This window comes from Malus sylvestris, chromosome 15 (genome assembly GCF_916048215.2).
Source record: "Malus sylvestris chromosome 15, drMalSylv7.2, whole genome shotgun sequence".
NCBI classification, from domain to species: Eukaryota; Viridiplantae; Streptophyta; class Magnoliopsida; order Rosales; family Rosaceae; genus Malus; species Malus sylvestris.
Window position 1 is genome coordinate 19843322 of NC_062274.1, and position 72089 is coordinate 19915410.

General features: G+C 38.5%; 4 protein-coding genes across 4 annotated transcripts; all 4 read right to left on the reverse strand.

Moving 5' to 3' along the window:
* Positions 1-38666: 38666 nt before the first annotated feature.
* On the reverse strand, positions 38667-40940 carry LOC126604938 (thaumatin-like protein 1). Its single transcript, XM_050272268.1, has 2 exons — positions 40156-40940; positions 38667-39407 (listed from the first exon to the last, which is right to left on the reverse strand). The coding sequence occupies exons 1-2, from the start codon at positions 40908-40910 to the stop codon at positions 39275-39277; spliced, it is 888 nt and encodes a 295-aa protein (XP_050128225.1). The 5' UTR covers positions 40911-40940; the 3' UTR covers positions 38667-39274.
* Positions 40941-45778: 4838 nt separating this feature from the next.
* On the reverse strand, positions 45779-47048 carry LOC126604940 (cold shock protein 1-like). The gene has a single exon (XM_050272270.1). It carries the CDS (start codon positions 46892-46894, stop codon positions 46109-46111), a length of 786 nt encoding a protein of 261 aa, XP_050128227.1. The 5' UTR covers positions 46895-47048; the 3' UTR covers positions 45779-46108.
* A 4010-nt stretch (positions 47049-51058) lies between these two features.
* Positions 51059-53806, reverse strand: LOC126604941 (ferredoxin--NADP reductase, leaf isozyme, chloroplastic). The gene is made up of 9 exons (XM_050272271.1): positions 53566-53806; positions 53187-53424; positions 52852-52985; positions 52563-52641; positions 52297-52388; positions 52114-52191; positions 51861-51923; positions 51536-51770; positions 51059-51298 (listed from the first exon to the last, which is right to left on the reverse strand). The coding sequence occupies exons 1-9, from the start codon at positions 53668-53670 to the stop codon at positions 51231-51233; spliced, it is 1092 nt and encodes a 363-aa protein (XP_050128228.1). The 5' UTR covers positions 53671-53806; the 3' UTR covers positions 51059-51230.
* An 11184-nt stretch (positions 53807-64990) lies between these two features.
* On the reverse strand, positions 64991-67518 carry LOC126605168 (uncharacterized). Its single transcript, XM_050272528.1, has one exon. The coding sequence runs from the start codon at positions 67136-67138 to the stop codon at positions 65144-65146; it is 1995 nt and encodes a 664-aa protein (XP_050128485.1). The 5' UTR covers positions 67139-67518; the 3' UTR covers positions 64991-65143.
* Positions 67519-72089: the final 4571 nt, after the last annotated feature.

Genomic DNA, 72089 nt, shown 5'->3' on the forward strand with positions numbered 1-72089 from the left:
TATAACATGGCTCACTGACCTTTTCAATAGGATTTTGAAAACGAAGAAGATGCCAAATGAGTGGCGAATGAGCACTTTGGTGCCTATCTACAAGAATAAGGGCGACGTACAAAATTGCATGAACTATAGGGGTATTAAGCTAATGAGTCATACAATGAAGCTCTGGGAGAGAGTCATTGAGCATAGATTGAGGCAAGAGACACGGGTTTCGGACAACCAATTCGGGTTCATGCCAGGGCGCTCAACCATGGAGGCAATCTATCTCTTACGAAGATTGATGGAAAGATATAGAGATGGGAAAAAGGATTTACACATGGTCTTTATAGATTTGGAAAAAGCGTATGATAGGGTCCCAAGAGACATTCTTTGGAGGATTTTAGAGAAGAAAGGAGTACGAGTAGCATATATCCAAGCTATAAAGGATATGTATGAAGGAGCAAAGACTGCCGTAAGAACTCATGAAGGACAAACCGAAAGCTTTCCCATAACTGTAGGATTACATCAAGGCTCATCCTTAAGTCCTTACCTTTTTGCGTTGGTAATGGATGAGTTAACAGGACATATTCAAGATGATATTCCTTGGTGTATGCTTTTCGTAGACGATATAGTGTTGATAGATGAAACTCAGGAAGGGGTAAATGCAAAGCTTAACCTTTGGAGAGAAGTGTTGGAATCTAAAGGTCTTCGCCTAAGCCGATCAAAGACAGAATATATGGAGTGCAAGTTCAGTGCAAATGGAGGCCAAAACGAGTTAGGGGTGAGGATCGGAGATCAAGAAATACCAAAGAGCGACCGTTTTCGTTACCTAGGATCTATCTTGCAAAAGAACGGAGAATTAGATGGAGATCTCAACCATAGAATACAAGCTGGATGGATGAAGTGGAAGAGTGCATCCGGCGTGTTATGTGACCGCCGTATGCCACTGAAGCTCAAGGGAAAATTTTATAGGACGGCAATAAGGCCGGCGATGCTGTATGGCACAGAATGTTGGGCGGTGAAACATCAACACGTACACAAAATGGGTGTAGCGGAGATGAGGATGCTTCGTTGGATGTGTGGGCACACGAGAAAGGATAAGATTAGGAATGAGGATATCCGGGGTAAAGTAGGAGTAGCCGAAATTGAAGGAAAGATGAGAGAAAATCGGTTACGGTGGTTTGGACATGTGCAAAGAAGGCCTACTGACGCTCCGATTAGAAGATGCGACTATGGGACAGAGGTTCAGGGCCGAAGGGGTAGAGGAAGACCTAGGAAAACTTTGGAAGAGACTTTAAGAAAAGACTTAGAGTACTTGGATCTAACGAAGGACATGACACAGGATCGAGCACAATGGCGTTCTAAGATTCATATAGCCGATCCCACTCAGTGACTTGGATTTTCCAAGTCTCCAACCGAGAAGTTTTCCTCACTCGGAAAATTAAGGGAACACTACCCAAACCTACATGCTCCACTCAGAAAGCTTCAACATACAAGCTTCAACAAAAGAAAATTCAAAGAACTTAACGAAGAAGGCTTTGGTGTATTTAACACAATACGTTGAAATGAAGGAAAGCTTATTTATTGATATCCCCGATAAGCTACAAATATGTACATATACAGGAGTCAAAATAAACACACAAGAGGGAGCCTTCACAAAGGTTGCTTAGGAGAAGTCTCAGCAGTCGGTAGAGCCCCAGAAAGAGAAGGCACCGGAGGGGGATCATTTGGAGCCTCAGTACTGGACAGAACCCTAGAAGGAGGAGGCATCAGAGGTTGATCATTTGGAGCTTCATTACGCGATACAGCCCCAGAAGACGAAGGCAATAAATGCCTTTGGAACAAACCCACAAATCTCTGATGATCAAGTAAAACCTGACCATCAATTTCCTTCATCTGATCAAGCTTCATCTTCATGTTTGTAGCATAGTCATGTGCGAGCCGGTGCAACTGTTTATTCTCATGCTTGAGCCCTCTAATCTCCTGTTTGAGACTCATCACTTCAGCCGCCAATGATTCAACTTGGCGGGTTCGAGCAAATAGGCGTTGGGCTATATTAGACACAGAACCTGCACACTGAACACTGAGAGCCAGCGAATCCTTAACAGCTAACTCATCAGACCGTTTGGAAAGTAGTCTGTTATCTTTGGGAGTGAGAAGGTTCCTGGCCACCACCGCAGCGGTCATATCATTCTTCATCACGGAATCCCCAACGGTAAGATGACCAGTAGGGGAGACGAAGGATGGGCGCCATATGTTGTCTGGAGAAGGCGGGGCTGCCTCTTCAACAAGGTTCAAGTCAAAACGACGGTCGGAGGGGCCAGACATTTTCAAAGGTGTTGAAGAGAGAAGAGGTCGGACAAATCAAGATCTTAGAAGTGCAAGAATGAAGCTTCTACTGGTGGAGATTCAAGTGTGCTTTGGAACTTAATGCCAGCCCTTATAAAAATCTGCACTCGACGGAGCTTCAGAAATCGAAGAGGCGCCTGCTCAGAAACCGAAGAGGCGTTTGCTTTCTCAAAAGCTGGGCTGCTTAGAGATCACGAGGGTTGATCTCAGAAATCGAAGAGGCGTTTGCTTTCTCAAAAGTTGGGCTGCTCAAAGACCACGAAGGCCGATCTCAGAAATCGAAGAGGCGCTCGCTTTCTCAAAAGCTGGGCTCCCCAGAGACCACGAGGGCCGATCTCAGAAATCGAAGAGGCACATACTTTTCCAGCCTTGTCAGCACCTGTCACACGCACACTCAGCTTTGCGGAAATTATGGGCATTATGTCGAAGACTTCTGGGGAAGTAGAAAACACATGAATCTTACTGTTCAATCACCCACTTCCCACACGCAACAATAGCTCATGGGTACCACATATAACTTTGCCAAAGTTCTCTGCCAAAGGGTAAAGGAACAATACCACTGCTGGATAATTGGAAAGTCCCTGTGTGTCAACCTCTGTGCTTCGTGGCAAGGTAGACTAGCAAACATGCCCAACCTTTACTCACATTCGAGAAAACACTCCCAACAAGATTGCTTGCTCCAAAATCGAAGAGGCACCGCCCTCCGAATCTCGAGAGCCAGACTCCCAACATGATTACTTTCTCAAAAATCGAAGAGACACTACTCCCCGAATCTTCGAGAGCCAGACCCCCAGCATGATTGCTTTCTCAAAAATCGATGAGGCATCGTTCTCCGAATCAATCGAAGAGGCGCTCGCTTTCTCAAAAGCTGGGCTGCTCAGAGACCACGAGGGCCGATCTCAGAAATCGAAGAGGCACCTACTTTTCTAGCCTTGTCAGCACCTGTCACACGCACACTCAGCTTTGCAGAAATTATGGGCATTCTGTCGAAGACTTCTGGTGAAGTAGAAAGCACATGAATCTTACTGTTCAATCACCCACTTCCCACACGCAACAATAGCTCATGGGTACCACAGATAACTTTGCCAAAGTTCTCTGCCAAAGTTGAGCACGTGAAGCTTGCAGCTCCCACTACATCGCTCTGACCAAGAAAGGTAAAAGAATAGCAAAGAAACAACACTAACAAAGTTTAGACACATAAATTTTGAAGGTCTAGCTACCATATTATTACCCACAAGGGTAAAGGAACAGTACCACTGCTGGATAATTGAAAAGTCCCTGTGTGTCAACCTCTGTGCTTCGTGGCAAGGTAGACTAGCAAACATGCCCAACCTTTACTCACATTCGAGAAAACACTCCCAACAAGATTGCTTGCTCCAAAATCGAAGAGGCACCGTCCTCCGAATCTCGAGAGCCAGACTCCCAACATGACTACTTTCTCAAAATCGAAGAGAGGGTAAAGGAACAGTACCATTGCTGGATAATTGGAAAGTCCCTATGTGTCAACCTTTGTGCTTCGTGGCAAGGTAGACTAGCAAACATGCCCAACCTTTACTCACATTCGAGACAACACTCCCAACAAGATTGCTTGCTCCAAAATCGAAAAGGCACCGCCCTCCGAATTTCGAGAGCCAGACTCCCAACATGATTACTTCCTCAAAATCGAAGAGACACTGCTCTCCGAATCTCGAGAGCCAGACCCCCAGCATGATTGCTTTCTCAAAAATCGAAGAGGCATCGTTCTCCGAATCTCGAGAGCCAGACCCCCAGCATGATTGCTTTCTCAAAAATCGAAGAGGCATCGTTCTCCGAATCTCGAGAGCCAGATACCACAGACCACTTTTTCAAAAGTGTTCTGACAGAGTTAAAACATGTGAAACTGGCAGCTCCCACTACCGTGCTATGACCAAGCAGGGTAAAGGAATAGCATTACTACTTGTTGTTAGGGAGACTCCTATATATGTCGACCCCCATCCCCAACGGACAGGCAGACCTGCAAAAATGCCCAACCCTTCATCATATCTGAGAGGGCACTCCCAACGAAGCCTTTCGAAATATTCAACTTTCTTTCCCCCCGATAATACCTCTGCAAACAAGCTATACTAGAGCAAGAATATCTCATATCATCAGGGTTAAAAGCAAGAGTATCCCATATCATGCTTTTTCCCTGTCTTTCCCTTTGGCCTTGTTTTTACCTGCAAGACAAGGAGAAAGAGAGTAATCAGTCAGCACTTGGAATCAAGGCTCCAGCCAGGAACTGACTGCCTGGAACCCCTTACCTGATTACTTACCTGGCATTGCTCTCGAGTACTCATCTTCAACATCTTATGTTTCCAGGGAAGATTCCGCACCTGCTTGAGGAACAGATAGGGCAAGTGCGAAGGATACAAGGAAGCATGTGGAGACAAGCGTAACAGCACACGTGCCGATACATCCATTACTCTGTCAAAAGCAAAAGTATCCCATATCAACAGGGTGGAACGTACTCTAGATTTGATGGACTTGTTTTGACCCTCAAATTCTTCAGTCGGCCTTATACTCTGGAGGAAACCAGAAAACCCTCCAGCTCAGTTCAAGAATAAGCCTGTGGAAAGTTACTTCTTCAAAAGCAAAAGTATCTCATATCATCTCTTCTCATTTTTCTTCTCTTTATCCTTCATGCTGCTGCAAGATGGGGAGAAGGTGAACAATCAGTCGGAGCTCTGATTGCTTACCTTGTCTGTCACCTCTTTCAGCAGACCCCCTAGCTCGGCGACTTGGGGGACTCCTACTACATGGTTTGTATCGCGCTTGACCAAGCCTGAAACTACAAGTAAGCTTCAAGTGAAATTGATACATTACCTTGTGCATCTCCACCAGTTAAAGATACCACCCCTGGATGGAGGAAGAGTATTTCCAGAGAAGATGCCACATCTACCTATGAGACAGATAAGGCAAGTCAAGACGACACCACACTCCGATACTTAGAAGTTTCGTGATTACGAGATCATTCTCCCACAATATTTCCTAATGTCATTTGTACTAAATCATTCACTTGTACTCACTAAAGGAGAGCTTGAACCTATGTACTTGTGTAAACCCTTCACAATTAATGAGAACTCTTCTATTCCGTGGACGTAGCCAATCTGGGTGAACCACGTACATCTTGTGTTTGCTTTCCTATCTCTATCCATTTATATACTTATCCACACTAATGACCGGAGCAATCTAGCGAAGATCACAAAAAGCGACCGTTTTCGCTACCTAGGATCTATCTTGCAAGAGAACGGAGAATTAGATCGAGATCTCAACCATAGAATACGAGCTGGATGGATGAAGTGTAAGAGTGCATCCAGCGTGTTGTGTGACCGTCGTAGGCCACTGAAGCTCAAGGGAAAATTCTATAGGACGGCAATAAGGCCAGCGATGTTGTATGGCACAGAATGTTGGGCGGTGAAGCATCAACACGTACACAAAATGGGTGTAGCGGAGATGAGGATGCTTCGTGGGATGTGTGGGCACACGAGAAAGGATAAGACTGGGAATGAGGATATCCGAGGTAAAGTAGGAGTAGCCGAAATTGTAGGAAAGATGAGAGAAAATCGGCTCCGGTGATTTGGACATGTGCAAAGAAGGCCGACTGACGCTCCGGTTCGAAGATGTGACTACGGGACAGAGGTTCAGGGCCGAAGGGGTAGAGGAAGACCTAGGAAAATTTTGGAAGAGACTCTAAGAAAAGACTTAAAGTACTTAGATCTAACGGAGGACATGACACAAAACCGAGCGCAATGGCGTTCTAGGATTCATATAGCCGACCCCACTTAGTGGGAAAAGGCTTTGTTGTTGTTGTTGTTGTTGAAACTCTTAAATGGCAGAGAATGTTGGGTTTTTTCTGACACAGAAACAGAGTCTGCAAATGGCAAATGTTGTGTGTGAAAAAGGAGTGGGAGAGGAAGCGAAGGAGGAGGATGGTGGAGGAGGAAGTGGTGGGAGAGAAGGAGGATGAAGGCGGAGGGAGTGGTGGGAGAATCTGAATGATCAGCTGAGGGTCTATTTATAAGGAATTCATACACAGAAAAGGAAGATGGCGATGTGAGTGTCAACTACCACCGACTCACCATCATGGGAAGAATATATATATATATATATATATATATATATATATATATATTAATTATTGATAAGACGGTGTGCCAATTAGATTTGAGGTTAGTGTTGTGAAAATTAAATGACTAAAAAAATATCATGTGAAATGACAAAAATATCTCACTTGTTGGGTAAAGATGTCTTTTTATCTGGAAATTAACTGGAGCCTTGCTTGCGTGGTAGCTTATAATTGGCTTACCGTTTTCTTTTGGCAATTGTCAAATTAGTTTCCTTTCCTCTCATAATGCGGGGGAAGAACACTACAAAACCAACCTTATGACGGTAACCAAACATCACCCTGTTGAAGGAGAAGTGACTGCAAAGATGGAATACACCTAAACGTTCTCGCACATTTAAGAATTGATCATGTCCCTAATCTCAAATTTTGAATTTGATTGAGGAGGGCCACAAGAATGCTTAATTTTTACTATGGTACTAATCATCGTCTTATTCTTAACAGTTAATAGGTATGTTGATGCAGTCACTAGTGAGGATAAATATGTAAAGAGATAGAGATAGGGAAGCACACACAAGATGTACGTGGTTCACCCTAAGTTTGGCTACGTCCACGGAGTAGAAGAGTTCTCATTAATCGTGAAGGGTTTACACAAATACATTGGTTCAAACATAATCATCATTAGTGAGTTCTAATGACTAGTTTAAGTGCAGTAATGACATTAGGGATTAATTGTAGGAGAATAGTCTCATTTTATAGTCTAGGAGAGTCTTTAGCTTTTGTCCGCGGTCGATGTGGGACTCTATGAGCTTCATTATGATGTTGACATGTGTCGTGTTGTGATTGACCTCCTAGTTGGAGGAAAACTCTTGTGTTTCAGTAGAGATGCCTCAGCATGAACCCCCTCAGTGGGTCCTTGAATGTATGAAGTTGATCAGTGCTTGGTAGTTTCGGGTTTGATCAAGTATGGTATAAACAGTGTTCTCTTAAGTACCCGAGTGAGGAAAGCTTTTCGGTTGGGGACTTGCAAAATTCAAATCGTTGAGTAATCACGAAATTTTTAAGTACTGAAGTGTAGTAGCATATAGTGAGAGTCCCCCAAGTCTTTAAGCGAGAAGAGTTACCAAAAGAGGTGCCTTACTAGTAGTCAAGTTGTCAAAATAAGAAGAGGCCCATGCTTCCTTTCTTTTGGACCCATTTCCCTTTGTCAAATTTGATAGGCCCAGTGCCCTTTAAATTTAAACTTGTCTTTTTTTTTAGCAAGGCCCAAGGAAAGAAAAGAGGCCCACGCCTCATTTTTTTTTTCTTTACTTTTTATAGTAGCCCAGACTTTGAGGCTCGAGGAAAAGAAAATGGCTAGCTTTAGTTGAAACTGGCCCGAGGCCTGCTTGAAACCCTAGCCTTGTACCTATGTGCCATCTCCTTCCTCCTTTAGAGCAACTCCAACGTTGCAAGTCCCCATAGGGCAACTTACTGTTGAATCATCACAATGAACAATAACTACCTTTAATGAATAGTAATTGTCTTTTGCATCTCCACCCCTAAACTAAATAGCCATGACAATAGGTAATAAAATATTAGTATTTTTTATTTCATAAAATAATACAAAATAATTTTATTTGTAATTTTGGATAAGATTTTTAATCGTTCTTGTTACGCCACGTGTCATTATTTGAAAAGACAATTTTTGGTGATAGATTTCGATAAGATTTTTATCCAATGCCGTTGTGCCACATGTCGTTACCTTTTCAGAATCGTTAAGGATAAATTTCCAATAAGATTTTTAACCAATCACGTTGCGTTACGTGTCACAATCTGTTTACAATCTTTAAGGATAGATTTCGATTAGATTTTTAACAAATGATGGCATGCCATGTGGCATTATCTACAACCTAATCCTTTATTTTTCCTCCTTATAACCCACTGTCCATCCTAAGAAATCACACACCAAAATCAAAATCTCTATCATTATTCATAGTTTATGCTTCGTTCTTACAATGTCTTATTCAAGGATGTTGTGGGAAGTCGATGAGCAAGAGAAATAATTGTTTAAGCAAGGGAAAGAAATGTTAAATCTCCAGGTGGGTGAAAATGAGATGGAAAAGGAAGAGGATGATGAGCATAGAAGGAGAGATGACGAAGCAAGAAGCCAAAGAGCCTCACATTCTCGTTGAGTCATCCAAGTTATGGCTTAGATCTCTAGGCCTAGTCGTTCCACAAACATTGATAGAAGCAGGCAACTATGCGGTATGAATCTCTTAGATGATTATTTTGTCCGTAACAGTTCATTCCTTGATACGTACTTTAGACGTAGTTTTAAAATAGAACGACATTTGTTCAACAAATGCATGATTGCTGTTTGCAACTATGATTCTTACTTTGTGCAAAAGAATTATGTTTTTGGTGTTATGGGTCTCCTTCCTGAGCAAAAAATTACTGCTGCCTTGTGGATGCTTGCATATGGAACATCTATAGAATAAGTGGATGAGATAGCGAGGATAGGGAAATCAACCATTCTTAAGTCCTTAATGAGGTTTTGCTCTACACTCGAATCTATCTAGACCACAGAGTACCTCCGAAGACCTATTGAGATGGACTTGCAAAGGCTTTTGAAGAAGGGCAAGATGTGAGGTTTTCCTGGGATGATTAGAAGCATCGACTGTATGCACTAAACCTGGAAAAACTATCCAAGTGCATGGCAATGAGCTTATGGGGACATAAAATGAGCAAAAAGTATCATTTTGGAGGCTGTGGCATCTTTTGATACATGGATTTGGCACACTTTTTTCAGTGTTCCAGGAGCTGAAAATGACCTTAATGTCTTTGCCCAATCCCCAATGTTCATCGATGTCCTGCAAGGAAAACCACCAAGAGTAACGTATTAGGTTAACAGACATAAGTACCACGTGTCATACCACTTAGTAGACGGCATTTACCCAAGGTGGTTATCGTTTGTCAAAACAGTGCCAGGTCCGCGAAGTGCAAAGGAAAAATACTTTGCAAGTTGTCAAAAAGGTGTATGAATGATGTGGAGCATTGTTTTGGTATCCTCCAAGCTCGTTGGGCGATTATCAGAGGTGCTGCCAAAATGTTTGATTTAGAGTCGCTTTGATCCATCATGATGACGTGCATCATTCTTCACAACATGATTATGGAAGATGAGTACGATTATGATGCCGTTGATAAATATGAGCTAGACACAATGAACAATTCCAGAACACAAATGTATTATGCTCATGATGCCATCGAAGAACTCGTACAACATGAGCCATTACAAAGGGATGGACGTTACAATGAAAGGCTCATTCAACAATATACTGCACTTCAGGATCCATATATGCACAATGCCTGGCAAATTAACTTGATAGAGCACCAGTGGGAATTGAAACAAGCTCAAGAAACTTAAATTCATTTAGTGTGTTTGTTTTTATTTGGTGTGTTTATTTAATTTTATTTGGTGTGTGTTTTAAGTTCATTTTGTGAGTTTTTTTTTTTAATTTGGTGTGTTTGTAATTTTATTTGGTATATTTATGTAATTTTATTTGGTGTGTTTATGTCATTTGAATAAAGATTCTCTTAGTTTAAATAAATTACCAAATTAAATAAATATAAATTACTAAATTCAATAAATTGGAAACAACATAAAGTACTCTATTCAATAAATAAGAAATTACAACCCAAAGTGATTGGAAAATTATGGGCTCTGATTAAAAACAAATTCCCTAGTCCCTCGTGAATGGAAAATCATCACCTAACCAATTTGTGGTGCTAGGATCATCTCCTCTTGTGGTGCTAGGACCATCTCCTCTTGCACGCTTCATTCGCACCACGTCTGTTTTCTTCGAATTCCAAAAATATTTAGAATTCGGAGACATCGCCTCTATAGGCTCCTTCATAATGTCACGATCTAGTTGAACCCGTCTTTCTTCTTTAAGCTTTTCCCTTTCTTACCTAAGTAGCTCTTTTCCTCTCTCATTAGCTTGAAATAATCTCTCAACAGTTGTAGCTTTTGCGTTCTCTCTAGCCTTATCAACCTCAAATTTAGCCATTTCCCGTGCCAAAGTCAATTCACCTTGGTGAGTAAGTTCTTCCATATATTTTGCATAATCATTCTTGGAAGCACTCCCTTTTCTCTTTGAAGCCTTCTTACCTTGAGGCCTAATTGGATAACAGGTCGACCCCGACGATTGTTCAGGGGGCGTTTCTGGCACTTCTTCTGTGTCGGTTTCATGAACATGCGAGACATGATCGGGCGTAGAGTGTAGAGGGGTGCTGTTCATGACAACTTTTGGACTGACATGCACAACTCTGAATTTAGGACAAACTTTGACAATATTCCAACATTCCCACCGTGTGAATGATTTGTTTTTGTTTTTAGTTTTGGCATTATACCAAACTTATGCTTGAAGTGTCTACACAATGCGGGAGAAGAAATAATTATAATCAAAGTAGCCAATGTAAATTTGGGTATAGTACAAACAAATAAATAATATATTGTTACTTGATTCGCTAAATTTTCCCCACTTCGAATATTACTACTAGCTTGTGCCAAGGCGTCTCTCCAAAGACTTAACGATTGTCTGAGTATTCTCCAATGATTGGACATCGATTCTTTGGTTCTTTTCCCACCAATTTTCTCAAGAAAATTGGTATGAATAAGACTCCACATTTCTCGCAACTGCATCTCATTACCCGTAATCGAATCATGAGTAACTTCAACCCAGCTGGAACACAACGTAACATCTTTAATAAGCGTCCAATTCGTACCTGCATCATTAGTCATTTTGTTGGAAACCAATTGGATTGAAACTTTGAGAGCAAGATTGAAATGTGGTTGAAAGTATTTGAGAAAATATGAAATTGTGGTGTAAGGTAGAAGATAATGAGAATGTATTTATAGAAAAGTAAAATCAATTTTTTTTTAATTTTTATTAACATAATTAATTTCTGCCGTTGGATTTAAAAAAAAAATTGAAATCCAACCCTCCAAATTGTGCCACATGGCACAATGGTAACATTTCATAATTTTTTAATGTGAATTTTTTTTAAATTTATAAATGTGAATACCGTGGATCGTTGATCTCAAATCCAACAGCTAATATTGTGCCACATCATCTAGTTGTTTGCAGAAGGTTTGAATTTTTTTTATCGTTGGAAATCCAACGGTCCAGATAAGGTATTTGTTGAAATGCAACGGATGATGTCGCGCCACATGCCCCACAATGGTAACATTTAAGAACTCTGCACTGCGGGCCCCACTGACTAAAAAGCTGTCAGTGACGTGCCCTCACGCGCATGTGAATGACACACACCTGACGTAAATTTTTTTAAATTATGGCTAACATCACCCTGACGTCGGCCTGGCATCACCTAGCCCTCAGGCTCTCGGGCCACCGATTCGAGCCGTGCATCTCACTCGGGCCCCCCTCAGCCTACATCCGCATAGGCTGGAGCAAGTAGCTCGGGCTATTGGGTAGGAAAAATCAAAGGTCCATCGAGCTATTGGTCTCGATGGAGTTGTTCTTAGCATTCCCAAAAAACAAGGTCAGGACCCTCACCGTGTTCTTTCCCATTTCCCAATTATTATTATTATTATTTTTAACATTCCAAACCTATCTTCATCCAATTCGTCTCCATTCCTCCTTTAACTTTTCCGGAAGGTGGAAGCCCATACCTTCGCAGCCTTCCTCCCCTAAGCTCGCCGTCATTTACACCCCTCCCAAGGACACCCATCCATCCCCCGATTGCCTTAAATCTTGTCCTCCACTCTATTAACCTCACCAACTACGACTAGGCCATCGCGTTCCATTCAGAGGCCTATGGTGGACCATCAGGTGGCACTTAAGTGAAGATCCCAAGTTTGTAGGGGTTAAAGCTGTGTGGTCGCAGGTGGTGGAGGCCTACAGTAATTGTAGCTGGGTTGCAAAGACGGGTTCGTGCAGGTAGGAACTTTGGTGGTGGAGGGAGCTGAAACTGTTGTCGATCTGCATGCATTTGGGTGTCGGGTAAGGCATTAAAGGAATTTGAAGTTCTGGGGTTTTGCGTCGAAGGAACTTGAAGTTCTGAAGTTCTGGGGTTTTGCGTCGAAGGAACTTGAAGTTCTAGGGTTTTGATGGAGGGGTTGAGAGTTGGATGAATGGCTGCTTTGATTTCCAAGACGCAGCAAGTTCAAAGCTTGCTGTGATTTTGGGTTGAAGGTTGGGGATTGCAGACTTGGTTGCAAGTTGGTGGAGATGGGTGAGCTCCCTGGACTCAGATATATATAGGTTGGGGATTGCAGACTTGGTTGCAAGTTGGTGGAGATGGGTGAGCTCCCTGGACTCAGATATATATATATATATATATATATCTGTATATATGTTTATGATTGGGATCTTGAATGTAAAACCAAAAAATGGCCATATTGATATGTGTGATGTTGCACAGGTTGAAAAGAAATTTTGGTATTGCGAAAGCTGCATTGTTAGCTACAAAGTCTGAATTGTTATTCATGATGCAAATAAATATACTTTCAATATTGAGTAAATATATAAATACGCTTGTGCAACAAATGTATGCTATGTGTTATAGTGCAGAATGTTTGTCACAGATTGAAAAGAAATTTTGGGTTTTGTGAATTTTTATTTATTTTTATGTTTAATATTTGTAGCAAAGGTTTGTGCTTGAAAAATAGTTTAATAGATAAAAGCTTGGGGTTATCGGTTAGTAGGAAGGTCTTTTAGTTGTAGTTCTTTGCTTTTTCTTGTGTATAGCTTGTAGTTTGAGTGATCTAATGTGGGACAAATTATAAATAGGTTTTGCTTCCACACTCTTGAGGAAGAGTGTGGAAGGCTTTGTTGAAATTATTTGTTGAAGCTTTCGGTTAAAGCCCTTTTGAAGCATATAAATAGATTTTGCACACTCTTGAAGAATGGTGTGGAAGACTTTTTGAATTTGTTGTTGAAGCTTTCGGTTGAAGTTTTTTTTTTTTTTTTGAAGCACATAAATAGATTTTACTTCCACACTCTTGAAGAAAATTGTGGAAGGCTTTTTGAATTTTTTTGTGTGGGAAGCTCTCTCCCTTGGGTGTGAGAAGCTCATACCCTTAGGTTTGGGAAGCTATCTTCCTTCAAGGGTGTGGGAAGCTCTCTCCCTTAGATATGGGAAGCTCTCTCCCTTTAAGGGTGTGGGAAGCTCTCTCCCCTAGGTGTGGGAAGCTCTTTATAGGACCTCATAAGTTGATTTTGCTTCCACACTCTTGAAGAAGAGTGTAGAAGGCAATCTACATGCTATAGTTATCTCTTATGTGTTGAAGCTTTGTTGACTTTCTCCACATGTCATAATTAATAATTAATGAATTGCTTAATTAATAATTATCGAAATAATTAATAATTAACAATTAATTTCGGTTTTTTTTTTTGGCATAATTGTTTTTTTGACTTTTTTTTTTGACAATTTTTTTTTGTTTGAACTAGGGACAAGAATATGTGGGAGAGACCACATATATAGATTTTGCTTCCACACTATTGAGCAAGAGTGTGGAAGGCAATCTACATGTTGTAGTAGTTCAAAGTTTGAAAGAAACATAAAATAAATTTTGCTTCCCCACTCTTAATCAAGAGCGTAGAAGACAACATATGTGTTGTAGCTGTTGAAGGTTTGTTGAACCATATAATACGATTTTGCTTCCACACTTTTGAGCAAGAGTGTGGAAGGCTTTGTTGAGTTTGTATATGCCTTTTTTGAGTTATAAGGCTTGAAAATTTTCGATTGCTTTTGAATGCTATGAATCCACAAGTGCAGGATGTACTGTTCTTCTCTAATTGGTGTAAAGAAAGTAAGTGCTTTCATCATTTGTTTGGTGAGAAGAGTGGTGAGTTGCCGAGGCAAAAATGTTTATTAAAGTACTAGTTGTATCTTCCACCACCTGGTTGGTGATACAAATGTGAGTTCCTTCATCACCTAGTTGGTAAGAAGAATGGTGAGTTGCCAAATCTCAACATTGTTTATTAGAGTACTAGTTGTGATCTTCATCACTTGATTGGTGATACGAAGGTGAGTTCCTTCATCACCTGGTTGGTGAGAATAAGGGCAAGTTGTTGAGACACATTGTAGCAAGTGCCAAATGGCAAAATGCATGTTGACACCCATTCGAAGCTCAATTGGCTTATGTATGAATGTGTTGAAATGCATGATGTTTATGTTGATTGACATGCATGATGATTATGAATGTTTTGCTATGCATGAAGAAATTCATTGTTTGGATATGTGAACCATGTTGGTTCTAACACTTAGTCTCACTTACTTTGTGTCAAAGTACGCATGTTGAAACTTTGAGTTAGAGTATAGAGATAGGTCAGCATAGACTGGGTGGTCAGTGCTAGGAATGTAAAAGATTCAGATGAAGTTGTCTGAATTCCCTTTTCATTAGATATTTGCCGAATGACTTATGTTACAAAAGATCTCAAACGGTTGAGGGTCAAAATATTTGTAATGTGTATGCCTTCTTATAATAGCATTTCCTTCAGGACCTAGTCCCCCACTTTGAAAGAGTGAGGCTTGACCCCATGGTAATAATAGTTGAAGTTACGTTCATCCCTGGTTGTCTTAATACGAACCTTTATCCCTGTTGTTGTAATGAGCTTGCTGAGAGTAAAAATCCTTCCTCTTACCAAGAGACGAATACGTTTGGTGACTTAGCGAGTAGCTAAATGAGGCAGGAGAGGATGCAATAGGTGTATGAATGGCCAAAACCTCCTCACTTGGTAGAACTTAACTTCCACTCCCCACTTGTTGATAAAGGTTAACCATAAGAGGGTTCCCTTGGTGTGTCCTTACCTCGGCAAATGCATGATTGTAAGCTTACATCATCACCTCAAAGTATGTCTTCCAAGTGTTAACATTGATCATGTACTTGAAGAAGCATTCACGCATGCCTATCGTGAAGGCCCTTAGTGCTGTTTTATCATCTGCCTTAGAGCAACGAGAGTACTTCTGGCTGAAGCGATTGGCATATTCACACAATGACTTGTCTGATTTCTGACAAATGGTGTATAACTTATCAGCGGAGTGTAAGCGATCAACTTGAAAGATGTGTTGAGCCGCTAAGAGTCTTCTTAGCTCAACGAAGGAATCCACAGTATTAGGTTGAAGACTACAATACCAATTGAGAGCTCCACTAGAGAGGGTTGAGGGGAATACGAGACATTGTTCTTCATCATTGTGTCTTCGGTATGCCCGGCGCCAAATGTTCGTTATCCATCTGAATAGGTACACGTGGCTTTACACAACTCTTATCTTAATAGGTAAATAACGAGTTTAATTGTTCATTATCCATCTGAATTGGTAACCCACATTCTTAAATCCTATCATGAGACTAGCATTATAGTTTATTAAAATGACATTTTCTCAATTGCAATGAAAAGTCTTAAATTCAATTCTTATAAAGAATGAAATCAATATTAAATTACTATTTACCTATTGAGTGACTGAATCTCATCTATAACTTCAACTATCGTTGTACAAAAAAAAAAAACGAATATAACAAGACCAAAGCATTGGGCCATGAGAAGCATATTAGTGAAGTCAAAGGCAATAAGAGACACCACGTGTCCTCTCATATTAGAGAATAGGAATCACATGCAATTATTGGACAATTGAAAGGGACAATGTCCTTTGTCTAAAAAACACTAGAAAGAACACCGTTAGCTAATTGGTTTGTTACATGGAGGGGTTTGGTTTTGAATTAGGAGGCAAGCCACATGGTATAATTGGTATTAATGTGGGAAAGCTATATTATGCTACCCAATTGAGGTTGTTGGTTTCATGTGCTTGGTGTTGTAAAATCAACTTCAATTGAAAAACCTTCCACCATAAGAAAAAAATATTATCTGACTGACATCGTTGTGGACCCGTGGTATCGGCCTATATTATATCGTATTTGAGAATTTCGTATGTATTTTAGAGTTTTGATACTGACTTTGATTATGATTTTAATTTGTGTTTGAGAAATTTTGTTAGAGATAAAAAAAAATGCACGAGAAAAATGAGGCATGAAGAATTATGGAATAAAAGTGACTAGGGATGGGAGGATGTGAAAGAAATATGTATGGAATGAAACTAATCTTTTACTGACGCGATAATCAAATTAGTTAATTTATATAACATGTGTGTTATTACTTTAACTACTGACTTGATCATCGAAGTACTGAGACAGGTACTGAAACAACTGCAGCATCGGAGTCTTCGAGATTTTTGTCACTACTATTAGCTAGTCACATCATCCCACCTGCCATTCGGAAGAGTTTCTTACAGTTAAGATCTTAACTGACTTATCCAGCTGAAAAAATAATTTTCAGGTCTATAATCTTGTCCGCAACATCAGAGACGAGAGAAGTTAATTGGGAATTGGGAAGTGATCAACCAAGTCCAACAAGTCCACATGGCTGATGTACAAATTGCAGAAGAACCTTATGAAAAAGCGAAGATGATTTTCTCCGTATTCATTTTGTAGGAATCTTAAAGATCTACATATTTTAACTGTTTATCGTACATCGTGAGATCAATTTTCGTCAGATACTTTTTATGTTTAATTTTAAATAAAAAAATCAAATAATTTTTTACCACATGATGCATAATAAATTACTAAGATGTAAGGATCCTCGGATGGGATCAAAATCCTTGAAAAAGGGTCACATAACCACTTGTACCCAAGTTCGTTGGTCGTTTCAGTACTCAATCTTTATGCTTATATATATTTTTTTTTAGCTTTTCAGCGGGACAACATTATCTAGTAACCGTTTTTAAGTTATAAGAGATTTTTTCGGTGTACTACGTGATTTTATTGTTATAATATATGTCTTTATTTATCCTACAAGCAAAACGTATTATATTCTATTAAATTAAAATACGTGAAAACTACACAACGCAATAAGTATCTCTGATGATATTCGGTGTACTTGTTTTACCTAATCAATATAAGGACACCCTTATCCATCTCTAGTTTTCTGATTTAGTTGATTTTGGAGCTAGTTTTTCTGGTGACGCGAATGCATGCTTTTTATTCAAACTCAATGAACTAAATAAATGGGACTTTGCATGCGCACGTCGTCGCCTTAAGTTGTTATCTGACTGTGTAGTTACGGTTAGTGTGGGCAAAACGCCAAATGTGACTATTGGTCAATAAAAAAAGTGAAAAATGTGAATGTTACAGGAGTACATAGTGATCATTGTTTATTAGTCATCACTAAACTAAAGATTGATCCTTATATGTACCTCCCATGTCGACATTAGGAGTTATTTATTTAGTACTTTAATTTGGTAATTTCCATTTATGTCGACAGGAAGGATATTACTAACTTATGTATTTTATCTTCTTTCATTCTCAATCGAAATGGTTGTCAAAGTAGCACTAATTAAGATCAATTACCCCTAATACGATCTCGTGTGGCTATATGACTGAGTTGATACGAACAACAAATTAAATCTAACATTTGCATATAGGTCTTGTTGGGTCAAAACACTTCTTTAAGTTTTGAGGGTTTATTATATTTCGTGTTTTGCTTTCATTTGTGTTCCTAAGAGCATCCTCAATGGGGGTTTCATCCTCCATGAGGCTACTACATTTCAAGCCTTAGTGAGAAACTAGCAATGGTGCCCGCGCGATGTTGTGGGTTTAAAACTGTATAAAACATGTAGAAAGTTATAAATACACACGATATGCAATACTATTTACATATATGTTGAAATCTATTTACAACTATGGATTGGCGGTTCTATCACCATTGTTAATATTCATATGTTTTACAAATTGATGTCCTAACTGTCTTTTAACTAAAAGATAAAACTTTCATTCTTACCGAAATCTACCAATTTGAATCAAATCTACCAAAGAAGCATAGATTGTAGCATACCTTGTCATTTCTGCAAACTGAACACCTGTAATAGCAATAGTGATATAATTTCTTTCAAAGCCATCGGAAAAACCAAATTTGAACAGAACTTCCTCCCCCCTCCTCTGACCAAATAAAAAAAGTCATGTTTCTCTTTTAGAACCTCTAATCACACGACACTCCAATCACATGATACAAAACCATATGGAACATAAATTAGAAAAAAATGAAACTGAACACATTAACTGTTGACAAAAACTTATTACCCATTCATAAAATCACTGAAAATACGAATCACCAATGAAGAAATGAGGAAACAAATCAATAACCTAACTTATATAGCATTAGGATGAACAAATTAGTAACCAAACTTATATAGCATTAAGATGAACCATGCTAATTTGTTCATATAACAGACATGTCTCCCTACATTTCCCTTTTTTCTCAGCAAACAAAAAGACCTATCCTCCTTTTTTCAAACTTGCAACCACATAGAATATTATAACAAAATGATCAAACAAAACAAATTAATTACCCAAAAACCTATTGAATTTTTAACACTTATTGAACAAAACAAAATCGATAGATTTGGTTAAAAAAAACTCTCAGATGCAAGATCGAAAAACTCACCGAAAAACTATCCAATCTAAGAGCGAGTGAGACCGAGAGAAAAGATAGCGAGAGCGAGCCACGGATAGCAAAACCACAAAACCGAAAATAATGAAAGAGCAATTCGAGACCAAAGAGTGAAAAACAATAGAAGCATGCAGAGGATGCAGCGATGACTGACATCTGGAGAGCAGACGAAAACAAATAAGAGGCGCGAGGGGCTAAATCCCCAGTAAGTCAAAAAGTGGGGCTAAATCCACCACTGGGACTAGCAACTTTCTTTCTTGGATAGCATAAAATTGGGCTACATCTAGCACCCAACAACAGTGGGTCCCACACAAAAAAGTAGCAATTCATGTGAGTACAATTCTATCACTCTCTCTCCACTTGTGAATACACTTATACTCTCCTTTAATCTTATTTTAATTATTTTTTCTTACATATTTTTTTGCAATTTGGCTAATTAATGATTGTTTTAAATTTCATAAGAATTAAAATTTCAATTGATTTAATTAATGTTCATGGGCATTGGTGGGTGAAATTTTCAAATAATTTTTTTTCAAAATTGTATGATACTAATTTATCAATTGGTGCTAGGTACATTGTTGTGTTGTACGTGAAAATCAAATTATTTCAGAAGGCCTTCGAATGTTTGTATCTTTCAACGGATGAGATTGAGATAAAAGAATCTAATTCAACAAACGGTTCATAAGTGATGAAATCTAATTTTGTCACAATTTAGACTTTTTTAGGTTGAAAGGTTCATAAAAAAAAATAAAAAAAAATTTAAGAAAGCACGACAAAAAATTAACTTAAGAAAAGTTAACACACAAAAAAAAATTATCACCTAATCAAACTACTACATAAATAAATATAGGATAAATTACACAAAACTACCTCAACTATGGATCGAACCACAATCTCACACCTCATGTTTTAAAAATTACAATGTCATACCTCATCTTATGAATTTGTTGCAATGTTAGACCTTCGTTAGTTTTTCTATCAATTTCTCTATTAAATGCTGACGTGGATTAAGACGAGGCCCACTTCCTAGCCCAACTGGATTAAAAATTAGTTAAATATTAAAAAATTAAAACAAAACCATTTAAATATTTTTATAAAAAATGGGACCCACCCTTACACCTATATCCCCTTCTTTCCCAATGCATGGTCTCCCTCAACTTGGCTTCACCACCAAAATTGAAAACCCACTCCCCATCATCGACAATCACCCATGACCTCTTGGGTCACAAGGAAAGCCACTTCTGATTGCATGTGCTTTTTGACAACTCCGACGATCTGATTCAATAGCTCATGGTTGTGCATGAGACCGATTCGATTAAGGACCAGAAGCTATCGGCAATGGAGATCAAGCACTGGCCAAGAACAAGTCTAAAAATTGGCTCAAAAGCGCCTAAAACGGCGCAATTAAGCCATTGATTTTGTTAACCGATGCTAAGATTCAAGAGCACAGAGAGAATCTTGGAGAAGAAAAATGAGAGAGAAACTAACTTTCTTGATATATTTCTTAATGATCAAGTAATACAAGCTTAGGCTATTTATACATGCATGCATGAGTAACTAACTAACTAACTAAACCTCTAATCCACATACACTTGGCACAATCCTATACATCAATTGCTACACTCTATCATCCCCTCGCAAGCTCATGCCATTGTTCGAAGCATGAGATTGTCATAGTGAGTATGGAAGAGAGGTGCATTCAAACCCTTTGTGAGTATATCTGTGAACTGTTCTTTGGAGCTTACAAACTACACATCAGGTTGTCATTTGGCTACTTGTTCCTTACGAAATGCATATCAATCTTAATATGTTTGGTCTTTTGATGTTGCACTGGATTGAACGACAGTGCAATTGCGGACAAATTGTCATAAATCAACATTGGAACACTAGATAAAGGCACCTACATAAACTGTAAAAGTTGCTTGATCCAATCGAGTTCAGCAGAAGTAAAAGAGAGAGCTCAATATTCAGCTTCAGTTGATGATCGAGACACAGTAAACTGCTTCTTCGAAGACCATGAGTTATGATTGGAGCCAAGAAACACAACCATACCAGTAATAGATCGCCTATCATTCAAATCACTTGCCCAATCAGCATCACTAAATGCTTTTAATAATAAATTACCTCGGCGATACGAAATACCATAATCCATAGTGCCTTTGAGATAATGAAGAATTCATTTGACAGCAATGAAATGAGACACCATAGGTTGCTGCATGAAATGACAAACTTGATGAACGGAAAATGCTATATCAGGCCTTGTAAATGTTAGTTATTGTAGGGCACCAACAACACTTCTGTACAAACTAAGATTGCCATAGATCTCACCATCATCATTTAACATGCGATTGTGTGATAGACAAGGAGTATCACAAGGTTTTGACTCAAGCATCTCAGTCTTCTCTAGCAAATCCTTAATATATTTAGTCTAAGACAAAAAACAAACCAGATGTAGTCTTGGGAATTTGAATTTCCAAGAAATAATGCAATGAACCAAGATCTTTAATATCAAACTCAGTTGTAAGGGAGTTGATAACTCGTTGCACAACATCATTGTCACTGCTTGTGATGATTATATCATCAACATATAACAGAAGAACTACAATTGCAGAACCAAGTCTCTTAACAAACAAGGATGAATCCAAGTAAGTATTCTGAAATCCCAATTGAGGCAAGAAATTTGTAAATCTTTCATTCCAAGATCTAGGTGCCTGTTTTAAACCATGTAATGATTTATGAAGTTTGCAAACCAAATTAGAATTTATTGAATCTTCAAAACCTGATGGTTGAGCCATATACACTTCCACCTGCAAAATGCCATGTAAAAATGCATTTTTAACATCAAGTTGTCTGAGATGCCAATCATAATGTGCTGCAAGTGCTAATACTAATTTGAGAGTGGTTGGTTTGACAATTAGACTGAAAGTTTCTCCATAATCGAGTCCTGGTTCTTGACTAAACCCTTTTGATACCAATATGGCTTTGTATCGACCCATCAGAGTTCTTCTTCACCTTGAATACTTCTTTACATCCTACCAATTATTATCAGGTGGCATAGGAACCAATGTTCAAGTGCCTTGTTGATGTAGTGCTGCAATCGTTTCCTTCATCGCTTGTAACCAAACTAGGACTTGGAGTACTTTCTTGTAAGATGTAGGCTCACTCATAGATAAATCAAAATTAAGACATTGTTGCAATGAAGTACTCAGAGCTTTCTTTTTTTATAATGCTACTCTTACTCATTGTCTACATTGGATAAAGATTGAGGGGTGGAATATCCAGCACCACTTGTAATGATTCTGGATTAAACTCAGAAGTGACACTATAATGCTCAGAATCATATACATAAACCACAGGGAGAGGAAGAATGTGATGTGCCAGTAATGGATGGAGATGAAGGAAGGTTATGAAGATTTTGTAATGGGGGTAGTGGGGTAGAGGATAATAAATTTGTGAAGAGTAACACTGAAGAAGTAGTAGGTGATTCAAGACTATGGTTTATATTTGATGGTATAGATGTAGGGGTTGAGAAGAATATGAAATGACTACATTATTTGAAGTAACCACATGTAATGAAATAGATGATTGATGTATCTCTGATGTAACGCAACTGACCCTAAAGTGTATCAGGTCTATATAGGGAAACTCAGTTTCATCAAAGAAAACATGTCTTGAAATATACATCATTTTCTTAGACACTTCATAACAAATGTACCCTTTATACTTGGTTGCATATCCCAGAAAAAAATGCATTTAGTTGTTTTGGGTTATAATTTGGTAGAATTGTATGGTCTGGGAAGAGGAAAACATGTACACTCAAACATCTAAGATGAGATATAACATGTACTTGACCAAACAAGAGTTCAAAAGGTGACTTGTTGGATAGAATTGGAGAGGGCATTCTGTTGATAAGATATGCAGCTGTTTGACAAGCATAAAACCAGAAAGAAGAATGAAGTTTAGTTGTTTGTAATAAGGTAATGGTTGTCTCAACAATGTGCCTATGTTTCCTTTCAGTTAGGCCATTTTGTTCTGGTGTATGTGGACAAGATTTATGATGTTCAATACCCTTATTGAATAAGAAGGATTGAAATGCTTTAATAATGTACTCCCCCTCCCCCCAAAATCATTTTGAAGAACCTTAATTGGTGTAGAAAATTGGCTACAAACATAAGAATGAAATGTTTGGAATGTATCAAATAGATCTGATTTATTAATCAAAGGGAAAATCCAACAGTGTCTTTTACATTCATCTATGAAGGTTAAATAATACCTATAGCCTTCAACAAAAACATAAGGTGCATGACCCCAAAGGTCAATGTGAATATAAGCAAATGGTTGTACATACTTATTGACACTAGATTGAAATGGCAGTTTGCAAAACTTGTCTTCCAAGCAACTGTGACATATTACAGGGATAGAATTCTTAGGAGTTGAAACATTGGATTTATTTAACATCAGAGACACAATGCTATTTGTTGGGTGGCCTAATTTGTTCTGCCAAAGAGTGGAGGTAACAAGCTGACCAAGAAATGCAGTGGCTTTATAAATGATATTTGGAGAAGAAAATAAAGGTATAGGGCAGAGACCATTATTGCACATTCCTTTCTAGAGAATCATCCATGTGGCCTTGTCCTAAATCCAAAAACAAAATGCATCAAAGATAAGCCAACAATTGTTGTCTAACAAATTATATGCATTGACATTAAGTTTTGTGTTAGTTTAGGAACATAAAGCACAAAATTAAGTTAGGAACATAAAGCACAAAATTAAGTTTGATTGGATACATAGATGGTTTAAGTATAGTGCTACCTATATGGGATACTTCCAAACCTTCACCATTGGCAGTTTGAATGACTTCATTTGTTGGATAAGGTAAAGCCAATGACAGATTGCTTAAGTCGGTGGTCATATGGTTGGTAGCTCCTGAATCAGTAGGCTAAACTTGAGAGGTGGATGAAGCTATTAAGGAACTTAGTTGAGTCATCACAATGTGCAGTGCCTGAGAATTGGACTGATGTTGATGAAATGGAGTATAGGAATGTTGAGTTGACATATGTGATGTGGAGAACAAGACTGCATTGATGGACCTGTCATCTAAGATTGATGAACATAAGTGTTGAAACCAACAAAATTGGACCTTTTTCATTTTAAAAATAGTACCAAGTACTGTGATTATGTTTGCCACAGATGTTACAAGCTGATCTCTCAGAGGGTTTGGAGTGACAAAATGCTGCAATATGTCATTCAGAGTTGCACAATTGACATGGAGGTAATGGAGAAGCATTGGGAGTACCATAGTAATGTGTTGGAAAGTGGCCAAGTACACCTGGTGTAGGTGTAGGAAGCACATGAGTTTGAGTGGGAAACATCTGTTTAGGAGCAAATGACCTTGAATTGTTATTGTATCTTCCTTTGCCTCTATTCTTATTCCCATTATATGACCTGAAACCTCCATTGACAAAATTAGACTGGCCATATCCTCAAGGACCATTAGACTGGTTTGTAGCTACCATTGCAGTAAGTAATGGAGCAGTTGTAGAATTTTCAACAATGATCTATTCAGCAAGCAACTGAGATCAAAACTCTTTGAGAGATATACCCTAACAGCAAACAAGTAGTCCCTAGCTTCGTTGATTCTATGCAAATATTGAGAAATAGAATATGTGCCCTTCTTGATGTTTTGAAGATTGGATTTCATTTGGAAAAAACTAGTTTTGGAAACAGTTGAGAATTGTTCTTTCTATCGAATCCACAAATATTTCGAACTAGTACTTCTAATTGCACAAGATAAAGCATCAGGTGAAAGAGTGGCAGTAATTAATTGCATTATGGCCCTATCATGCATTTTCCATACGATAAACTCATCAATTTCAGTAATTGGGATGAATTAGGAGAATTAGTACCCGAGTCACCCGATACGGATGAATGTTGAGGCGGTCGAGGCGTAGAACCATCAACGAATCCAAGAATGCCATTGCTTTCCAGAAGAAGTTGCATCTGGAACTGCCAGTTCAGGTAATTGGAATCATCGAGTTTGGCATTGACTGACGTTGAAATCGTCGAGATCAGAGCTACAATTGAAGATTGAAATAGCTGAAGCTGCGATGCAATCACCATAATTGCCAAGATCAGAACTTGCAAAAATCGAAAAAAAAACCCTAAAAGTCATCGACTTTGAATCTTTTCAAGAAGACAAAGAAGAAATCCTGAAATTTGCAAAGGAAGATGAAGAAATAGAGAGACGAAGATGACAATGATAAAGATCGAGAAAGCTCACTTATGCGATCATGGCAATTGATACCATGTTAACCGGTGATGAAATTCAAGAGCACAGAAAGAATCTTGGAGAAGAAGAAAGAGAGAGAAACTAACTTTCTTGATATATTTCTTAATGATCAAGTAATACAAGCTTAGGATATTTATATATGCATGCATGAGTAACTAACTAATTAACTAAACCTCTAATCCACTTACACTTGGCACAATCCTATACATCAATTGCTACACTCTATTAGATTTCACTTGTATCGTCGTTCGATCGCTAGCTCCAGGAGTACCGCGCCACCACGATTTTCCGTCGGCGGAGGCGTGCGGGGAAAAAGCTGGTTTTCTCAAGAAAGTGTGAGCATTTCCGAGTCCATGGAAGTTTGGAGAAGAAGAGTAGGGAATGTCGATGTGGGTTATTGGAGAAATTAGGGCTGTTGGGAAAATTAGGGTTATTGAATAGGGATTATGGGTGTTGGCCCGCTGTGGAAGAGGGAGAAGGATTGCATAAGAATTTGGGTTTTGTGTTCCAGTTGAGGGAGAAAGAGAGATTGGGATGAAGGCCTCACAAAATTATTTGTTTTTAATTATTTTTAATTGTTAAATAAAGAAAAAATAATTTTTTATTAATTAATTAATTTTTTATTCTAGTTGGCAAATGAGTGTGCTTTGTTCCTGCCACGTCGGCTTTTAACAGAAAAATTGACGGAGATATGACATTACAACAAATTCAAAAGATGAGGTATGACATTGTAATATTTAAAACAAGATGTATAGAATTGTTATGCGACTCATAGTTGAGGTAGTTTTGTAAAATTTATCCATAAATATATATAGCCACATATACATCCCAAAAAAAATAGCCCCTCATTGGGAGAGATTATTTTATAAAGCCCTAAAGATTATTTGGAGCTCTAAAATAAGCTACATCCATTACTTTTTCATCCTCATATAGAACCTCTTACTGGGGATAATCTAAGGACCCTATATATCCAGGAGGATCCTCTCCGGATCCTCTTTATGAAGATCATGAGGATCCTCAAATCGTTTACTTTCATCGTATATCGTGCGGTCAATTTTCGTCAGATACTATTTATATTTTATTTAAAATAAAAGTATTTAATATGATTTCTGACCACACAATGTACGATGAACGGACACGATTTGAGGATCCCCATGATCCTTACAAAGAGGATCCAGAGAAGATCATCATTCCCTATATAGGAAAGGGGTTCTCTCTGGATCCCTTCTACCAAATCCACCAATCCGGACCTTTAAAATTTGATCGAACTGTTAAATTTATTATAACTTTTAAAGGGCCCCTGTTTTTAGCTAATGGATCAAATTTCAAGAGTCCGGATTGGTGGATTTGGTGAAAGAAATCAGGAGAGAATCCATTTTCCTATATATAATCAAATATCGTTACTTTTGAGGGGAAAATAGAATATTATGTGATATTTTAAATAGGATGATTCTGTCAATACCTTTAAGCCTCCAAGTGACAGGTTAAATGCCGTGTAAAGTAACTATCTGGATAAGATTTTTCAACTTTTGTTCTTTTTCATCAGCATCACCGTTTGATCGATCATCCCCTTGTTTTGTTTTTGTTTCAGCACCCTTTTAGTAAAAGACATGTACGTCACCCAACCACCATATATAGCACTTTTGATAGTAAAAACATTCTTTCTAAAAAGGTTTATGTGTTTACCAAAAAAAAAGGTTTATGTAAATCGGGAATCCTTTGTTTTTTAAGCTTTAATTTCCCTCCCCTATAAACTTGTTTGTTTAGGGAAAAAGGATGCATTGTATTTTTATGATTAATGGTGAAAAGGGAAAAGGTTGAATATACTAAAGTTGGCTTAATTAGACAATTAAACATGATAACTATTTCAAGAAGAAAAGGATGCCTTTTCCTAAAAGTAAAATAATTGATATCCCTAACAGAAACGATACAAGTTGCATGGGGTCAATTAAGTATACATGGAAGGGGATCGGGGATGTGAAGGGGCAGTGAACATGGAGGAGGTAATACGGGATCAAAAGAGTAGCTTTAGTTTTGCTTATCAAGATATGGCTATCAAAAGTGTTTTTTAATCTATGCTTTATGACTTTGTTATAGTTTTATAGTTGTAGCTCATAATAATCAACGGTTGTGAGTTGTGCATGAATGACTTAAAAAGAAAGGTCGTTCAGTCACGAGAACAATACTTTGGTTCCTATTACATATATTTCATCCAACAATTTATGTGAATTGTACATATTCCAGGAATTCTCAAAAGCTATAATCCTAGCATGTTCGTACACTTTTGATGGAACAAATGATAGGGATTTTATCACCTGCACAAGTAGGGATAAAAACACTTAAAATACTTGCAAGAGTACAAGGTAATTGTAATATAGATGACTCTAGTAAGGTCGTTCTCCACATGGATTGAATGAATAATTTGTATCAAATCTTAATTAATTACTTAAAACAAAGTTTTTTGTTCTTTCAAAGTTTTAGAAAAAGTTGATTTTTTTATTTAAAATAATAAAAAGGAATTTAATAGAAAATAATTAAATAAAATGACAAAATAAAATAAGCTAAAAGAAAACGGTTTTTGAAAATTAAATTGTAAAAGCCTAGGGTTCCACCATCACTTTAACAATCCTATGTCGTTCTTCCAATTACTTATGAATTACACATGCATATTTTGAAGGTTAGGTTTTCCAAATATATGCCTACTTGGACCCCCAACATAGAGCGTATATCAAACATGCAACCCGTCTGTGGTATTCAGATCAAATCTAAACATGCATGACTCATTAAGCTTTGTGAAACCTTTTGAAAAACCATACAACCCTTAAGACGTGGTATTCATCCTAAGTGAACTTGCACATATTAATCATAAGAAGCCTTCGTCAATTTCAGGGACCGATCTCTGACCAAAATTGCATCAATTTACTTTTTAAAAGATCCTAATGGTAGCTAAGCATTAAGACAATTAGATAGTTTAAACCGGTGATTAATAATTCAAAACTTGCATGCATAATATCATAAGTAAATTGAAAAGAAACTACATATTCTTACTAAGGCTCGTGGCCTCGCCCTAGCGAACGAAACTAGTTACCAACAACTATAAAACAAAATATTATTAAAAACATTGATAGAAAGCACCTTGAATATAAATTTGAATCGTCAAAGGCTCTTTAAGTAGTGCGTGCGTTCTCTTTCCGTCTCCCCCCAAACCCTAATGGCTAAAAATCCTTATTTATACTACTAGAAAATAAAACCCTACCTAGAAAAGGTCTTAGAATAATACTAGGAAACCAAATAAATTCAAATAAATTAGGAAACATAATCCTAAATTGACTAGTAAAATTCGCGTAAAATCTACATAGTCTAAGAACAGCCATGTTTCTATATCTTCAGGGCTCCAAAACAGGCCCAAAATGGCTAAAATTATAGCTTGAGATATCGCGAACATAATTGCAGAAGGCTTCGAACCCAAACGACATCATCTTGGACGCCAAAAAGCCCAAAGAATTCCAAAATGTCAGTTTGACAGCACTGCACGCTGCTCCTTTATTTCATCGCCATATATAAACCGCTTGGTAGAAAATTATGAACTTTGATATGATCAAGTCAACAAACTCACGAACATCCTCCAATTGGAATTACTCCAAAATTCATCTGTTTGACTACTTTTTGCTCCAGAGGAAGTCGAATGTCCTACATTAAGAATATAAATCAAAGTATCAAACTTCTCACAAAATAACCAATAAATTAATACTAAGAATATGGTCAAATATATAGTAAAATATCGACTCATTAACAAACAATTATTTAGTTTTTGGGGATTACAACAAATTATTCAGCAATGCCAATAGGTACAAAAGTTGTGGAGAATGCGACGCAAGAATATACAATTAATTAAAATGATCCTTGAAACTATATTCTCCAAAGTTCGTATTTTGTTTTTCTAGCAAGAATAAAAGATGATTAGGTGATATTAGCTCTTCGTCAATAATCGCAAGCAACACACCTACTGTTCTCCGGAGGAAAAAACATTGCACCAAACCTCCCCCGTGTGCGGGGCCCCTTTCTTTTTTGATCAATAACGATGAATTTCATTCCACACCAATAAAGCATTACACATTTGGGATGGGTTAACAAAGACTTCAAAAACCCCCACCTGGTATAGCCATCTTCAAGCAGAAAAGGTCCATCAACAGGAAAGAAGCTCCCTGTTTACCACCATCTGAAATCATATACTCCGAGTTTCCGACTCAGCCTCCAAAATTACCATTAGCCATGGAGGAGCCTCCTCAACCCAAACCATGAATTCATTACAGCTTAATGCAAATTGAGCCACTGAATGTGCTGCCATGTTTGCTGCTCTCGGCTGCCATTGGCACGCAAAGCTTCGAAAGCAATTTCTTAGCTACTTAATCTCTTCCACTAAATTCCCATCCACTCCTCTATCATCTTCAACGTTCAAAATACTATCCACCGCTATTGAAGGATGACAATTTTCATATGTTGTCCAATTTGAAGGTTGTTTATGAAGAAAAAATATCCCTTTACTAATCCCCACAAAAATGTTAGGATTAAAAGACTGTTATAAATAGGCAAAATTTATAGAGAGATAACCTTTACTCGGTGAAGGAACGAAGCAGTTGCAGAGTAATATATCGACACAAGCTGTTGCAGAGGAAGTAATGTATATTATGGCTATTAGATATATTTCTCTTTTCTTTCTTCTTCTCATTCACTCATCTTTGCACAATTGAAGTGCTCTATTTATAGAGCTACTTCAATGGAAAATTACAAAACATTACTATTTAGCTTATGAGTATATAGTATACACATGTGATACTTTACTATACACATTACTATACACATGTGGGCAAACATACCCATTATTTACAACACTCCCCCTTGGATGCCCACATATCAACATCAGTTGCCTCATTAAAACCTTGCTTGGAAAAACCCTGTGGGAAAAAACCATAGCGAAGGAAAAAGAGTACAACTTTACCCGGATGGTGTTGAGCATGCTTAGGTTGCCTCGTTAAAACCTTGATAGGAAAAACCCAGTGGGAAAAATCCTAAGCGAAGGAAAAAGAGTACAACATGCATGTATCATGGATGCTCCCCCTGAATTGTATCTCCCCCTGATTCCGCATTCTTCAAATCTATAAGCCGACGTAATCCGATTCCCTATACCAACTTCTGAAATGTGCACTTTGGTAGAGATTTGGTGAACAAGTCTGCTAAATTTTCATTGGAACGGATTTGTCTGACTTCAATAACTTTAGCCTTCTGAAGCTCATGTGCGCTGAAAAATCTTGGAGATATGTGTTTAGTCTTATCACCTTTGATAAATCCTTCCTTCATCTGGGCGACACATGCTGCATTATCTTCATGGATGACAGTTGGAGTGTCTGTCTTTGAAGGTAGACCACATGAATTCCGGATGTGATGGATCATTAATCTTAACCAAGAACATTCACGACTTGCTTCATGTAAAGCAATTATTTCCGAATGATTGGAAGATGTTGCAACTAGCGTTTGCTTTGTTGATCGCCATGAAATTGCAGTATCTCCATTAGTGAACACATATCCATTTTGTGAGCGTGCTTTATGCGGATCGGAGAGAAAACCAGCATCTGCGTATCCAACAAGGATTTGTTCATTTGTGGGCTTGTCTGAGTAGAAGAGACCCATATCTGTTGTCCCACGAAGGTATCGTAGAACATCTTTGACTCCTTTCCAATGACGAATTGTTGGAGCAGAGCTGTACCTGGCTAACAAGTTAACTGAAAAAGCTATATCTGGTCTAGTACATTGTGCTAAATACAATAAAGCACCTATTGCGCTCAAATATGGTACTTCTGGACCAAGGACCAGTTCATCATCTTCTTTTGGACGAAATGGATCTTTCTTAATGTCCAAAGAACGAACGACCATTGGGGTGCTAAGTGGATAAGCCTTGTCCATGCCAAATCGCTTCAGTATTTTTTCAATGTAAGCTGATTGATGGACCAAAATTCCACTAACACAATGCTCGATCTACAGGCCTAGACAATATTTGGTTTTCCCAAGGTCTTTCATTTCAAATTCGCTTTTCAGATATTCAGCAGTTTTGTTGAGCTCTTCAGGGGTTCCAACTAGGTTCATATCATCGACATATACTGCCACTATAGCAAATCCAGTATTTGATTTCTTAATGAACACACAAGGGCAGATGACATTGTTGGCATATCCTTCTTTAATCAAATACTCACTGAGATGATTATACCACATTCGCCCAGATTGTTTCAGCCCATATAGTGATCGCCTTAATTTGATTGAGAACATACCCCGTGGTTTGTTATTTGCTTTAGGCAACTTAAGTCCTTCTGGGACTTTCATATATATGTCAGTATCTAATTCTCCATATAGGTACGCGGTGATGACATCCATAAGTCGCATGTCAAGTTTTTCTGAAATCACCAAACTTATTAAGTAGCGAAACGTAATTGCGTCCATTACAGGAGAGTATGTCTCTTCATAATCAACTCCAGGTCTTTGTGAAAAACCTTGTGCAACGAGTCGTGCTTTATATCTTGCAATCTCGTTTTTCTCGTTGCGTTTCCTTGTGAATACCCATTTATAACCTACGAGGTTCACACCAGGCGGGGTTTGGACTACTGGTCCAAAAACACTTCGTCTTTCCAAGGATTTTAATTCTGCCTAGATTGCATCTTTCCACTTAGGCCAATCTTGTCTCTGTTTGCATTCATCAACAGAGCGGGGCTCAATATCATCACTTAATATAATTTCAGTGGCTATTGCAAATGCAAACATGTCATCGATGATTATTTCATTTCGATCCCACAATTCATTAGTACATGCATAATTTATGGATATTTCTTTGCTTTCATGTACTTCTGTCTCTTCAGGGACATGTGTCTCATCAAGGACATTTTCTTTTTTTGGAAGTACAGAGTCACGAATTGTGGATTTATCATTCAATTCCTTTTCTTGAATGATATCATTTGGGTTCAATTGGGCCCTCATCTTTCTCTTTCGAGGGGCTGAATCTTTTGAACCTGGGGGTCTACCACGCTTCAGGCGTGCACTGGATGAATCATTCGCTGCCACTTTATTTTGTCCAACAGGGACATCAATTCTTACAGGTGCGTTTGCAGCCGGTATATATGACTGTGTCACTTTCGAAGCATCATTAAATGCATCTGGCATTTGATTAGCAATACCTTGAAGATGAACGATTCTTTTCACTTCGTTTTCACATTGAGTGCTTCTTGGATCAAAATGAGATAAGGTGGGAACAACCCATGTTAGCTCTTGTCGTTCTTCTGGAACGGTCTTTTCTCCCCCTAACGACGGGAAAACTGTCTCATCAAAATGATAATCAGCAAAACGAGCTGTAAACACATCACCAGTCAAAGGTTCCAAATATCTAATGATAGATGGTGAATCAAAACCCACATAAATTCCCAATCTGCGCTGAGGTCCCATTTTAGTTCGTTGTGGTGGTGTAATAGGCACATAAACAGCACAACCAAAAACTCGTAAATGTGAAATATTTGGCTGATGTCCAAACACGAGTTGTATTGATGAGTATTGGTGGTTGGCTATGGGTCTCAATCTAACCAATGATGCAGCATGTAATATGGCATGTCCCCATGTAGAAACTGGCAATTTTGTTTTCATGAGCAGAGTGCGGGCTATTAATTGAAGCCGCTTGATAAATGCCTCTGCTAAACCATTTTGAGTATGGACATGAGGAACAGGGTGTTCAACATTAATGCCCAGTGCCATACAGTAATCATCAAAGGTTTGAGACGTAAATTCACCAGCGTTATCAAGTCGAATGGACTTAATGGGATGATCTAGGAACTGTGCTCGCAACTTAATTATCTGAGCAAGAAGTCTCGCAAAAGCTACATTTCGAGTAGACAATAGGCAAACATGTGACCATCGGGTAGATGCATCAACCAAAACCATAAAATATCGAAATGGTCCACAAAGTGGTTGAATAGGTCCACAAATATCCCCTTGAATTCTTTGCAAAAATGATGGGGATTCATCATCAACCTTTAGTTGTGATGGTCTAATTACCAACTTCCCTTGGGAACAAGCCTTGCAAGGATTATCATTTGAGACATTAATGTGTCTGCTCAGTAATGGATGTCCATTAGAGTTGGTAATGATTCTACGCATCATGGTAGATCCTGGATGACCTAGACAGTCATGCCAAAGCATGTAAACCTTTGAATTAATGAACTTCTGGTTCATGACAGTATATGCCTCAACTGTCTTTATTTATGTACAATACAATCCACTCGATAAACCATGCAACGTCTCCAATATACGCTTCTGGGTATCATTGGAGGTAATGCATAAATATTCCACATTTTCTACACTTTTCGTTTCAAGGTGGTATCCATTTAGACGTATGTCTTTAAAACTCAACAAATTTCGAATGGACCGAGTAGCATATAATGCATTCTTTATAGACAATATTGTTCCATTTGGTAACATAATCTGGGCTTTTCCTGAGCCTTCAATTACATCTGATGGTCCTGATATTGTTGTTACCTTTACTTTTGCAAGTACCAAATTCGAGAAATACCTTCGATCTCGAAGTATTGAATGCGTGGTTGCGCTATCTGCAAGACAAAAGTCTCCGCCATTGATCTTGTTTTGAGAATAACCATAATTTTTATCCATGATCTCTGAGTAAAGAAAAAGCAGTTTATTCATACTGGAATACTACTTTTATTGAATTGAAAATGCGAGCATTAAACCACAGGTACAAATAACATGAGTACATTAAACATAAATAATTCAATCGGACCCATAAACTTCAATCCCTCTTTCATTAATAAAGTCTGTAGCATCCAGGTGGGTTGTGTTTAACTGTCCTGATAAATTGGTCACTGGATCAGGGGTTTCCATTGGTTTAGCCTGGTCAAGGAAATTGATCTCGACACCCTTCTCCTTGAAGGAGGCTTGATATAGTTCCACCAGATGCTTTGGGGTGCGACAAGTACGCGCCCAATGTCCGTTGCCACCACACCTATGGCAACCTCCTTCATGACTTCTAGGAGTGTTCACATGAGCTTTTCCTTTCTGACAATTGGTATTTTTAAAGCTCGGGCCTGGATTATACCTTGGAACCTGGTTGTGAAACTGGACACCATGGTTCTTGCTTTTCCCTTTCCACCGACCTTGCTTGTGGCCACGTCCTCGTTTATAATTATTGCCACGAGAGGATATGGTATTCCTTTCAAGGGAAGCAACATTCACTTCTGGGAACGGTGCTGATCCAGTAGGTCGGGAATTATGGTTTTTCATGAGAAGCTCATTGTTTTGTTCAGCTACCAGGAGCACAGATATCAGCTGGTTGTATTCAGTGAAGCCTCGCGCTCTATACTGTTGTTGCAGTACCATGTTAGAGGCGTGGAATGTGCTGAAAGTCTTTTCCAATAACATCTCCTCAGTGATAGTATCCCCACAGAGTTTCATCTGAGAGGTAATTCTGAACAACGCCGAATTGTACTCAGCCACTGATTTGAAATCCTGGATCCTTAGGTGAGTCCAGTCATAGCGAGCTTTTGGAAGAATCACCGCTGTCTGGTGATTGTATCTGCTTCTCAAGGCATTCCAAAGGGCTAACGGATCTTCAACCGTTAAGTACTCGCTCTTTAGTGCCTCATCAAGATGACGACGAATAAAAATCATGGCCTTTGCCCGATCTTGAGAGGATGAGCTGCTCTCTTCCTTGATGGTATCTCCAAGATTTGCTGCTTCCAGGTGGATCTTGGTATCCAGTACCCATGTGAGGTAATTCTTTCCAGTAATGTCCAGGGCAGCAAAATCAAGCTTTGCCAAGTTTGCCATTTTCTTTTCTGAAAGAAAAATGAGGTGTGTAAGAACTTGCAGTAATATGTGTACTGGAGAAATATATTGTTAGAACTTCTGGTTCTTACAAATTTTTGATCTTCAGGCCAAAATGATAAGTACTCGAAACTTCAGGCTCGAGATTTACACAATTAATGAGAAGGGCAATTGTACCGCACCATTCTCATCGAAATAAGTATAGGATGGGTGATTATTCCGCACTACTTTAAACAGCAGGAAAATTTAAATATGTAGAGCAAGGTGAACGATTATACCGCACCACCTAAAATTGCGATAAAATTTAAATATGCAAAGCAGGGTGGACGATTATACCGCCCCACCTAAAATTGCGATAAAATTAAATAACGGGCAAATTTAAATATGCAGGATAGAGCGGGCGATTATACCGCTCCACTTAAATTTGCAGTAAAATTAGATCTGCAGTCCAAGATAGGCGATAGAACCGCACAATCTTGGATTGCATAAATAATCAGTGGGTTAGTAGTCAATATCTACACCAAACAAGAAATCAAGAATATAAGTGAATGTTAGTTGGAGAACTAGAAGTAAACATGGTGCAAATAGTTCTTCGCGAGGGTATACCCAGCAATTGAGGGAGAGGAAGAAGAAGAACAGTAAAAACCTTAGAGGAAACATTTTTTTTTTCTTTCGGTTAAAGGAAATAAGAAATGATTAGAGAGTCGTGCTGATAACGTGTTATAAAGAGGCAAAATTTATAGAGAGATAACCTTTACTCGGTGAAGGAACGAAGCAGTTGCAGATTAATATACCGACACAAGCTGTTGCAGAGGAAGTAATGTATATTATGGCTATTAGATATATTTCTCTTTTCTTTCTTCTTCTCATTCACTCATCTTTGCACAATTGAAGTGCTCTGTTTATAGAGCTACTTCAATGGAAAATTACAAAACATTACTATTTAGCTTATGAGTATATAGTATACACATGTGATACTTTACTATACACATTACTATACACATGTGGGCAAACATACCCATTATTTACAACAAAGACAACTTTTTTTCATGAGTAGCCTTCAACTTGTACAAAATAAGGAAGTTGTCATCCATTTCTTCTTTCAAAATACCTTTAATATAATGAATAGTCTTATCCAAATTAATCTTCTCTAACAAACGAGGCCTTAAGGGGCTAAACTAATACCCGCACAGCAAGGATAATTAATGAAAATGATAATGTAGGGCAAAAAGATAGTCTAATTGTTGATTATCTTGAGATTGTAAGAATAATTAACTTCAAAAGAATGAATGCTTCCTATGTAGTTGTTAGATGACTTATATGTGAAACCTTCCAACCCTAAATTATTTTCGATAATATATTGTAACGTATAGTTCAACACGCACAACAAGTTAACACAACCATCTTCTGTTTGCTGCTTCAGTCGAACAAGCATGCATACTAATTCGAGATGGTAACAAATAACGTTAGAAAACCATCAACTTTAGCAAACTTGTATGATTCATTGACAATTTAGGCATCACTCAGAGGTATTGGACTTAATTTTCCAGCCAAGCCCACTAAAATGTATGCTAAAAAGCCTATCACAGATTAAAACTTTGCCTTTCAATCACCTGTCCATAAATATAATTTGCTTTTCAAAGGCTAGTCGTCTATATATACTTTTTTTTTCTACTCACACACAGCCACCAGAATTTTCAAAGCACTAGGCAAAATTCTTGGTCAGAATGAAAGTGATTATATTGGATGACTAAAAGGAAAGGCTAAGAAAATCAAGTGCGAAACAATAACTTTTCTGTTGCTAAGTTCAGCATTACAACGCATAAACGCACATATGAAACGATAGATCCATGTTTTCAACAGAGATAAGATATATACTTTGCGTAAAGGCATAGCCAAACTTGAGTTTTCATGTTCTCACTGAGTAGTAGGAGAAAAAACTTTGTTGCGACTGAGAATATATTTCTATCATCTTATCTTACTTGTCATGTCATAATTTTTTAAATTTAGTATTTATTCCATGTGCAGGGCAATACTTCGATGAGTATTAGCTTCTTCCTTTCCAAAGTTGGAAGAAAAAGGAGTATGTGACTAATATATAGGGAACATTTGGATTTTTTGGTTTTCACTTCCTACTGGTGATAGAAGGCAAATACATAGCGAAACGAGGGATGAAGAAGAGTATATATATCCCACCATAATTCTTCACCCTCGCATTTCTTCCATACAAATTTTCCTCACATCTCAAGTGCGAAAAGTGAATATAAAACACTAAAAACGAAAACGTTATCAAATAGTCTCTTTGAATATGAATTTTTTTAATTTTCCTATAAATGGTTTGCGTTTGCATGAAAAAAATCCACGTTTAACTTGCCTTACAAATGTGTATGTGCATGAATGTCCTGCCGATACTCCTTCTAGGTCATATTTTTATCGCATCAGCGATGAAGTCAATGTGAACATTTTCTTTATTTGATCTCGAGTAAAGAATCTTTTGTAACTTGTTCAACACAAAACCATGATTATAATTAAGGTGACTAATTAAGATGTTTAGAATCTTAACTTAATTATTCAACACGTACACTATTAAGCTGTGATCTGGCTTGTTTGTCCTAGTTTGTGTTAAAAGTCTTTTTATCAGGGAAAAAAAGTTTAGGAAATTAGCTAGAAAGAGTATACAGCTTTACAGATTATATCCTGCAACTTTTGGAATTAAAGTTTTTAAGAAAAATAAATAAATAAATAAATGAATAGAAATTAGAAATCGAAAAGAGCATAGCCAAGTTGGATTAGGTTCGTGCATGTAGCGTTGTAATGTCTAGGTGTAAAAGCTACTTAATTGATCGAACCTTTTTATCTACAAGAAATTGTTGCAAAAGCAGTTTTTATCTACGCACTTTAGCTGTTTAAAGTATTAGAGGAGTTGACTGATACCACATTATTTATCAAATAACATCCTCTAGTTTATAGGGTTTTAAGGATATAATTTTGTTCGGTTGAAGGAGTGTTCTTATACAACTTGATGGTTCAACTTACCTTTGGAATCAACATTAGTTACACATATTTGATAGTTTGTTAATTAATTGTTAACATGCTCTTTGTTGATGACTGTTTAGGTCAACAAACAAAAACGTGAAATAAAACTATGACCATATTTTGTTCGGGCTTCCGTGATGCTGACCAAAACAGGCATCAACAAACAAAAGTGTGAAATAACACCATGATCAGATTTTGTTCGGGCTTCCGTGATGCTGACTAAAACAAGCATCAACAACTTCATCTTTTCATTTCTTTCATTTTTCATGCATGGATCTTACGCTTGGATAGTAGATGTGACAAATTAACCCATTGTTGTTAGTGAGTACTTGTTAAACACATTTAATTTAATATCGCCATCATATATAGAAGTGAGATTGCTAGTGTTGGTGATTGTGTAAAGTGAAATCAAACTAAATGAGTCTTAATAAGACCTATTAACAATCTATTGAGTTGATTTGTCACCTCTACGTGAAACTATCAAGCAAAAACAGGCATGATGCATGTTGCATCACAAAGCACAATTAATCTACTAATTAAATGCGTATAAAATGCTTCGTAACAAGAATGTAACAACAAATTAAGGCATATATATACATAGAGTCAACTTCTGATAAATCAATTTGGAAATCACATCAATGCCACGAGCAAAAGAAAAATAATAAGAATTAAAATACCAACTCGGATAACATATTTAAAAATTAAAAAAAAACATTAACCCATATTGTTGGATGTAGCAGCAAAAGAATTACTTTTCCAGCTACTAATTATATCTGCTTCTCTACTATATAATTATTTACATCACAATCTAAAATCCGAAAATCGACTTAAGAAAAAACAAATGGAAAACCCTTTGTGATTGTGGCAGCAAAAGCAACGCTCATGATTTGTCCTTTTATAATCAAACGACGTGGATCACATCATCACAGTGTGTACGTGTTTGTACGTATTACTAAAGTTGCACACATGGGACCATAGGCTTTGCTCGACGCCGTATAAACCCACATGCAAAGGTGTAACCCCCGATGGAATCGTGGGGCCCATTTCCTCCGGCGTCCGCTTCCAGAAAATGTCAAGGTGTTTGGGCCCACCACTTAATCTCGACAGTCGAACCGTTAGTTCGGATTTCCGATGAGATATTTTTAGTGTGAAATCTGCTACAGAGAATCAAAACAGCGGCGGCAACCGCCAAGCTGCCGCCATAACAGTGACGGCCATAACGAAGAAGTTGGGCATCGTATTACGTAAACTAGCTGAGACATCGACTGCACCAGGGACCTGCCCATTCGACGACTTCACACTGCAAAACCCACCGCCAAAAAATTCATTAAAAAATCAATACATTTTAAAAATAAATATAATAAAGATAATGTAATTAAATAATTAGCAAGTGTTGCATGTTGTGCCAATTACTTGCAATCATAAAAGCAAGGACGGTGCTTGTATTGATGCATGTCAATTATTAAAACAAAAACGTGACAGCCATATCTTAACATGTTTAGACCATCTCCAACCCACATCTCCAACCCTGGGCTAAAAGCCAAATTACCCCCCAAACACTCTCCAATCCATGCTAAAATTTTAGGCTAAATGCCAAATTCTATTTTTGGGCCAAATACCCCCCAGCTTTCCCCCGGCTAAATGCGAAATGTTTATCGGAATTTAAAATTTTTTAGATTAAAATGTTCATAAAATTAATTTACAATAATCTACATATTTTTTTTTTAAATTGATTTAAGAAAAAAATTTAGGCTAATTTCATTCTTTAATAATTCCGGGCGAAAATTTTAGGGTAGAAGAATTGGAGCAAAAAAGATGTTTCTGGGCTAAAAGCTAAATTTTCCGGGCTAAAAAATTTGGCTTTTAGCCCAAGGGTTGGAGATGGTCTTAGTTGACAGTTCAAAAATGGTGGAATCTCAACCCACCTTTTGAATTAAATCATAACATTTTCTCTAATATATGCATACAAACAATTTCATCAATTATTCAGACAAACAATCTCATTAAAATCCAAAAAAAAAGACAAAAAAATGGTGAAAAATGTTTACCTTGTTGAAGGAGTAGGGCAGAAAGTGATGATATAATTAGCCGAAGCACAGGTGAAGGTGCTGGTGCCGTCATCGTAAGCATAGCTGTAAGCTTTCGGGCATGCAGTCTTAAAAAACTGCGAGTAAGAACTCGGTTTGCATGTGTCCGGCGTAGCGTAGGCCCCACTACAGCAGTACTGAGGGTCCCCGAACGCCTCGCACGCGCTTTTACACGCCACGCCCTCGTCACTCGCTGTCACCTTCAGCTCCGAGGGGCACGCGGCGTTCAAGTCCACCACGCACCCGGTGGTCGTGCAGTTCCCTCCGGTCCCGCCCTCGGCCACCACCAACATGGGAAGATTATACCCGTCGACCAAACTCACGTCGTAGAAGTCCAGCCCGCCCGCGCCGTTCAACGTGAACTCCGCGAGAGTAGCAGGCGGCGCGGCTCCACCACCAGCACATTCGACTGCAGAAGATCCGCAGTCGGCTGTCACACAAGTGAACTTTCCGGTGGTTGAGTCCTGGGAGCAGAGCGTCCGCCCCCATAACCTACCCGACCACGAGGTGGGAACAGAAAACGTGTTAGACTCTCCAGGACCCAAAGCGAATCCAGTAGTGGGTAGCTGGTCCGTCCCTGCATTCGACAAAATGCCCGGCCATATGGTGTTGGTGCACTTGTTTGTGATCGTGAACGTCGCCGAGTAACCGACTCCAATGGATTGAAGGATACAGACAAGGAATAAGAAAGATGAAAAGGCTTGATGGGAAGCCATTGGAAGTGAATTCTTTTTTTTTTTTTTCGTTTGTACTATTTTGTTTCAGTTGGTCATGTGGGAGATGGGGTATTTATAGGGGGAACCGGATCCCCTCCTGAAGGTCGGCAACTGTGCTTTAGCGTCTCTATCTTTAGTGGCGGCAACTTGTGCATAGAACGCGTGATAATAAAAAGGTAAAACTACGAAGATTAAATTTATAGTAAAAGTTTTGAAAACTAAAAGATATGAAAGTTGATTGGTTTATTATTTAAATAGTTATAAACATATTTATTTTTATTGGTGACATATAATTTAATTAACAAATTTAATTTTTCTAACATTACTCGTTTAAAATGGTATATGAGAGAAGAAAGAGCTTTTCGAGGCCTGTAAGATCATTTTCATCCATTCTGGTCGATTTGAATTTAAACCACTTATTATGGTAGTTATTATTTACTCTTTATTTATTGTAATACTAACTATCATGGCAGTAATTATTTACAAAAATTTATTTAACTTTTTGGTATAATTCAATTACTTAATAATTATTAAACGGAATAGATTAACTTAGAATAGGTGACTATTATCATGTCACGTGTCATATTCAGCACGAGTAATATTATTCATATCATGTTTTTGTACTATATTTTTATACCACCTTAGGTGGCATTTGAGGTGGACATCTACATCATTTGAATTAATCAAAATTTTAAATTTAGTTCATTATTTAATAATTAAGAAAAACTAGTTAATTAAATTATGATTGTGGTATACGATGAGCATTTCTCCTTCCTTTCCTTGGGTTTTGCAAATTTTTCAAATGATGTGATTGTCTATATTAGATATTATCTAAGGTGGTATAGAAATGTGGTTTAAAAACATGTTATGAATAACATTACTCATTTATCACAATAACGTTTAGATTTTCTAATAGAATTTGGCGGGCAGCAATGTAGATTCGGCTTTGACTTTATTTTCGACGAAAGATTTCAATTTTGTAAGCACAAATAAAATAAGAATGTAGAAAACGAATAAAATGTAGAAAAATAAGAATACAAAAGACGTTGGTGTAGGAAGTAAAAAAATGAATTAGTATCTGTTGGGAAAAATTCAAGTAGGTGTTAAAAAGTGGAGAGATTTTTCAAAAAGTATCTCTCCGTTGAGATATCAACGTACACCGAAAAATCTCTCTAGAAAATGAGGCTCGAATTTGGTTTGGATTTGGATTTGGATTTGGGAGTGATAGGTAGGGGCCAGACTCATGAGCTTTCAGCATGTGAGTTGAAAATATCAGTCCAGTGACCAGTCAACGGAGGGAGCATATATTCAACTTACACGTGGACTTTTGGGACTATTGTGTCAGAAGCAACATGAGTCATGCATTATGGAGCTGCCACGTGCTTGATAAATCCTGACACCAGTCTTCCTCCCTGGGGATCAGGATCCTCTCCTGACTAAGGGTTAGAATCCTTCTGAATAAGCTCATTGGACCGTTGAAATTTTATCAAACGGTTACAATTATTACAATTTTTAAACAGGCCCTATGTTTGTAGTTATTGGATAAAATTTCAACAGCCCAATGGGCTTCCTCAAGAGGATCCTCACCCTTAGCTCAGGAGAGGATCTTGATCCCCTCCCTAAGTGTAGGCAACACGGTTACGTAATCGGAATCAGATATCAAAATCTTCATTTGTAAAACATGCGATGTATTTTTTTCAAGCTCGAATTAGGCTTGGCTTGGCCTTTATACGAGCTGAGTTCGAGCGAGCTTAAAAATTTTGAACCTAATACCAAGCTCAAACTGTTTCGAGCTATTTCCGATACCAAGTTGGTACGGTTGTTAAAAAAAATTCGCAATATCGTGGTAAAGTTTAGGCTTAAGAGCTGACTATCAAATATTTTTAATACGTTCTTATGCAGTAATCACTACTATACATATAAAAAGCATTAAGTTTATAGCAATATCTTACTTCTAAAATGTCTTGAAGCGTATACTAGGACTGGGAACAATGAACAAATCGGCAGTGCTTATGTTGTTTTATGGTTTTGGCTCCTTTGAGCGGCAACCATGAAGTTCTATTGGTACTTGGTTCCAAAAGAAAGAAGAAATCCCATCAAACTATATATTTACACTAATTGAGCAAGAGAACAAATTGATTGCAAAATCGTCATTGTTGAGATTTGAACCTAAAACCTCATACTCGTCATTTTCGAATAGCAGTAACGATTTTCTAATATTTAATTTTAGCGGGCAAGAGGTGGATTGGTCTTCAACAAATATAAAATATGTGGGTTACATGAGATCATAACTTAGAAAATGATATTCAACCTTAAATTTCAGTGACCCCGAGCTCGCAAACGTTGATTTCGCTACAAGCAAGCAACTTGACAACCAGCGGAGGCCAAGGTTTGGGTCAAAAACAGAAGGGTAAGTGTCCTCTGGAAACCTGAAGGGCCAGACCGACGGAGACCCAAACATTTACCAATTGCTGCAGCCCATGCTCTTTGGGTCACTTCAAAACACAATTTCAGGATAACCCATAAAGTGAAATTAGATGACAAGCATACATCTCCATCAGATTTGGAAACAAAATTCAGACTAGATGTTCACATTTAACTGTACCAGGAATTGTATTTAATTAATGGGAAGTGCTAGCGAGACTCGTCCAAAAAGTGATTCCGCCAAGACTCGCTTAGCCACGTAGCTTTTCAAAAACCCTCATTGAATTTTATCTGGCACCCAAATTCTAAACCAAAAAAAAAAAAAAAAAAAAAAAAGTTCAGTGTCATACCTTCGAGATGTAACGAACGGGTTTGGGCCGTTGCTATCGTGACTCGAATCAAAATCCTGGTTAAAGCACCTTCATGAGTCAAAATAGAAGAATATGATTTAAGACCATCTGAGATTTCCAAATGCTATCTCAGCTAGAAACTATCCCTATTCCCTACTCACTATCCATACAAAACAATGAGCAGGGATCGGTCGAGAAAGAAAAACAATTCACTTCTAGTCTTTAACGCATGTCCCAAGTTAACTAAAACTCTTAGGGGGCGTTTGTTTGCCCTCACTAAAGTGTACCGGACTGGACTGGACTGGACTAAGGGTTAGTCCAGTCCCATGTTTGTTCTTGACATGGGCTAAGTTTAATAAGACTAAGTCTCACTCGCCTGGACTAAATCAGGGACTAGCTGGTCTTAGTGAGACCCCTCAAAAACCATGGGACTAACTAAGACTGTCCCCTTTCTCCTCCTCGCCTTGCTCCTCGACCACTCACCCTCGAAAACCATTGGACTAGATGCTTTTCACAACCAATTTTCATATAAAATACCAAATTGAAGATGGGAGTGAGGGGATTACGATTCTACTTGAATCAAGGCCAAAAGGTGGTCGGAGGTGGCCGAAAAATGGCCTGGAAGTCTCGGGCGGTTTGGGTTTTATCGAATCCATGATAGATTTGAGCATGCAAAGCTCGGATCTGGGACCAGAGATGGGGAAGAGTTTGTTAGTGGTGCAAACCTCATCTAATCCGACAAGATTTAGTTGGAAAACTCGTCGAGAAACCTGCAACTCATCGAAAAAAATGGAGCCGTGAGGGTTCCATTCGACTAGCGTAGAGCTAGAGAGAAAGAGAGAAAGGGAGGAGAGAGAGAGATATACAGACTGAAATCGAGGAGGGAGGAGGGAGGAGGGAGGAGAGAGGTTGGAATCGAGAGGTTTAATCTGGGGAGGAAAAGATTGGAACGAAAAAGGGAGAAAAAAAGGAGAAAAAGAGGGACAAAATGGGACTGTAAAGGAGGAATAGAGGGATAAAAAAATAGGATAAAAATAAAATATTAATAATTATAGATTAAATAATATAATATTAGAGTTTGTTAATTATCCTACTTGTTAGTCACCAAACGCTTCACTAAGTTAGTCCAATTTAGTCTAGTCTAAACCAGTTCAACTTAGTCCCTGAGGCTAGTCCAGTTCGAGACAGTCCGGTACAACAAACGCACCCTTACAGCTACAAGGAAAGTTATACCATAACCTTAAAAATACGAGGTTATACATGAAGGAGACCAGACACGGGCAGAAAGGATCAATAATACATTTAACAGAAACGCCACTCTAATCTACATTTCAACATTTGAAGGGGTACACAAGCCACAACTGAAAGGGTTTGCAAGCGTGTCAGTTCCCATTAAAGCTTATGCTAGTTTGACAACTTACTCACGCTTCGCCTGGACGGCTTAAAAAGATTTTGCTGGGTAGAACCCAATAGACCCAGATGGGGGTGACAAGCTGCTTAAGTTTGCAGCGCTGCCCCCCACCATCACTTAAGCAACAGCAGCAACAACAGATGACAAGCTGCTCAAGTTCATTAAATCACATGTATATAAACAGAATACCTATGCATACTCATGAACATAAGGATCATGATCAGCTCTTCGCTCCCGAATGCATCAACTGCAACGATCACAAATCCTATCCCTTATTAACTAGTAACAAAAATGCAAGTGGTTCATCTCTTTTTCTCCAAATGTTGGAAACACCTAATCTCTCAACAGCAACAAGATGTAACAAATAGCAAAGTTAAACAGGATTCCGGTACACAATGCAATATCAAGTTATCAACAACAATGCGAAAACAAACAAGACGATAATCAGCTCTATCGCCTAAAGTTAGAGATAATTGAAGACATTTAATTCAACTTCTGCCAAACCGAAAATAACACAACATAGTCAAGCCACCACACCAATACATTGGAGATACCATAAATTCACAGTTGAAAACAAAATCAAGGGCATGCCACAACATTTGAAAATGTCTAATTCAATTTCCAATGAAAAGAACATCATCAAACCACACACATTGTTCAATTATCGAAAGTAGAGACCAAAGTTAACACTTGAAATAAAAGGCTTTCAATTTAATAGCTCCGAGCGTCACCGATAACATGACAAGAAGGATTAATATGAAAAAGGCACCTAGTTCTCTAGCCGAACCGCCACATATATGCATGTGAAAGGGGAAAACTTGTTCGCCAAACAACGGCACTTACCATCGATCAGAAAAATTAAATCCCTTTAGCAAAAACCATCATATGTATATCCCACCAAAACGCAAAATTAAGAGACCCAAATACTAAAAAGACTAATGATTTAGCAACAAAAAGATCAAAGATTCTTGAAGAGAATATTTACTATTACTCTCTCTCCTCTTTTATTTCCTTCAAGCGTTGGGATTAGGAGGATTAGCACACTCCTTAGCAAAATGCCCTGCTTCCCCACAGTTATAACAACCTGATCCAGAGCTCAATCCATATCGTCCGCCTCCACGAGCACTGCTATCGCCGCCGCCGCTGCTGCAATCCCTCGCCATGTGGCCATATGCCCCACAGCTATAGCAAGCACCAGAACCAGCACCAGCGCCGCCGCCTCCACCAGTAGCACAGTCCCTCGCCATATGCCCAAATGCACCACACTTGTAGCAGCCGCCGCCGCCGCCACCTCCACCACCACCGCTAGTCCCATTAGGGCAGACCCTTGCCACGTGGCCATACCCACCACAAGTAAAACAGCCACCACCACCGGCTCCGCCCCCTCCACTGCCCTGACGGCAATCTCTAGCCATGTGCCCAGGCTCGCCGCAACTATAACACCCATCGCCACCGGCACCGCCTCCATTCCTCCTATCACCGCCTCTCCATCCACCTCCAAATCCAAAACCGCCACCACCGCCACCGCGGCCCCCAGAGCGACCGAAGGTCTCCTTCTTGTTACCGACCAACGGCGCGCCGTTAGGTCCTGTCACATCGACGGCTTTGGTCTTGCCGTCGTCGCCGAAGTCGATAAAGAACTCGACGGTCTCGCCCTCCGCGACGGTGCGGAAACCGTCGGATCTTATCGAGGACTGGTGGACGAAGAGGTCCTCGCCTCCGTCGTCGGGGGTGATGAAGCCGTAGCCCTTGACGTCGTTGAACCACCGCACCTTCCCGGTCGATCTCTCCTCCGCCATGGTTAAAGGTTAAAATTCTGATATGGATTTACGCGAGGGTTTGAAAGCGATATACAGAGAGAGAGAGTGACTGTGATTATACAGAGGAGAGAGAGAGGGGGAGAGAGAGTTGCAGTGAAGGCAACGGCAAATCTAAGGATGAATAGTAAAAGTATTTTATTAGTTTGTATTTATATAAAATGAAAACCCTAATCCGTGTCAGGCCCGTTTCTTAATCCCCCTTGGGCTTCTTTTACTTTTTTAAGCTTTTTAGGCCATCTCCAAGATTTTTTAAGATATTAATATTTTAATGAACAGTATAGGATCATATTTGCCTCCGTCTCCAACCGAGGGCCAGAGGGCTCGTTTTAGCCCTTTCACAAAAAACCGTCTCCAACCGAGGGCCAAACATAATTTATTATTTAAAAACTACAACTTTAATTCATATTGTTTAATGTTTTTTCATGTTACTTAATTTAATTTAATGTTGTAAATTTAAAAAAAAAAATATGAAACAAATTTTGAGGAATAGAAGTTATAGGAAAAAAATGGAATTTAAAAAAAATATGAAACAAATTTTGTGAAATAAAAGTTATAGGAAAAAAATGGAATTTAAAAAAAAATATGAAATAAATTTTGTGAAATAGAAGTTATAGGAAAAAAATGGAATTTAAAAAAAATATGAAACAAATTTTGTGAAATAGAGGTTATAGGAAAAAAATGGAATTTAAAAAAAATATGAAATAAATTTTGTGAAATAGAAGTTATAGGAAAAAATAGAAGTTATATGATAAATTTTGTAAATAAAAAATAATAATAAAACTGTAAAAAAAATTGTGAAATAGCCGCTGTATTCAAATTTTTTCAAACTATATGTGTCGGTTAATACTAATTAATAGATATCCCAGTAGCCGTTAGCTTTAATTCATTATATTCTATACTATTCTTGTCGGTTTTAACCGATAGGAAATCCAACACTTAAAAAAAAAAACTCGCCAACTCTCCAGCCTTCTAGCCCTCTACGATTCCATAGGGCCCTCCCAGATTCCAGAGACCTCTGGCCTAGCCCTCGGTTAGAGACGGTTTTTGAGCTACTTTCGGCCCTCTGGCCCTCTGGACCCTTCGGTTGGAGATGGTCTTAGGTGCTTGGATCTGCTGCTCCTCCATGTACTACAACAATCCTTTAACCTCTAAAATTAATCTTGTCCTGTAAAATATTCTTTTTGTCGCAGTCATATTAGATTAGGAATGTGATTGTGTAAATCATAGTATATCTAGGGATATCTCTTATATCCCTATTAGGAATTGATTACCTATTAAGAGTTGTAATCCTAAAAGGGTAAAGAATTAACCTTCCCTACTACTATAAATAAGGTACCATTTGGTACGCAGACATTACGGAACGGGATGAGACAGGACAGGACGGGACGGAACAGTGGTTCCATGTTATGTTTGGTATGCGTAGAACAGAATGGGAAAGTTGTTTCGTTCTACATTTGGTGTGCAGGACGAAGAACGGAACCAAAAGATTAAAATGACTACAAATTACAAAGAAATCGAAACAAGCAAATCATAAAAGAATACAAAGAAATCGAAGCACTACAAAATACAAAGAAATTTAGCAGAATTAAGAACTGGGTGTCAATGAAATCGAAATAAGCAAATCAGAAAAGAATAATAATGCCACTTCAAATTTACATCAAAATTAATTAAAGGACCTCTTGGAAGCAATTTTTTTATTTTCAGTTGCAGATGCAGTATTGGGCAGATCGAAGCACTACAAAATACAAAGAAAGAGAGACCGAGAGGCTACACAATCACAATCAGATCGAACCTAGAACGGAGATGTAGAGCTGAAGTTCACAGAGAGGCTACATGAAAAAGGATGAGGAGGAAGGTTGAGAAGAGGAGATGCAAAGCTGAAGAAGTTCACAGCGGCAGAGAAGAGAAGATGATAGTTAGGGTTTGTTGTAAGATTTAGATGGTTAAATATTGAAAAAGACAAGGGGTATTTTTGTCTTAAAATGTTATAAATTTGTGTTCCATGGAGGTGGAACAAGTCGTTCTGGGGGGGGAGGCGGAACGAAAAATCATCCAAAACTTGTTCCGTGGAACAGCGCGTTCTACCTGTTTTAGGCGCACCGTCCCACGTACCAAACGGACCTTAAAGGCACAATGGGGTGGAATAGAACACACCTCACAATTACACATCTCTCTCTTTCTCTCTACTCTTGCTGCACCCCTCTCTCTAAGGCCTCCATAATTGTTCAGTAAATTATGCCTACAACACGTTATCAGCACGTTCTTGACACTATGCTAAAAAGAGTTTATTCTTCAATCAGGGGAGTATTACGTTTTAATCATTCTTTTTATAATTAATTAATTATTTTATTGAATTGATATACATGCTATTGATTCAATTTAATTTTTCTATGTTGAATGCGATACAACACATTGGAGATGCAATTCCGGCTTTCTGAGAATGATCTTCTACAAATTCAAAGGTTTTTGTTGTTTTCAGCCTACAACATCTTCAAAACATTTCACTTTCATACCTCAAGTACTATTTTATTTCAATATAATACATCCGTTACATTTTCTATTCATTGATCCGTTAATAGCTGATATGGCTGCCAATTTTGTGCCACGTGGCAATTTTTTTTAATTCATTTAAAATATTATAATAATTTACCTTAATAATTTTTTTTTTTAAACACCATCTTCTTCCCCGAGCCCTTCCCCTTCCCTTCAAACCAAACACCCCATCCCCACCTCCCTCGCAACCCCTAAACAACCTTCCCTCCTTTCTTTCTCCACGGCTGACGCCCCCGCAACCCCTCCCCACGCCATCGCGAACCCTGCAACCCCCTTACCCCACCTCCCTTCCCACCCCCAGAAAACCCTTCGCTCATTCATTTCTCCCAACAAAACCATCACACACCACCATTTTTCGATTCCCGAAACCTTGAGCCTCTATCAATGGCGATTGCATCTCCATCCCCTTTTACCTTCTCCGCCTCCTTTTGCCACACCCGTACTAAGTCTCCCCCCACCTTCACTTGCATCCCTTCCATTTTCTTTCCTTACCAGAGGCTTGGTCTCGCCGGACAACAACAACCTCTAGTATGAGCTCTTCCACGACTTCTCGCAGCAGCGTCGTCGGAGAGGATCGTCGGTGTTCGTCACGCTGCCTGTGGATTATGTGGGATCACGGGGTGCGGTCCAGAGGCCCAAGGTCATGGTTTAATCGTTGAAGAGGGAGGTGGGGGTGGGGTGGGTTTTTGGATGGGAGGGGAGGTGAAGAGAGTGAGAGGGGAAGGAGGTGGTCGGGGGTAATGGGTCTTTGGGTTTTCATTTTTTTTTAATTGGGTAAATTATTATAATATTTTAAATGAATAAAAAATTATTTTTTTGTCACGTGACACAAATTTGGCAGCCATGTTAGCTCTTAACAGATCAATGGATGAAAAATGTAACGGATGTATTATATTGAAATAAAATAGTACTTGAGATATGAAAGTGAAATGTTTTAAAAATGTTGTATGAGGTTACAATAGACCCCAAACTTGAGGTAGTAAAGTGTAATTTACCCAATTATTTTTCTTGTTATTTAGTCCATTTTGTATTCCCTTCTGAGATCTATCATTGGCGGCAAACATCTTTTGTTGGAACATGAATGAATTTCTTTTCCCAAAAAAGGGAATGGAATTTAGATTTTATTTTTTGACAAACGATAGTGTTAGTAAGTTAAATTGGTAAATGTTAGAGAAAGAGGATTGTGTTGTCAAATGATAAAACAAGGTGTAATCAAATGGTCATTGGTGTGAGTCTTTCTAGCCATTATCAAATGTCAAGAGGACAAAGGGAAAAGGGCTCTGATCACCTCTTTTGAAAGGCACTACTATATTTTGGTTTTATCCGGCCTCACATGGTCCCACTTGTTACGAGAATTATCTTAATTAGGCAGCTTTACGAAACATCTTCAAAGGAAGACATCAACAATGTAATGAATTTAAAGCAATGATAGAAAAACCAAGTTTGGAGAAATAAAGCAATGACAAATCTCCTAAAAGTTGCTAACTCCCTATTTCCCTCTTTTTTTACTATTTTATTTTTGTAAACAATTGAATAAAAAAAACTTACGACATATTTACTTACTTAAAATAAGAACATAAATGTCAAATCTTGACTGAGAAGATAATTTGATTTTCTTCTTTTAAATCAAAAGTGTAAATTTCCACCTTGAGAAATAAAATTCTTGTGGCCATTTATAATAGTATGACAATGGAGTAAAAAATTGCTGAAGGGAAAAAATGCAAAGACCTTTACCTATCTACGTACATAGCATGACAAGAAATTAGTAGACTTCCACATTCCATTGCTCTGCTTTCTTCAACTGCTTCTTGTAGTCTATCCAGTCAATGCCTGCAAAAGTTTATCAAACACAAAACATTAGTCTTTGGCCATCAAAATCTTGTCAAGATTTCAGAGAGACGGACTGATAACTACCACCTATTAGAACAATAGGTGTCAGTTTCATCGCAAAGGCTTCTGTGCAATTAGTATTAGAACTGTTCGTTATGTAGTAGACTTTGTTTCGCCAATTTTCCGACGTGAGATTTTACATTTTTTCGACAAATGTGGTGCAATCTATGATCTTACCGTCTTTCGCGGCCAACGACACCATGATGTCATCAATACCCTTCTCCATTCCCTTGAGACCACACATGTAAACGTAGGTGTTGTCTTTCTTGAGTAACTCCCATAGCTCTTCTGCATACTGAGCCATTCTGGTTTGGATGTACATCTTCTCTCCCTTCTCGTTGGTTTGCTCTCTGCTGACGGCAAAGTCAAGCCTGAAGTTATCGGGGGCCTTCTCCTTCATCTTCTCGAATTCCTGTTTTACACAATCATTTCTCACTGAGTCAAGTTTTCGGTGAATTGCAAAGGATTGACTGAGAATTAAGAAACTCTTGACATGTCTTACCTCCTTGTAGAGCAATGAGCTACTTGTAGGAACACCCAAGAAGAGCCATGCCAAACCGTTGAACTACACCGTCATGTCAAAATTTGATCGTTTGTTAGACACAGGGCCAATCAAAGAACGAATGAGGATTCACCGATCGGATATGCACTTGAGGAAATTGTGTTGTGTGTTAATTTCATGTATGCTGCGTGCCGAGTGTTCTTCTATGTCAGGAAACTTTCTGAAGGTAAAATCAACAAGTACTGATGCTTACCTTGTAGTCTTCATGCTTCTCGAAAAACATTTTCCACAAGAATGATCGAAAAGGAGCGATTCCAGTTCCAGTTCCAAGCTGCATTAGTAAAGACATGTCAGAAAACCGGAACTATTCATGCGGGATTAAACATTTGAGTGTCCTGTTTTCTTCCTAAATACATAACCTGACAAGTATTTATACCATGATGATGGTTGCATTAGGATCCTTTGGCATAAGCATTTCTTTCCCAACTGGTCCGGTGATCGTGACGTCACTCCCAGGCTTCAAGTCACCTGAAACAGAGAAAATTTATACCATGATGCACCAGCCGGCCTATTCAAACTAGAATTCGAACTACTACAACAAACAAATCGTTTCCCAATAGAAGCCGAACACAGCCTATGTTTATTCTTAATCGAATTGCCTCATGAAATAATTTAAACGGAACTAGGGATATATGTGCTTACACAAAAAGTTCGAACACACTCCCTTAACAATTTCGCCTGCGTCATTGGTGTACACAAGACGTTTCACACACAGAGAAACCTGGATGGAGGCAATCAGATTCAGACAAAACCACCATCAAATTTGAAGCAAAGATCGAAAATTTTGGATCAGTAAAACGTGTTTATTAATAGCCTAAAGCGGCAATACTGCATGTCAAAAATGCCAGCAGATTCACACCAATTTGTTAAATAACATTGAGCATAAAAGCCAATTGATTCTACATTTAATTGGAAAAGTGTAAAAATTCACAGTTTTGGAGTCTCCAAAGTCACCAAGGGCACTGCTGGCGATTGAGTACAACCTCAGCTTGTGAGGCTTCCCATTTTTGTCAATACCGTCTGGAATAACTCCAATGGACTGCCCTTCTCTGTAGGGCACCTCTCCTACAAGCAAATAGAACCATATTACGCATTTTTTCTCTGTACGGAAAACAAACTACGAAATACGCACAGATAGAACCGGTTATAAACACTTTTAAGCAAACATAAAACTAAGATACACTAAACATACAACAAGCGGTATATAAAAATTTATAACCGGTTCTATGTATGCATATTTCCTAAAGAATTTAGACTCGAACATACCTTCAGTGCTAAAGACCATGTGCCAGGTCTCACCAGGTGCATCATCAGCAGTGATCTTAGTGTTGAGAAGGACTCTACCAGTGTAGGGATTCTTGGGCTTGAATTTGTTGACAACAACCCCTTCTTCTTGCTTCTTGGATTCCTTCACAACCTTGGCAGGTGGAGCAGGCTCGGTGGTGGTCACCTGGGCTCTGATCAAGGCCACTCTCCCACCAGCATTGTTGTTGTACAAAGGAACCTGAAGAAACAAACAACCCCCCATGTCACAAAACTTTGTTTCGTACAAGACGATATTCTACACTAATTTCATCTAAGCTACAGGAAGCGGAACCCAAACTTGGTCCCAAGTGATTAATTTACCAGGGCTAGGAATTTGTACCTTTTTTAGGGTGATTCTGTCAGGTGAGATTATGGAGGTCCTGGTGGGGAGGGCGGAGGACTTGGAGGAGGGGAAGGAGACAGCAGCAGTTACAGCTGCAGCCATGGCTGTGGAGTTAAAATGCTGAGGAGGAACAGGGAGAAGAAATAAAAGAGAAGCAAAAGTTCGATGTTTTATGAGAGAATTGTGTGAAATGTGGGATCTTTTTGGTGGGTTTTGGATTAAAGATAGGTGGTAGAGATTTGAGGGCAATGCAGTGGCAGATGTAAGGATAAGTCTTTTGTGTAATGTATGACTGTCACCCAAACTTTGATTTTTTGATTCACAAACAGTGCACTACCCAACCTTTGTTGTATTTAGTATAGACTGAGACCCCTCTCAAAAGATGGTAGTGACTTTTGGTCACATACTATACAAGTGTATTGCTACACAACATAACTACCTTGTACCATTGTTCTAAACCTCCCGCCTAATGGCACATCGGTGCTAGGTGGTTGGCTACCGTCTTGGTTAATTCTTAGAAATTTGAAATTTAAGAAAGGGTGTCTAGACCTGCCTAGGCGCTCACCTAGACCCCCCCTAAGTCACAACTCTCACTTAGACAGAAAATAGATAATTTTCATTTGCATTTTTTTTTTCAATAAATTGAAATAGACTTGTTCAATACTTAGATGGACACTCATTATATTTTTTTTAACAAACGATATTAATTACACAAAGGGGTAGGGGGCGGGCTAAGGCCATCTCCAACCGAAGGGTCCAGAGGGCCAGAAGGTTCTGGAATCTGGGAGGGCTCCACGGAATTTCAAAGGGCCAAAGGGCCAAATGGCTGACTATTTTTTTTTTTATATAGTTTCCTTATTGCTGTCGGTTATAACCGACAGTAATAGGTATTCATAGGCAAATTTTTTTTTATTTACTATTAGTGTCGGTTATAACTGACACTAATAGTTTGATTTTTTTTAATATAACGGCTAGCTAGTCAGCTAGCCGTTGGGTTTCATTTGATTTTTTATTTACAAAATTTTTCATATAACTTCTATTTTTTCTATTTTTTCCTATAACTTCTATTTCACAAAATTTATTTCATATTTTTTTTAAATTCCATTTTTTTCCTATAACTTCTATTTCATAAAATTTGTTTCATATTTTTTTAAAATTCCATTTTTTTCCTATAACTTCTATTTCACAAAACTTGTTTCATATATTTTTTTAAATTCCATTTTTTTCTATAACTTCTATTTCACAAAATTTGTTTCATATTTTTTTTAATTTCTATTTTTTTTTCCTATAACTTCTATTTCACAAACTTGTTTCATATTTTTTTTTAAATTCCATTTTTTTCTATAACTTATATTTCACAAAATTTGTTTCATATATTTTTTTAAATTCTATTTTTTCCCTATAACTTCCTAAGCCATTGTATGTGACGTCATGCTGATGTCACTTAGCCGTTGGATTTGAATTTAAGTTGTAGTTTTTAAAAAATAAATTATGTTTGACCCTATGGCCCTTTGGCCCTCGGTTGGAGACGGTTTTTTGTGAAAAGGCTAAAACGAGCCCTCTGGCCCTCTGGCCCTCGGTTGGAGACGGAGGCAAATATGACACTGTACTGTTCATTAAAATATTAATATCTTGAAGAATCTTGGAGGGCTAGAGGGCTAAAACGAGCCATCTGGCCAGCCATCGGTTAGAGATGGCCTAAGTTTCAAAATGGGCTAGCAATAATAATGTGGTTCAAATCCGTCTTCGGAGAGAATCGAACCTAAGACCTCTCACTTAAAAGTGACGAGGAATACTATTTGACCGTAGTGCTAAATGGCTCTTAGATGGACACTCATTATATGTTTGATCCCCGTGTTCTCATTATGTTTTGATACTTTTAATCTATATGTCATTTTACAATTTTTGTATCTTTATACATTTACATAATTATTTTAAGGGAAAATTTTTGAAATGTTATATGAACTTGATTTTTCAATTTGTTATATAAACTAAAATTTTAAGCAATTTGTCATACCAACTTTACAAAGTGATTAATTTGTCATCTCACCTTAACTCCGTTAAGTTTTCCATCCAATATAAGTCATGTGCCTTGCACATGACTTGTGTTTGGGGTTATATAGGTTATTTTAACATTTTTCACAAGTTTTTTACTTTTCTTTAGTACAAACACTTAAATTTTTTATTTTTCTTTAGCGCATAAGCTCCATTTATAGCACCAAACGTCAACCCCTTTCTCATTTATAGAGCCCGTATGAAATTATGTCTTCGTGACATGTTAAAATGCAAACTCACACTTGTGTATGATTACATATTTGGAATAACCAGAAGAGAGTGCATTGCATGATCATTTCATTGCTATCATATCAAAAATATTGTTCTATTGCCTAAGAAACCCTATAGTTTTTTGTCAAATACAACTTAATAAAAGGAAAGTAAGACATTAAATTGACCGAAATAACTCTAAACACAAGTCATGTGCGAGGCACATGACTAATATTGGATAGAAAACTTAATAGAGTTATGGAGAGATGACACATTAATGATTTCAAAAAATTGGTATGACAAATTGCTTAAAATTTTGGTTTATTTTCCCAAAAATTTCTAAATGACATGTTATTGTACACATGAATATTCAAAGATGCTATCTTCTTGTGACTAGTACTACAATTTAGTATTATTCTTTTCCATTTGTAAATTAGAAATTTTAGATTCACCATCCGGGGGTTTAACCAAATTTCACATTTTGACCACACGAAGAGGAAAAAACATTTTCACAAAAAAAAAAAAAAAAAATTAGAATTTTGGGCTATTGCCCATGACTAGCGGACTTGGCTTCCGGCATTGATATTGGACCGGGTTCAGATGAGAGCCAAGTGGACCCGAATGAGCTTGATCCAAGCCTGATCCAGTATAGTCAGAATTCAGAATCAATAAACTCTTTTGATTTGGTTTGAATCCAATTTTTTATGCTATGGAGGACAAGGTGAAGAAATGTTTGCGAAGTCGATTCGACTAGCCGGATGAGTTGCAAAGGCTTTGGACACGGCCTTTGCGATATCCAAGCAGGACGACGAGCGGGGATGCATCATATAGCTCAAATTCGAGGCCAAGACTGTCAAAGATGTTCCTCTCTGAGTGTCCAGATCGAGCTATGACTTGGCCGCCCTAGGCACGTACGATCTCCCCAAACGTTGGATTGTCGACAACATGGAACACGTCCGAGCAAGAAAACTGCATTGCCTCATATGCTATACATAGCACTGCTTGTACCGAAAAGTGAAGAAAACTGAGTCATTTTGCTTATATCTATGTAAACTTTGTGGAAGAAAACTGAATCATTTTACTATAATCATAGATTGCTTCAAATTTGATCAATAACTTGACATCAAGATTCGCTGTTAGAGATATGTGAAAATAAACCATTGTGACGGAGTGTTAGGCTACTTCTTGTGATCTTTTTGTCACTTATCGTTGACATCATGATATAATGAGACCATGATTACATTACATAACGGCTGCGATATTTTGAGTAATTAATGCACTTTACATTGGCTTCTCAACATAATTCTACTAGGGTAAATATCAGTTTACCATTCTCATGTTTCTTGGTTTTCAATATTTAGTACATCAAGTTTTTTTGTCCCAGAGTCATACATAAAGTGTAAATTTTGGGACAGTCTCATACATCCGTTAGTCAAACTGTTAAATCTTCTGTTAACTGATGATGTAGCGCCCACGTGGACAGTGATTGGATACCGCCACGTGTCAATAAGGAAATAAAAAAAATTACAAAATTACAAAAAAAAAAAAAGTTTGTTCTTCCTCAAGCCAGACCGTCCCTCTCTTCTCCCTCCCACAACCCCCGAGCAACCCAGCCATCCCAAAAATGTTCTTCATCCCACAAGCTTCGCTCCCTTACCCTCCGCCTCTCTTTGCACCACACTCACTTTCTCCCTGTAATCTCTATCCATTCTACCTGAATCTTTACTTGTTTTTCATTGCCCTGAATCTGTTTTCAATTATTTTTTTGGATTTTCTCAGGCGCCTAATCTTTTCTCTCTCTGTGTTGCTTCAATTCCCAGAAGATCCATTCCTTAAAAATCAAAGGGAAATGAAATCGAAAGCCCAGAAAATGCAAGAAAACCAGCGGGACTTCAAGAGGTAAAATTGAATTTCTCCTTAATCAAAATCGAAAATCTTCAAATCCGAAACGATTGATAAGTTTTTGGGAAAACAAATTGGGGTTTTAAAGTTAAGTCATCGTCATCCGGGCGAATTCTCCGTCACGGCCTCGGATTTCCCTTCAGAAATGGCCTTCGCAGCCTCCATGAGCAACTGCTTGGAATCGTAGAGGTAGCAGGATATTCTACGGAAGACGACGATGACGATGATGATGACGATGAAAGGGACTTCTGGCTCTTACACGGAGCTGCTGGAGAAACAAATTTGGAAGGTTAGAGAGAAGGAAGAAGAAGGAGGAGGAACTTACACGGTGAGACGAAGATGGATCAGCTGGAAGAGGTCGTGCGGTCGAATGAGAATCGTACGGACTGGGCGGAGGGGGTCGCGATCGCGAAGTTGAGATGCCCGTGGGGGGCGGGAAGCGGTGTGGTTAAAGAAGGTGGATAAGCGGGAGTAGAAGTTGGAAGTAGAGGAGGCGAGGGCACGTGGGATCTAGGTTGGGTGGTTCTGCTTTGATTTTAGATGTTGGGTCAGCTGAGATTTAGTAAAGATTCAAACTTTATGATTTTTGTGATGGATGATTTTATAATTTGTCGAAGTTGATTTCAAGGTTGTTTCAATGGAGGATGCACAAGAAGGTGTGCAGAAAGGGTGATTTTCGAAGGAGAAGAAGAGGGTTAGAGAAGGGAGGGAGAAGAAGAAGATGTTCGAAGAAGAAGAACAACTTTTTTTTTTTTTTGTAATTTTTTTTTAAATATCCACGTGGGATCCTTATTGACACGTGACATTCAGTCATTGTCAATGTGGGCGCCGCATCATTAGTTAACGGAAAACTTAACAATTTGACTAACGGATGTACGAGACTGTCCCAAAATTTACACTTTAGGTATGACTCTGAGACGAAAAAAACTTGATGTACTAAATGTTGAAAACCACAAAACATGAGGGTGGTAAACTGATATTTACCCTTTTTAATAATACAACATGTCTTATACACATCCACACTTTTTTTTTTCTGTGTTATTGAAGAAAAATACTATAGACTAATTTTTTATCAAATAAATAAATTTACAATACAAGAATCTTAATAGTATATTACATTTACATCTCTAACATTCCTAGAATTTTTTTTTAAAAAAATAATTTCATATTTTTGTTCTCTTTTTTTCCAAAGATACCCATTGTTATTGTCATTAATACGAATTATTTGTTAAGTTTGTTGATGCACAAAATCGGAGGTCTTGGGACAACGTAAATCCGACCGTGAATCTGCATGAAATGTAAATAACACAAGATGTATCGTGGTTCACCCCAAGGTTTGGGCTACGTCCACACTGATTGTATTTCTCTGAGAGTATTTGTGGGGGAGAGAGTGTGAGAGCTTTGCTCTAGATAGGAGAGGCTTAGGGTTTGTAAGGGTGAGGAGGCCATTTTATAGAATAAGAGCTCATCCCCTAATTACATATTTGCCCTTTTCTTTATTACATGATTACATTTAAGTCCCTTGAGTATTTATACGAGGTCTAAATACGAGGCCCTAAATATGGTATAAACAGTAGTCCCCCAAGTCTTCAGTCAAGAGAGTTTTTTGGCTGGAGACTTGTCTTGACTGAAGACTTGAAATTCAGTCCATGTGTGGGCCGAAGTAACTAGATGCTGTCTTGAACTGATGCTCGATATGAAGCAGTGCTCAATCTGAAATGATGCTCAACTAGAAGTAGCACACACTGCGAAGCTGCTAGGCTTGTGGCTTATGTTGCCTTGGTTGGCTTAGCTTGCGGTGTTTGAAGGTGAGGGAGTCTCTTTTATAGAATAAGGGCTCGTTCCTCAATACATGAATGATGGGCTAGAGTTGATGCTCTCTAATGATGGTGAAGGAGTCCCTTTTATAGAATAAGGGCTCGTTCCTCAATACATAAATGATGGGCTAGAGTTGATGCTCGCAGCGAGGCGGTTGCTCAGTAGGCGGCGATGCTCTCTAATGGTGTTGAGAGAGTCCCTTTTATAGAATAAGGGCTCGCTCCTCATTACATAAGTGATGGGTTATGAGTGATGCTCATGACGAGGCGGTTGCTCAGCTGGCGGCATTGCTCTCTAATGATGGTGAGGGAGTCCCTTTTATAAAATAAGGGATCGCTCCTCAGTACATGAATAATGAGTGCTTTCTAATGAAAGTGAGGGAGTCCCTTTTATAGAATAAGGGCTCGCTCCTCAATACATAAGTAATGGGCTAAGAGTAATGTTCGCGGTGAGGCGGTTGCTCAGTTGGCGACGTTGCTCTCTAATGATGGTGAGGGAGTCCCTTTTATAAAATAAGGGCTTGCTCCTCAATACATAAGTGATGGGTTAGGAGTGATACTCACGGCGAGGTGGTTGCTCAGCTGGCAGCGTTACTCTCTACTAACGTTGAGGGAGTCCCTTTTATAAAATAAGGGCTCGCTCCTCAGTACATGAATAATGGGTGCTCTCTAATGAAAGTGAGGGAGTCCCTTTTATAGAATAAGGGCTCGCTCCTTAATACATGAATAATGGGCTAAGTCCCCAAAGTATTTTTCATGAGGCCCAGTTAAGGCCCAATATATGGTACATAATGTAGTCCCTCAAGTCTTCGGTTAATAGAGTCTGTTGGCTGGAGACTTCAAATTGAATCCATGTATGGGCCGAAGTGACGGTTGTTCGGAGGCGGTATTTGTATACCCTGTGCTGAAGCTTTGTAGGTAAAGCTTTGCAAGTGAAGCTTTGAAGCTGGAGCTCTGTAAATGAAGCTTTTGAAGCTAGAGCTTTTGTAAATGAAGCTTTTGAAGCTGATTGACATGAGTGATGCTCATGAATGTTTGATTGACATGAGTGATGCTCATGAATGTTTGATTGACATGAGTGATGCTCATGGATGTTGACATGAGTGATGCTCATGAATGTTGACATGAGTGATGCTCATGAATGTTTATGTATGATTGAAATGAGTAATGCTAATGAATGTTTATGTATGATTGATATAAGTGATGCTAATGAATGTTTATGTATGATTGACATGAGTAATGCTCATGTATAATATGAAGTGCTGGGCGTACTTTTGATCACCTGGTTGGTGGCATGAAGGAGAGTACGGGTTGTACATTTCATCACCTAGTTGGTGGCATGAATGGCTAGTTGCCAAATGATATTAGAGTACGGGTTATACATTTCATTACTTGGTTGGTGGTAATAGTGGCGGGTTGCCGAATAATTGTGGAGTACTAGGCGTACTTTTGGTCACCTGGTTGGTGGTAATAGCGGCGGGTTGCCGAATAATTATGGAGTACTGGGCGTACTTTTGAGAAAGCTAAAGTAAATTACACCATTCAGAAATAACAAAAGTAAATCACATTATTCTGATGGGATGTTTATTCCTCACTTTTTCTTTCTCTTTTGCTTTCTCTTTTCTGCTTTGTTCCTCACTGTTTTTCTGCTTTTCTTGATCTCTGCACCTTTGTTGCTTTTGCTTTGCTTAAACGACGAATAAGACTCATTGGTGACAGCTTGCACCTCATTTTCTTTTCTCTTTCTCTTTTGTTTTTGTTTCTGCAGATGTCATAGATGGCATCATTGTCAAGCAACACAGATACATCGGTGTGCTCCAGCAGAGAATAGGTTGAGAGAACGTTGTTGTAAGGCTCCACCACAGATGTAGAAACCTGGGGAGAAGGGTACACCGTGGATCCCACCTTGGATTTCTTTGGATTTCTTTGGTGTAATCCATCATTGAGTTCACCAGGCTTGCAGGTCCACACGCTACACTTTATCCGCATTAAACATTCTGTAGTTCCACAATTTTGGATTGCTCCAACCATAGACAGATGATTGAGCATCGCAGCGAACAAGACGCGGAGACTTGAATTGGTGGTAGCCATGGAATTGGGTGGATCGAGATGATCGAAAGCCTAAGAATCTGCATGTGTCACTGCCAGTCCCGATGATTGTCTGAGTTGCAAAACCGCCGGGAATCCTTGATTTCACTTATTTTTTAAGGTTTTTCAGTTTCCAACACTTTTGTAAGAGGAGTCGTCGCAACGAAAACCACTATAGGATGAGGGGCACGTGTGGCGGTTCCGCACACGTGCGAACAAGTCGTTGATTTGGAGCCGGGAAAAGAGGCAATGATGGGCTTCTAAAAAGAAACTGACGGCCGAGATAAACGGACGATGGCGACGACTGTTAGATCCTCAATACTACATCAATTACCGATCCTCACTTTCTTAGATCGGCGATCACCGTGACGTACTCGCCGATCACATTCAGAACCTGGGCGTGATTGAGCTCTGCACTTCGGAAAACGTTGTCGTCTTGGAGGCCGATGCGTCTCCAAGTAGAGGACTTGAGGCTCTAAGGCAGCGAGAGGCTGAAGAGGGAGGAAGAGGCTTTGGAGACGGCGAGGTCGAGGACCTGAGCTCCCGTTAAGCTGGCATCAATTTCCAGCGGAGTGAGGTCGACGACTCTTAGGTGGTTCCCTTCGAGGACCTTGAAAACCCCGTTTGACATTTTCAGTTTAGAGAGAGAAAGAGAGGAGATAGGGTTTGGTTAGGGAGATGGTGGGGGAAACAAAAAGGAATCTAACTGAATCTCTCTCTATCTGTCACGCCTCTTTGTTTCCTGTTGAGTTTTACTCTGATGAATCCTTGCTAATTTTGGAAGACAGAAAGAAGGGGAGGGAGAGGAGAGAGAGAGAGAGAGAAGTGTAGGGATGAGTTTAGGAGTTTAGTGAATCTTTTTCTCGAAAAGCCCAGTGAGATTTTTTGGGTTTCTTGCAGATTTTGCGGTTTCACGGTGGAGGTAAGAAAATGAAAGAGAACTGACACAACTTTTCATATCGATTCCCATAGACGGCGCCAAATGTTGATGCACAAAACCGAAGGTCTTGGAACAACGTAAATCCGACCGTGAATATGCAAGTAATGTAAATAACACAAGATGTATTGTGGTTCACCCCAAGGTTCGGGTTACATCCACACTGATTGTATTTCTCTGAGAGTATTTGTGGGGGAGAGATTGTGAGAGCTTTGCTCTAGATAGGAGAGGCTTAGGGTTTGTGAGGGTGAGGAGGTCATTTTATAGAATAAGAGCTCATCCTCTAATTACATATTTGCCCATTCCTTTATTACATGATTACATTTAAGTCCTTCTAGTATTTATACGAGGTCTAAATACGAGACCTTAAATATGGTATAAACAAAGTTGTTAGGCCGTTAGATTTGGTGGCAATAAGTGGAGAGATTCAGTATACGAGATGGTACACCAGGTATTATTATATAAATGATGAGATATGTGTGTTAAAAAGTTAATAACTTAAAAAATAAAATTTACTACTATTTATATAAAAATACATGGTGTATCACGTGTCACTATATAGTTGGTTAACAGTTGTTATAAATAGCAAGTCTGTAATAAAATATGAGTTGTTGTAGAACTTGTTACTTGACAAATAGAAGGTTACCTTCGAGTAAAAGTTGAAATGGAGATTCGCATCACGTTCTGCAGCTCCCCTAGTCTAGGGCTACTAGCTAGGGTTTTTGGGTCTACAAATGAAACAGAAAAAAGTGGGTCAGTAGCTAGGGTGCACTACTGACCTTCGAATACTTATTGGTTTTGTTTTGACGTCCCAATTCACATATATCGATACCTGCAAGGAAAGGACTTGCCGATTTGGAGCTTTGCCTTTGTAAATTGCTCCCGTGCACTAGATGTCAATTTGCCAGGACTCCAGACATGCGCAATGTTTGGTCTTTCGTAAAAACAGTTAAATTGATGAAGTACCCGGTTAGCTGTTTTTACAAAAGACCAAATACCGTATATGTATGGACTCAAACGCCATTATCGGATGGATGACAAATTGGCGTCCAGTCCATCGGAGCAATTCATGATGTCTCCAACATGCTGGAAGATTTTATTGGCGATGGGAAGTTAGACCCATTGAGATGAAGAAAATGGTTTGCTCACGAACGTCAAGAGTAGAATCGTCATCTTGAGCTCCTAATCAATTGTTATATTCTTACTGTATATGGTTAATATATGTTACAACCACTCATGTATCATTCTTTGCATGCGATTCAAAAATAAGGATTCAATGACAAAAAAAAAACATGATTGTTGCAAATTCATTCAAATTCACGAGAAATAAATTATGCTTATATCATTCTCATGCTGTGTACATATTATTGAATTGATATATTCATTTGTCAAAAAAGTGAACTAGTTGTGTTTAATTACATCAAGTTTGTCAAGCTGATGTAGATTGTTGCCTAGCTGGTATTTGTGTCGCCTACTTGCCAATACGTTGAAAATACACTGTCTACTTGCATAGAATTTCATAATTGTAGGTTGTATTTGGCCTGGAGACATTGTGTTTTTACTTTCTTTACCATATTTTGGTTCAGAAAACCAGCAGTTCCGATGACTGGAGGAAAGTCACTTGTCAGCTGCTACTCACATTAGTTACCCGAACAAGAGCCACTGCTTACGTAAGGTTACTGATGGTGCTTGTCTTACTAACAGTTTCACAAGTGAATAATTGGACCGTGATGGGTGACATGGTTTTCTGATGAGTTGCAGTCTTTCTGATTATGCAAGCTATTGCAGATATGAATAGTGCAGATATTAGTTTTACTCTTCAATCATTCAACAACAACAACAAAGCTTTATCTCACTAAATGAGATCAGCTGTATGAATTTTAGAGTGCCACTGCGCTCGATTTTGCGCCAATTCTTCCGTTAGCTCCAAAAACTCATATTTTTTCTTAAAGTCTCTTTCCAAGTTTTTCTAGGTCTTATTCTACCCTTTTTGTGATTGCATTTTCTAATCGCAACATTTATAAGTCTTCGATTCACATGTCCAAACCACCTTAACCAATTTGATTTCATCTCATCGTCAATTTCAGCCACGCTTATTTTATCTCATATATCATCGTTCTCCTGATTCTCTCGTAAAATTCCCTTTGGCATGAGTTAAAATAGATGAGGTTTTAGGTTGTAGAGATACATTGCAGATATTCTTTTTACTTGTGCGTTCTGATTTCAAAGCATTCATAATGAGTAACTGATGTAATCAGATGAACAGAATTGAAGTGAATCTAGCTTTACGGCGTGGTGTTGGAAATTTTATCTCAAAACTGTCCTTTTATAAGCTAAAGTTGTCAGTAAATCTTCAGATAACGCGAAGAAGAACCATCTTTAGCATAAAAATAAAAACTCAGACATGCTAACATTGAGAAGAAGATTTTAATTTGGCTGAGAAAGCTGTATATTACATAGTATGTACACTCAATGAGAATCATAAAAACAGAGACAAAAGAATGAAATGTTCTCCTTATTGTTTCAGGCATGGGAAGACGGAAGACCACTCTGCCTTGTGACTGAATCAATGGAATCCCCTGGAGCCCCTGGACTGATAAAGATCCAACCTGCTCTTAGCTTCTTGTAACAACATTTCGAGCGAATCATCTTGGGTCATATTTGATTGCTTGGACGCCCATTCGAGCACCGAGAGCACCTCAGCCTGGGCAAATTCTTCGCTGTCGGGTACATGAAGTGCAATGTAGCACATGAGAACCAATGCGGGAATTTGAACAATTTGCTCCCCGAAATACACAAGCTGGATCAAGTGCTTAGCGCCACCTGCACTTATTATTGCCTTGGAATGGTCGAGATGAAGGTAGTTGTCTGTACAGGCAAACTTTGAGAGGGCAATGGTAGCCTCCCTGGTAACCTCAGCCTCTCTTTCATCAAGAAGCTGCACTAACGGGCCAATCATTCTCGTCTCAGTTGCCCGAAACGTCCTTGCCAAATTCCCAATAGCTTTGATGCATGGAATCAGGAGGTCTGAATCTGCATCAGCTTTCTCAGTAATCTTCTGAAGTTGATCAACCACTGACTTGCAAGCTGGAGAATTAGGCTTGAAGGCTGATTTTCTCAACTCAGCATCTTTCTCTGCTACCGCTGTAATCTCCATTAATGCCATCGCAGAATTGAGCTGAACATCTTCGGAGCCCTTCTCCAAGAGCACTGCAAAACATAGCAGTGCTCTGGACTCCGTGATACTGCGGCAAATAGGCGAGTTCCCCTTGGCTAGCTGCCAAAGAGCTCTGGCCGCCATTGCTTTCATGTTGGCCTTGATGGCAGGGTCTTCCAATTCCCTCCCCTTGATGTTAGTCCCGGAATGACTATGATGATGGTGAGACTGTTGGTGCTGAGGATTCTGCTTTCCGTTGATATTGCCGTTGCCGTTGCCATTGGCATTGGTGGTTTGACTCCCACCAATAGCTTGGTGTTGGGGAAGCTTCGACCCGCCATGCATTGCCATGGTACTGGCAACAACATTATGCATCAGACTCGGGATTTGATTACCCAACGGATGAGGAATGTGACTGTAACCCAGCTTCTCATCCTCCTCACCAGCCTTGTTAGAATGGTTATTGGCATTCGAATTATTGGTTGCCACCACAACGGCATGAATTGATGTAGCTTTGTTGAAGGTAATAGAATACTTACTATGCTCCTGAACAGTTTCAAAAGCAAGATGGCTGACCAGCAGCCGAATGATGTTATGCTGTGCAAAAAGATCCTGGCATTTGGGGTAGTGACCTGCAAGCTCCGACACCGCCTGGGCCACCATTGCTTGCACCTTCATCGGACCTTCTTTGAGGATTTTGGCAAACACCGAGCACACACCGGCGTGAATCATGTGCTCCACGCTCTCCGGATCACGGCCGAGCAGCCCGAGTGCCTCCGCGGCGTACTCTTGGCCTTCTGGTTTGCCCTCTTTGACCAATTTCAACAAGGGTCCGACTCCACCTTCCTCAATTATCAGCTTCCCGTACCGATCATTGTCCCTAGCAAGCGAAACGAGTGAAGCTGCCGCATCCGATCGGTCCTCAACCGACCCAGTATGCAGAATCGCAATCTGCTCCCAAATGAAGCACAAAATTGGCTCGTTTGCTGCGATCGGAGGCAGCCCCAAGTACCCGTCTTCCCGGGTATCAGCCGGAGCCGACACCCGGAGCAGCCACGACAGGTCGCCAATGGAGTTTTCAAGCTGCGACGACATTTTCCGGAACTGGGCAGCCGGGGTAATGGTGAAGACTCGCATCATGATACCGTTGGCGCGGCATTTGAGTACCAAAGACAAAGCCTTGTCGAGTACCTGCTCTGTCTCGTCGATGATCCGCCGAGTCGGGCGCTCGTAGAGGTCGGAGCTGGCTCTCGCCGCCTGCCGGAGCAACCCCGCCAGTTTTTCAGTCTTGGATTTCAGCTCCAAGCACTCCTGCTTCAACGAACTGGCCTCGTCGGCGGCCTTCGTGACCTGGTCAGCGAGCTGGATCGGTTTCGCCAAGATTTGCTTCACTATGTCCGCCATGGCTGAAACGGCGGACCAAGGACACAAAAGTGTTTGATGAACTGTCTGACCGAAAAATCACAGATTGGATCAAACTAGACAAATGGGTTTTCTTGTTTTGGTGTCTGGAATCGGGTTCTCGATATCTTGAGAGGAAGAAGATTGGAGATGTGAATTGGGTAATGTGCTATGTGCTACGTGCTGTGTGTGTGTGTGTGGCAGGTCTGGTGAGAGAAGTTGCAGAAACTCAGAGATGAATGTTTAGGCAGACGCAACGTTGGCTTAGGGCGGGCGGGCGGGCGGGCGGGCGGGCGGGCGGGGGGAGAGAGAGAGAGAGAGAGAGAGAGAGAGAGAGAGAGAGATGGCTCGAAAGTGTGGTGGTTTTGGGTTAACAGTCTCTGATGTCTGTCGACGAGTTGCCCTACGAGGTCAGGTCAAACGCGTATTTCTTCACATATATAAAAATACGGTGACCTTTTCTTTCTTTACCGGATCGAATTCCATTTTTTTGATTTTCTTATGTTAGTTTTTTAAACGTCTTTTTTTTTTTGGAATAAATACACATAAAGTATATATGCAAGAGACATGAATTTTTTTTCACATATTGTATATTAACACAATACCGTAGTACTATTTACGAGGAATATTATTGAACCATAATTCTTAAAGAGAGATTTTTTATTATTATATCGAAAACAAGTTTCAGTTCATCAAATATTATATAAGTAAATAAACACTTCAAAAGAATATTCACTATATTATATCGCTTATTGTATCAAACCTTAATTCTTAATACATTAAGGCCTGGATTGGTATATAAAATCAGATATGACTAATAATACAAAGATGAGTGTTTGGTGTTTTAACGTATTAAATAATACCCAGACTAAATTATACGACCCCACCAATTTAGTACACCTCTTGCCTGCTAAATTATACCCCCAAAAGCTGTGTATTATTAGTCCGACTCTCTCCCTCCCTCCCTCTACCGCACCCACTTCCTCTTCGGTTATGTCGAAGACTTGAAGGTGCCTGAGCCTAACCCTCCGGGTCACGGTCTTGGATCTCAGTGATAAACCGACCATCTGGTGGTAGTTGGTTGCCGTTGGTTTCTCATGGTTCACCTCTGAGCTCTCTTTGATTTGCGGCATTCATGAAGTTTTCCGTTCTGCAATTGGTTTCAACACATTATACCCCATGTTGGGGCAACAGTCCTTGGTGGGAGCTTTGATTTTGTGGTACTAGTCCGATACTGCATCAAACGTCAAATTAATTTAGTAAATACTATCCGATAACTATTTATCTTATACGATTAAAATAATCAGTACAATTCGAACTGTCAAATACCTAAATAATATCTCGTTCTCTAGAGGAAATTAGCGAATTACTCATAAAATATACTCCAAGAAAACTAGAAAATGATGTCAGACTGTCATTTTTTGTTCCTTTTTTTAGCCCCCACTGGGCCCATAACCCTTCAGGTTGCAGAGTCATGCAGATGAGCTCTGTTTTGCTTGGCAGGTAACTATTGACTCTTTGCTACGTGTCATTTTAAATACTGTAAAAATAATTTATCCACACTTATTTTCTCTGGATGCATATATTTATTCATTTAGATAATGTAAAATAACGATATATTTATTTATTTATGACATGAATAAACTTTAAAAAAAAATCAAGAGACTCAACTAAACAGAAGTGTATTTTGACAATAAATAAATAAATAAACATAAATGTACAGGAAAAAGAAAAAGAATTACGGAAACCATTTTTCTATTTTTGTTGTTGGCCATGAGTTGATTAGTCATTGATCTATTAATTTACGAAGTCATTTGGGCTTGATCGTTGATCATTAAACGATCTTCATCTTTCAACTTTTAACTTTGTTTTATCTGATAAGTTGTAATCTGTATCTGATCCGTGCCTTGAGTTTTTTCTATAAAGAAGTTTTAAATTAAGCTTGAAGTAAACAAGGTTGGCGTGAAATCCATTAAAAAATAAAATAAAATTGGTTGGCCTCGTGACATTGAGATAAGTTTAGTTTTAGATATATTGGCACGACATCACTGCTACTTAGCAATTGGAAGATCGCTTAAAACGTTAGGCATCCTTATTTTAACCCTTGTTTTATAGACAACTAATAAGCAGATTCACAAACGTTAAAGTTAATATAGTAAACAACTTAAGATTTTAGAAAGACAGTTCAACGAATTAGTGATGTACTACTAATTGGTGCAATGTCAATGATGTCTCTAACTAGAACACTTTGGTGTTTTATCGCAATCTCAAAGATTTGAGGTTTGAGTGTGTATTAGAACCATTCCTTTAAGTAGTAACTTATTTTGCCAAGTTTTAGATGTGATATTTCTTCAACAAAATAGTAATACAACACATCAAGTTGGTCACGAAATGATATTAAAAAAAAAAACTAATGAAAATATTTGAAAACTTTGAGTTTTAACGATAAGGACAAAATAAAGGGTAAAATGAATAGTACTATAATTGATTTTTAAATGTAAAAATGTAATTTTTCGTTAAAATAAACAATACATAAAACATTTCGTTAAAGTTTCTTAAAAAAACATAACATGAAATAATACTTTTGAGATGGTATTGAATGTTTCGAATTTTTTAACTGTAAGACCTTTAACCAAATATCTAATTGTTGAAAAGTTCGAAAAAAAATTGTACTGTAGAGGATTATAGAATTTTTTGATATCCAAATTGGAATGCTCAAACATAGATTTTTTGTTTATTTTCCAGAACTTTAGAACTTGATTGGAAACAAGATTCTGAGTGTTTGTTTTGGACATGAACAGGCCCAACCATCTCTGTGGCACCTTTTCGATCTCATAATCAAGTTTTTGACCTGACTTGGCTTGTGACATTGGAAGCCGCGCGTGCCCTCACGAAGTGAGATTTTTCGTACGTGGAAAACACGGTTCGGTAGATTAAATATTATAACATAAATGATTGTAAACTTAAAAATAAAATATTTCAATCACTTATATTATAACGCAGTGTGTACTATGCCATATTCCCGACGCGTTAAAAAAATTCTTGTCTACTGGGACATTCGTGAAACCCTTGTTTTTTTTCCCCTCAAGCCAAGGCCAATTTAAGCCTGTCCCAACAAATGCAAACAATGTTTTAACTTCTTAGATAGCACAGGATTATACTGCTTGGAAATCCAGCGACAAATTGGTGTTGAAATGGACAACTGGAGGGGATAGTTTGCCTATGGACTAGTTGCATGCATGTTATTACGTTTGGCCAACTGCCCCACCTATTTTAATTGTATCGTATCATATTTGTTGGTATTAATTTATAGGGTGTTCATATTTGGTAGTAAAAAATGAAAAATGTGGAATTCGCAAGCTGCCAAATTTAATAAAGGAAGTTTTAACGAAACACTCTCAGTTATGTTCATTTTTAATGAAAAATCAATTTTTTACATTTTTCTGGTACTATTTACTAGATCTTTATTTGTCAATTTTCATTAAAACTAAAGTTTTTTTTAGAACTTTTCGTTAGTTTTTCTTTAATTATTAAATTAATGCTTGGTGGTGGAGTTAGTGGAGGTTGAAGGAATCATTGTGTGGGACTTGCGTCTAATATGTGATTCGTGTTCACTTGCTCTCGAAAGTCCTCTCTCATTTTTCGTTGTATTTCACACGAGGCATTTTGACAGGGTTAATTGTAATTTGTGAGCCTTTCTTTATATTTCGCTTAAAAAACAAAAGATAAGATTAATATCATTTTTCTGTTTGCAAACGTAAGTTAGAGTAATTGATAAGGTATTGCATCCAAATTCTAAAAATTTTCTATAAAGTATTTTTGCTTCGACCACGGTTTTGTTTCAAAGTCTACAACTCAATCTTGTTTTCACTTTTCATTAGATATACGGAACATCTCTAATGACAAAATACATATCCGAGTCAATTTACCTTAAATTGTAAGTCATTTCACCTCGTTGTTATGGAAGATTCTTACATAGAATCAGAGATGATCTCTTTATATCTAGAATTCACATGATAAAAGCTGTACATGCAAGAGAGTATATTTCATGTCATACAGTTGAGTCTCTCCATTTCGTTACCACACGTTGAACACGCTCTTTTTCTGGTTTGGTACAAAACAACGTTTTTCAGTGTTCCCATGTAAAGTGACACGCTTAAGAAGAAAGAACATACAAATCGAAGAAAAATACACAAAGAAGAAGAAGAAGAGGGAATTCAACAATTTTGGGTGTGTGAGAAAATATGGTCCAGCCAGCCGGACCGGACTGGTCTGGAGTCACTTTCGAATTCTGTTGTTTGACAAATGACAATTAGTTAATTATGGTGCATGAATTATGGATATGGTGTACGTGGAGATGCTCATTATCTTACAAAAAATAGGCAAATAGTTAAGAGTACCGTAGTACTTCCACTTTCACACGCATCTCCAACGTTTAGAAAAAAATGGCTTGCCTTTTGCCCATCTTCGTTAGCTAGATATCTAACATCTAAGAGCATTTTCAAAAGAAGCTGTAACCGTTAAAATTTTATTTTAAATAGCTAAATTTAAATATTAATCTTAAAGAGATTCTGTAAAGGACTCTGTATAATAGCAAAGTGAACATTGCTCTTTAAATTTAGAGTCACTGTTCATATGCTAAATGTTAAAAAATAAATAAAACTCAATAGTGGAACTATGAATCAAGGAGAAAACGAAGAGAGAGAATGTGATTTTAAAAAATGAGTAGGTTGAATTTGAATTGTTAATAATAAAATATTTAAAGTCTGTTAAAATAGAGACTGCTTTTGAAGATGAAAAGTTAAAATGAGTAGTTACAGTACATATGATTTTTTTTCAACACACACATTGTTAGAGAATAAAATATCACATCGGGTATGTAACAAAATAATATACAATTAATATATAAGAAATTCCATCCTTAATATCACCGATGACTTGTGATAAATCTCAA

Bases quoted from the DNA above. Each gene is read 5' to 3' on its own strand.
- LOC126604941 (XM_050272271.1), bottom strand. From the start codon at position 53,670: ATGGCTGCAGCTGTAACTGCTGCTGTCTCCTTCCCCTCCTCCAAGTCC. The intron at 52,192-52,296 runs GTATAAATACTT...TTACTAATGCAG, and splicing joins CTAATGCAACCATCATCATG to CTTGGAACTGGAACTGGAAT. The intron at 51,299-51,535 runs GTAAGATCATAG...AAACTTTTGCAG, and splicing joins GTCGTTGGCCGCGAAAGACG to GCATTGACTGGATAGACTAC.
- LOC126604938 (XM_050272268.1), bottom strand. From the start codon at position 40,910: ATGGCTTCCCATCAAGCCTTTTCATCTTTCTTATTCCTTGTCTGTATC. The intron at 39,408-40,155 runs GTAAACATTTTT...TGGGTTTTGCAG, and splicing joins TGCCCTACTCCTTCAACAAG to TGTGAAGTCGTCGAATGGGC.
- LOC126605168 (XM_050272528.1), bottom strand. From the start codon at position 67,138: ATGGCGGACATAGTGAAGCAAATCTTGGCGAAACCGATCCAGCTCGCT.
- LOC126604940 (XM_050272270.1), bottom strand. From the start codon at position 46,894: ATGGCGGAGGAGAGATCGACCGGGAAGGTGCGGTGGTTCAACGACGTC.